The following is a 64,869-nucleotide window of genomic DNA, read 5'->3' as shown; positions in this document are numbered from 1 at the left end:
TATATAAAAATTTACATTTTGGGATTCATAAAAAATTGCTGTATCAGGGAAAAAATTATAAGAAATTTTGTTGTGAATTTTTTACGGCGAATAAGCAGGAAAAAAAATGAAAAAATGTCTTATTCAAATTATCATTTTATGAAGATAACTGGAATTAAACATTTGTTTAACTTTGTGTATTTGTCCATTCATTTACAAAAAAATTGTCCATTTATTTCTTAAGCGAGCATTAATAAAAGGATTAAAAATGTTGTTATGTTTGGAAAACGCTCTTTGAATAGGTAGTTTATTAAATTTTTTCTCGATATGGAGATTTCTTGGATTTGCAAGTTTGAATGTAAAAAAATGTCTATTAGAAATTTTTGATAAACTATTTGTTTTTCGTCTCTGGTTATTATGATTTTAGTATAAATAGTATTAACAAATTTCGAAAAGTAACGTACAGTAACAGCCAAAAATTGTAACGCGTTAACGTTACCGTTACTTTTGAAAATAACAAACGCGTTACCGTTACCGTTACCAAAAAATGTAACGTTCCGTGTAACGCGTTACGTCAAACACTGGAAAATTGATTACAGTTCGTGGATTAGATGGGACTCGACATCCCACCCACCGCAAATAAAGTTGAGTACTGTAATCGACAAGTGATATCGAGTAATCGAGATCGTCTTCACAGACCAAGTGCACTTTAGAGTGGGAAAGCGGGTCTTGTTCAGTCTTGCTAGAATCTTTTGATTGTGTTGAGCAAAAATGGCTGACGCACCATGGCGTTGGCGGCGACCCACATCGCGGTGTATCCCTCCCCTTCCGTCTCTTCTCCTCCCTCCACCACCCCAAGCCTCTGGCTCTGGTCACCCTTACTGTAGTTCCGAGTTCAGTCTTTTTATCCAGTCGACCGAAAAGATCTGTGAGATCCTTCCATGCCCTCCAGTGCACTGCGATCTAACATCCCCCCCCCCTTTCTTTCAAAAACTCAAACTCAAAATATTTGTGGAATTTCGGATCGACGGTGACTGAACGTATGTATACACCAATTTTCCCTATTTTTTTAACATCTCCATGTTTTTCGATCACTGACAGAGTCGATATCGATATTACGAGAGATATTAACTCGTTCGCAGTCACGGGTTGGATTGTGTGTGTTGGTGTGTTCGTATGGAGAAAGAAAGACTAGGAGAATCCGATTGGAGAGTGCGCGGGAGGATTCTTGATATTCCACGAGGCTGCTAACAGCCACGAGGCAACAGGTCGGTAACATCATTCTCTATAGGGGTTCGAATCTGCGCGACGACACTTTTTTTTAAACAATTATTTAAACCTGGCACAGAAAAACATTTGTGTGAATTTTGTTGCATTTGATTTTGAAGAATGCAAATTTTCATTGTGCATTCATTTATTTTCGGGTCTTCTTTATTTTGCAACTTAAAACAACACCCGAATTCATATAATTACAATATAATTCATATAATTTATTATAATTCTGTCCTGAGCTTTTTTTTTTAATTTTAGCATTCAAAAATATTTTTATTTTTTTAAACAATGTTCATTCTCAATAGGGGTTAGAATCTGCGGGACGAAATTTTTTTATTCAATAATTATTTATTTTCGTGTTTGATTTTGGTTATATGAACGTAAGTTTGGCGGACAAAAATTTGAAACAAATTTTAAGATTGAATCAGGGAAATCTGAGCGATGTGAAATTAAGTTTTTGAAATTTGACACCCTACAATTTAGTTTAAAATTTGTTAAATGCATTCAAATATTTTTAAATTTCAATAAATTTAAACTAAATTCATGAATTATACAAGAATATTCAATTTTTTAAAACATTGTTATTCTCCTTAGAGTTCGAATCTGCGGGACAACACTTTTTTTATTTAACCCTGCCACAGAAAATTATTTTTAGTGAATTTGATTACATTGCTTTTCATAAATCAAAATTTAAATTGTACTCTTATTTATTTTCACGTCTCTTTTTTGTTTCGTGAACGTAAGTTGGGCAGGAAAAAAATGTTCAAAAATGATGTACCTTTACATTGTCTTACGTCCATGTGTTGATAAGCGGAAGATAATTGAAATAATTTTATCCTCCTATACATACAAAATGAGATATAGAGTTGAAAATTTGGTTAATTATGTAGAAGGCACTAAGGAAGCTTTATCAACTGTTAAATGTTCATAAATACAAAGTAAAATTTATTAAAATTTTTTTGTTTGTAATTGAAGCAGGAAAAGCTAAACGTATTCAAATATTTTTAATTTTCAAAGAATTTGAGCTAAATGAATGAATTATACAAAAATATTCAATTTTTTTAAAACAATTATTCTCTGTAGGAGTTCAAATCTGCGGGACGATACTTTATATTTTAATAATTATTTATTAGTTATATTATTTTATGTTATATTATTTTGAGGCTATATTTAATTTTTTAACAATTGTATTCTTATAAATGGGTTTGAATCACGATTGTGGATTTTTCTGTACGAACCAGAGGCGAATCGAAGGGGAGTTGTAGGTGAGTCGTAGGCGAGCTCTAAACGAGCCGATGACGAGCCGACAACGACCTGGAGATTAGATAATGGCAAGTACTGTAAACTTCACAAGAGTTGCAACTATTAACTTACAGCACATCTTGCACACGATATTTTTTGCAAGAAATTTACCAAAAATTTCCAGAAATTCAAGGTACCTAAAGCTAAAAAGAGTAATTCTGCTCAAAGAGCGCAAGCGCAGCAGCTAGAAAAAGTTTTTTTGTAACTGCTTTTTAACACTTTTTTGAACTGGTCACTTTTGCACGCAATACATGCATCGAAAAGAAAAAAAAGAAAAGAAATGTTACGCTGCATGCAATTCGTGTTATTTTTTGGCCCTGAGCGTTGCAGACGTCTTGGATTGCCTCCACCCAACCAGAAATACCTTATTCGAGCGAATCGAGCCGAGTTACGCCGAGTGGCGTTTCTGAGATTGTTTCTAAAAAAACACATCGCTCCCTATTAGTTTTTCAAATTTTTAACTGGATGTCGAATTTTAGGTAAACTTAAGTTGGACGGAGAACAAATTTTGAGGTTACAGTTACATGCACTTACAAGAAAACAAGTGTAAAGTGCTTGGGGTGGGGGGGGGGGCTTGGAAAAAGTGTTACGTAATGCTTGAACGGCCCCTTAACAGTATTTAGGATTCAAGTCTTTTTCCTGTTAACGGAAATCCCTTCTTCTCAAACGTGAACTGTGATTGGTGTTAAGGTCATTTCGCTAACTGTGATTACACTGCGTCCTGTGCCCTGCTACTTGTTCCGACCTTGTTCAAACACGTTTCCATGTTCCAACCAATTTAAATCAGTGGTCCTAATTTTTGGATCTTTTCGTATTGCTCATGCCATGCATCAACAAATGGATTGGGTACCGTCGGCGCGCTCATTTCAAATGATTGTTAATATCTTTATGCACTTTATAATTAAAAAAATATGAACAAAAAGAAAATTGAACCTTTTCAAAGAAGTGCGCCGACGATAACGAACCCATTTGTTGACCTGACGCATGCGCAATACGAACAAAATCCCAAAATTGAGAGCACTAATTTGCATCACTTTTGGGAAAGACGACCCTCCAGCATCTAGCGGTCGGCGTTATAATTTTTCGATCTCTCTTCCCAGACGGTATCCTGAAAAATTATTTATACTTTCAGAAAAACAGTTCATGTTAAATGTTTTATTCAAGTTTGCATATATTCATTCCGAGATTCATTCTGCGAGAAGAAATGAACTGACCACCGGGATTATTCGTGTCAGAGAGTGAGGAAGCTCTAGGATAAACATCCCTTAATAAATCTCGTCTTATTCGAGAATCACATTCTGACATGCTCGCGACGACGTGGGTGACGGGGCGGCGTGAGGGGAAAGGGGAGTGGAAGGAGGGAGAGAGACGAGAAGGGTGTTCCTGATTCTCGGAGGGAGAAGTATAAGTCTAGAAAAGGACGAAAGGGGGAGTGAGATGACGAGGGAAGTAGAGTTGGAACGAGTTGCACAAGAGATTGTTACGAGCGTGAGAACAAAGAGGAGAAAATAAGTGGCGTTTTTCGAGGGTGATCGAGGGTAGGCACGGATGAAGAGAGAAGGCCTTATTTGGTTGGCAAGAGAGGGAAAAGGACCGATAATGCCCGCGCTCTCACGAAAGAGACGGGAGGAATAGTCGTGCAGTGGTGTAGAGATTCTTAACCCTACCCGTCAACTCTAGTTTCTTAATTAATTTATACTTGCATGGTACTTCAATTTAGTTTATGATCCATTTCATTTATCGGAAATTGTACGAATGAAAGTTCAGACTGTGTAATCTAATGTAGGGCGAGGAAGAAATTTAATCAGTTAATCACTAATATATGAATCTTACCGTTTGTTTATAATAATAGCTAATTAAAATTCCGTGGTAGTTTTTTTTTAAATTTTTAAATAAAAACTAGAAATTTCCTTTTTGTCCTACTCTAAAATATACATTAAGAAAATGTTAAAAAGGTCCTATAAGAATTATTTATACGATATTCGATAATTTAAGATTATTTTTTTTATAAATTTAATAGAAGTAAGGACCTACTCCACAAACTTTAGAAAATGAGATTATTAACTAAAAAAAAAATCTAATACTCATAGTGATGAAACTATTTTTGAATAATATAATAAATTTTAATTAAAAGTATCAAAAATGTAAAATATTAAATATTTAAATGGAAAGTTGGATTCTTTATCGCCGTTCAAATTTCAGAAACGTGCACTTCAAGCAAAAAATACTTCTCCCTACATTTTCTCAAAACCTAGTACTATTTATTAATTAAAATTTTTGGTAACGATTTAGCAACACAATAGCTAAAAATCTTTTCCCTCTTTTTCTTCGGAAAATAATAACATTAGTTGATCAAACTTTTCAGGGTACAAGGGTACAATTTGGGTTTTTGTTAGTATTTTTGATAGTGAAAAATAATCTAAAATTAAAAATTAAAAAATTAATATTTTTTAGATTGTGTTATTGTACACTTTGTGGAAAAAATGAAAAATCTTGGGTTTAAAATGTTTACAGGTGAAATAAAAAATATCAGTTATATTTATGTATTACGGAAAAAATAATAATTTTTTTTTATTTCATACTCGGGATTTTTGCCTTCTTTGAAAGATTCTCACACGTTGCAGATCATGAACCAATTGGTTTTACAATAATAAAATAATGGCACCTTTTATTTATTAAAGTCAATATGGTATTTATTTTATATTATTGTAACTTAAACACAGATTTTTTTATGTTCTGATTTTATAATATTATTTACAACAAAAAATATGTTCTATAATGATTTGAAAGAAAATTAATCCTTCCTTCGACCGAAAATATTTATGAATTTTAAATCCTAGATTTTTTTTATGTTTTACCGTCTACATAAATTAAAATAAAATTGAGCCAAAAAGCATTTTTCGAACTGAGAATTTATTTGATTCAAAATTCCTTTCTCAATCGGTACAATGTCTTTTGCTACAGGTTATATTATATTTTTACAATTGATATTTTTATATTATATTATAGTATTGATATTTATAATTAGTATTATCTATGATTTAAATTGTAAATATACGATTTCTAAAAAATTCGTCATAATTTGTTGACCCATAGATAATTGGTTTAAAATTTGATAAAAAAGCACGGACATTTATTATTTTATTAAATAATCATGAATTAAGTTCATATTAATGAACCATCACCCATATTAATTAAGTTCATATTAAATAATCACGGACTTGATTTAAAAAATCGTTTACCATAAGAAAATGACAGTTTCTTGTGATTTGAAAAATCTTTAGAACTTATTTAAACTAAAAATAATAAAGATCAAATTTCAAGACATTTACTAATGTATCAATCAGAATTACAATATTACTTTTGGGCAGAGTTTTTTCCGAAAAAGCTAGCCAAATTCTAAGGGTGAAAATTCTAGATACGAAAAATATTCTCTTATTTTTGTATTTCTTGATTTCTTTCATTAATTTGATAATGCGTTTCTATTTGACCTCTCAATTATATAAAGTTAAATATAAAATTAAATATAAATTTATTATACAAAAAAGTATAATAAAAGTGTGGCAAAATTACAAAAAAATTTAACCCGCTCGTTCCGTATTCATCCCACGGTTGACGGTATAATATATTTCGTATTGATGTACGGCAAGTGTAATCAATACCTTCTAAGGCTGCTTCGCAAAGAAAACAAAATTGGATACTGGAAAATTGATTCGCTACAGTCCAAGATTGGAGTACTAATTGAAAATATGACATTTTTATTTAATATTTCTTTCGTTTTTCTCTTACATTTTTTTCCATTTACTTTATGTTCTATCTATTGCTGTACACGAGGTCGATTGCTAGGACATGAATTTTCAATGAACATGTTTCTTATGGAACTTCTATTTTTCACTCGTGTGAGTTCCGCATCTTTAGGGAGTCGGGACTCTACACTGCTGGAAAAATCGATATTATATTTAATAAAAGAGAGAGAGAGAGAGAAATCGTTATCTTCCAAAAGCCACTGTTATTGATTTAAACATAAATGTGCTATAGAATTTTCCAAGGGAGCATCACGTATGTCGCGAAGCGAAATATTGTTCAACCCTCTTCAGTATCCATATACTTTTATGGTTTCGGAAATTCACAAGTCTCTTCCCCTAACTAAGGGTCTCTGAAGCTAAGGGTCCTGAGCTGAGGGTTCAAAGTCTAAAATCTATAGTTGAGTCGCTCCTAATCTAGGTAGAATACTAGGAAAATTTCGGTGATTCATTGGGCTTCTGAATGCCCAAACTGTCCAACCCTCGTGCCCAACAAATTCCTTTCTTAATTGGTGGAGCCTACCTCAACTTCATCCCCCGAAGCCCCTAAAGTGAAAAGGTTCGAGAAAAACAATGGTAGCTTTCTACCCCTGATGCTATGGGGTGCCAGCGGATCCAGTGAGTCAGTAATATCAGGAGGATCTCCCTACCCTCATACAGTGACTGGTTTTAAAACGTCCTTCCTGTTCAAAAAAATAGGGGTTTGAAAATTGTGAAAGATTCAGTGAAACAAAATTCTCTTGGAATATTTTGGGATATTTTAAACGATTACAAGATTTTTTTTAAAGATTTCAACAAATTGAATAGATGTTAAAGTATTTGAAGGATTTTGGGGTATTTTTAATAATCCCATGGAGTTTTCAAGAGCTTTACAAAGTTTTAAGGGATTTCAAAGGTTTCTAAGGACTTGGAATATTTTAGGACATTTTAAATGAATCCAAGGATTTTTATATATATTTCAAGAGTTTGAAGTGATTTTGATGGATTTAAAATATTGCAGGGTAGTTTAAAAGATTTCAAAGGACTTGGAATATTTTTTTGGGCATATAAAAAGATTCTAAGGTAGTTTTTAATAGATTTACAAAATTTTGAAGTGATTTCGAAGGATTTAAAATATTTTTGTGTATTTATAAAAATTTAATGGAATTTTCAAGAGCCTTAGAAAGTTTAAAGTGATTTCAAAAGATTTCAAAGGACTTGAAGTATTCCAGGACATTTTAGAAGATTCCAAGACATTTTCAAGAGATTTATAATTTTGTTATGAATTTTGAAGGATTTAAAAGATTTCAAGGGCTTACTACAAATTTAATTTGTTTTTAAAAGCATTTCCTAGAGTTTCTGAAAATATGGAAAGATTTTTTCAGGTATATAAGGTTTTAGGGTATTTTATAAGATTCCCGAGTGTTTCCTCGATTTTAAGAAATTTTAAAGGTTCTCAAGGTATTTTAATAAATTTCTCAGGATTTTAGGAAAAATTTCATATAACTTTACGGGATTTTATAATACTTCAATGCATTAAAAAAAAAAGTCATTCACAATAATTAAGAAATTGAAGAAGATTTCAAACATTTTTCAAATACTTTAAAGTATTTCCAATGATTTCAAATAATTTCCAAAAGTTTGGGATTTTTTAAAAGAGGCAAAGGAATTGTTGATCGACTCAATAAATTGAAGAAATGACAGAGGATTTGGAAAATTGTATGGTATTTTCATTAATGTCAAGGAATTTCCAAGAGCTTTAATAATTTTCAAGGGTTTTCTAAAATTTCAAAGGATTTAAAATATTTCAGTGCATTTGTTAAACTTCCAAGGAATTTTTACGTCTAAAAATTGCAAATGTTTTCAAAATTCTTTAACGGATTTTTAATTTTATGGTATTTGTATAGATTCCAAGGGATTTTCTAAAACTGTAAAAAGTTTTAAGGAATTTCAAAAAATTGCAAAGGATTTGAACTGTTTTAGGGAATTTTTGAAAATTCCAAGGATTTGTTTATTGACTGTAAAGGATTTTAAATGTTAGGGTATTTTGTTAAATTCCAATGAACTTTCAATAATTAAAAAAAAAATTGTAAGCATTTCCAAACATTTGAGAAGGTTTTAAATATTTTAGGATATTTTTTAAATTCCAAGGAATTTTCACGAGCTTTAAGAAATTGCAAGGCTTTTTGAGAGATTTCAAAGGGCTGGAATATTTAGGGGCATTTAAAAAGATTCCAAGGAATTTTAAATTGATTTCAATAATATGAAGGAGTTTCAAAGGATTCGAAATATTTTAATGTATTTTCAATTATTTCAAGACATTTTCAGTTGATTTCCATCATTTAATGGGATTTTTAAGAATTAGAAATATTTAAGGGTATATGAAAAGATTTCGAGGTATTTTCAAGCGATTAAAAAGATTTCAAGGCATTTCTAAAATTTTCAATTGTGTTACAGGATTTAAACAATTTTCCAAGCGATTGTAAATAATTTTGTAAAATTTGAGAAGATATGGAACGATTTTACATGGCCTAGAAGGTTTCATAATATTTTTAAAGAATCCAAGGGATTTTATAAGATTTTTTTTACAATTTTTATACAGTTTTAATGGATTTCAAAGAATTTGTTCAAAAGAAGTGAGTGATTCGAATTCATTTAGAATTTGCCCTGAATTCTTATTGATTTGTCCGGAATTATTTTTTATTATTTTGAATTCTTTGAGATTTTCTTTATTTTTTTTAATTCAGTTAAATTCTTCTGCATTAACTCACATCAATTGATTAAAAAAAATTGATTTAGTTTTTATTTAATTCTCCTTCCCGTTCAATTCACTTCTATTTTTTTAATTCATCTTGAATTTCTAGTAATTTCATCGAATGCCTTTCGTTTTCCTTAAAACCCCCGAAATTCACTCGAATTTGTGTTTGAGTCTTATTAAATGAATTCTTTTAAATTGAAAAGAACAGTACTCACGTTATTAATTCACATAAGTCACTTTGAGTAACTTTGTGGGATGTAAATTTGTCACCTTTTACATGTAAATTAGCATGTGTCAGCCCTAAGAATAACGCATTAAAAAGCACCCCACTAAAATGTATGAAAAAGGCCGTTCGGTAGATTTTTCTGACATTTATTTCTTTTCTACTTTACGAAACTAGAAGTAATTTCTCAAAATTTCTTGGACCAATCATATCTAATTTTTGTATGCGGGGTCCTTTATAAAGCTAAATTAAAATTTATTTTATCCTATTTATAAAAGATTCTATAATAAAACTGTTAGAAAATAACAATTTTGGTCTTTAAATATGACTGATCAGGGAAAATTGAAAATTAGTGAGGGAAAAAGTGATGGAATTTTGAAAATGAAGTTCTGCGGCCACCCTGTAGTTTTTTCCGTAGAGTGGTAGTTACGCCACTGGTCGACTTGGTGGCTCGGTGGGAGAGGGTTGGCTTGAGGGTGGGGGTGTCAGTGAGTGAGAGGGGGTGCACAGGCAGCGACTAGCGAGCGACGTTGGGGCTTAGTGGTGGTAGGGTTTGGTCCGTTTGGTCTCTGGCGCTGCGAAGTGGTGAACGGGTGGCGCAGCAGAACAGAAATCCCACCAGTCTCGCTCCTCGACTTGCTGACATGGCGTTGTTGTCGTGAGTGACAAGTTCGCCCCCATCGTCGAAGACGGAGCATCCTGAGGAGAGGATGCCAAGGTAAGTGAAGGTGCTCGAGGACGTCGAGTTTTCAACTAGTGGTGTGTTAATCAGTGCGGATGAGTGTATTTCGGGTGTCATCGGGGAAAACCGGGCGGTGTCGATACGCCACGAACGAAAATACGAATCTAGAGTCGTGTATCCATCCAGGCAGGGTCGTTGCCATCGGCCTGCTACCCTGCGTTACAAATCGATATTTCCCAGCGGGGAAATGAAAAGGAGTAGGAAAGAAGCGAGGAACACAGTCGTGTCAGTGCCTTCTTATTCTAGCCACTTTGGCTGATTTTTCTGTGTTCGGTGCTCCTGGTGTTCGCGAGTGTCTCACCAAGTGTGGGTGTGTTCATGTGGTGGAAGGGTTATTCTAGGGTGGGGAAGCCAGTACGTTATTTCTCCTTCGCTGAAAGGTTAGTCACCAGAGAAAAGTAATCCTGCCACGTCAAAAGCTTCAATATTAAATAATTTTTACTTGAAGTTATTGTCAGCCCTCAGAACTTAAGCCTGAAGCGTCACATTTTTTTGCTTATCGTTGCTACCATCAGCGCGTGTTTCTACGTGGATTTTTGCTCAGAGAGGGTTGCGTAAATCTTTCCATCTCTCTCCCACCCTCTTCTCATTCTATTTCTCTCTATCTTTCTATCCGTCTATCTCTTTCTGTTCCTCCCTCTCTCTCCCTCTCACTCTCTGGACGTAGGCGGCGATACGCTTTGGGGTGCCTTGAGCTATACACAGCTCAACTCTATGCTCGGATCTCGAACCTCTCGACTTGCTGCTTTGCTCAACTTGTTCGTCCGTCCTGCGACCATCCTCCCCCGAACCACGTCCATTCACCACGTTCCCCAGCCGTTTCTTTCCCTCGTCGCGAGCGTCATTGATGTCATTGTAAAATGGCTCTTTCATTTCCATCGGGTGACAAGTGTCGGACACCGTAACAGGTGAGTTGAGTTCCGTGCCGCTCCTCTTCCTACTTTATGACCGATGATTACCCGAGCACGTGTGTATCAGTTTTACTCGGTTTACCTATATCGTCAGCTTTCGTTCTCACGCTATCTCCGCCGTAAAGTGCACAGAAATGCACAAATTATGAGTATTCTCAAGTAAATATCAATGAAAATCCCTCAGCAAGTTTGTTTAAAGTGACAAGTTCGACTGCAAGTGTTTGTTTTGGTTGTTTTATAATGATAGGAAGCTTATTTTTCTACAGTTTCGAATTTTGATTCAACATATTTTTTTAAAATCTTTGTTTTATTTATAATTGTTTATTTGAGTTTGTAGCTTTTTTTAATTAACGATGGCATTTAATTATCGGGGTGTTGTGTAGGTTTTAATCGTCAGATTTTTATCATATTTTGTTAAACAAGTACACATCGTGCAAAAAACATCCTGTAATGTCGCAATTGCGTTACGCTTGTGACGTAACGTTGGACTCCGAGGATACGAAAGGAATGTTACTCATGCACCTACACGTTTCCAGCACAAAATACCCACGCAGTCAGCTCCTCTTTAAATTTCAGCAATTATTTTTGACAGTACTTGTGCCAGTTTTTTTTATCGCTTTTTACTCTGCGTTTTGCTGTTGTTCTTTTTGGATTTTTAGTTCACTAACATTCAACTTTCATAAACTTGGTGCCAGTTGAAAATTCTTTTGCTTCATGCCTTATTTGCGGTTTCCAAGAGCATTTTCAGAAATACATTTCGTTAAAACGGCTTTAATTGAAAATAATAATAAACTTCCGATTTTAACGTAAAAATAAAAAAATTATATCTTATTTAATACTTGATTATTCCACTGAGCTTTAATCCGCAAGGGAGTAATAGATGTTTCAGAAATTTAATTCTAACCTCTTTCGAAATTATTTTGTTCTGCGCAAACAGGACACAGTTTAAATTTCCCTCCCTTAAAAAATAGCAGTGTCAACATTTTTTCAATTTCGTATACTAGGATGTATTTCGAATTTATTTGATTCCTTCAGAAAATATGTATATTAAACTTTTGACTGTATTAAGTTCATTGGTAGGTATTCATTTTTATTGATCATGAATACGGATTTTTGTATTTTTCAATTTCAATTGAAGATGATTGATTTGAGCTCTTATCTGTTCCATCAACGATTTAGTATATTAAAGGAAAAATCAGGTATTCAGCGGAATTAATTTTTTAATCTCAATCAATGCAAGTCACGTTACCATTGAATGCAGGAAATGTTCAAGTACTTTTTAATGCCAGCTTTCTTACCGGGCAATCAGTAGTATAAATTAGGGAAATTTAACCGCTTTAAATTAAAAGGAGTGACTCGAGCCTGGAAAAAACGAGCCCAGGTACAATTCTTTTTTTCAAGCAAAACAGCCCGAGGGCAGAGTCGACCCTGGAAATGTCTAGAGATGAAGTAAGACCCCAAAACTTGAAAAACATTTCATTGATCAAGTTCCTCACGGGAGGCGTGGTATTTGACTGCGTAGAATTCCAGCCTGTAAACTTTCGAAAACGGGATATCGTGAACAGGGCGTTCAGGGGAGGGGGCTTAACCCCGTTAAGCCATGGCATGAGCAGTGAGCACATTGATCAGCTAAGGAAGCTCTCTCTTTCTCTCTCGTGGTAAATTCATCAGATTCTCGGGAGGTCGACCGGGCACAAATTTTCTGTACGTCAATATTCGCCACGTGTTTCGCACGAGTGTTTACACGTCTCTCTGTATAGGTATAATCACAGAGTCGAATAATCGGTCAATTTCGAAGATGGTCGGCCGAGCTTCGGCTTGGACTCTTCAGAAACAAGTAACAAGTGTTCAGAGGTGAATTTACATGCGACTTCCTGCGGGCTCTGTCGATTAAAATAGCGTGACGATTTTATCATGGTAACGCCAGGGGTTGAAGCGTCCATTATGGTGGCGCGACGAATGAAGGGACGGAGCGAGTGATGAGGGGAGGGGGGAGTGACCCCGCTGCTGCAGTCTACAGATACGAAAATACTCGTATTCGAGATAGCATAGCGAGGGAGCCCGTTTCACCACTGGAGGCTCCGAAATCCATTTTGACCGGGTACACTGAGACAAGTTTATTTTCTTATAATCGCGCAACGTCTTTCGAAATCATTCCGGGGGAAAAGTGTCTTGAGGGAAATTGTCGGTTGTTAGATGACGCGATGCTTGAAAAATGGGGTGTTTCCTGAAGCGAAAACGGTGTTTCCGTGTGAACTCGCGGTGGTGAATAGTGAATTAGTATTCCTACTCTTAAAGTGCTGGCTCTGCATTTTACACACGAATGGATACAGTTTTCAACTCGTGCACCTGTCCTCCAAAGCAGGGGATGTGATTTTTGAAGGTATTTTTGTCCAAGCTGATTCTAATATCTCTGTTACTTTGTTCAACACAGGTGAAATCAAAATACCACATTTATGTGATTGGGAAAATATGGGACATTTTGGTATAAATTAAATTATAAGGAATCTCGTCACTGCACAGTACAATTAATAAAAGTTTTTCTATCTATAATTAATTGTAGTAGTTATATTGCACTCTCAGTGTGAATCATTCTTAAACGTGCAATAATTGCCTCTGACCTGAGCAGCCTTGTAATCTCGATAATAATCAATCAAGCCCAAGCCTCGTTACATTTGTGGTTTTCCCCATTTAACTAATTCTTATCTTATGCAAATTTTTAATGATTATCAATTTGCTACTAATCGACTAATTAATTTTCTCAACCTAAGTAATTTAATGTCGACTCAATTTCTGTTTTGTCCTTTGGGGTATTAGATAACTAAACAGGAAACCGTACGTTCCCAAGACAGGAACACAGAATCGTTAAAAATGAAGGCAAGTTTGTGTGGCGGCGACAAAAAATCGTGAGCTTCAGTGTATACATATAGACGTTGTAACGGTGATGACTGTGCAACAAGCCGACCCTCTCCTCTTTCCCTCCCCTCGTTTCTTTTATTACGCTTACAGATTACGGCGGTTCTGTGTCGCAGGATGTATCCGTTACTGCAAGACTGTCACTATGTGTGATGATCGCAGGGATTTTTGTCTCAGGTGTAAAAAGAATTTCTTGATTTCATCAAAATGACGTAGCGTTACACCGCCTTGTTAATGAAGCAAAGCCAATGTTTCCGCCTCGGCACTGCCGAGATAGATCGTTCCAAGGGTGAAGAATTTTAACCCATTAGGTACACGTGCGTTGCGCTAAGGCAGTGTATCATATTTTAATATATTATTTCACCTTGAAATCGTTATCTGGGGACAGAGTAACTAGACATTCTGATTAATCAGAACGTGTCTATGAAAGTTCCAGATAATTCAAGAAGTTGTATTAAATATATTTCTGGTCTGATTGTGACTACTAAATTTTATTTAAAAAATTTGCCAGGTTTTGAATTTCACAAATATATAAAAAAATAAGGAAAAAATAAAATTTTCAAAACAAAATAAATTCTGAAAAGTATTTAAAATAGTGAACACTTTTCTGATATTATTTAAATATAAACGTTGATATTGAAATAGTTATTTGTACAATTTACACATGTATGATCATAATAACTGTTTTAAATAACACGCGTTAAATTGGATTAGGGATGAGAAGTTCGGTAAATTGTCCTAATTTTCCAGTGATGCTACAGCATTCCTAAAGTCATTCTTTTTTGTATGCGATCACATTTTATGATTGTAATCATACTAGACAATTTCTTTGACTTTGTTTTTTCTATTGTTCGTTTCCTGTCGCCTGGCCGCGGGAAAGACGACGTAACTCCTCGGTTAGTTTAATGGTGGTTGTCCGTTAGCTTTCATGGTTTAGGCCGTAAAGTAACGCGTCTCGTGATAATAAACGGGTGTGTAAGGTAGGCAGTAAAGTTCCTCTTTTCTTCGTATTATAGACAAGTCATTGAACAAAACCTGATGTCCTCCCTTTAAAAAAAAAGAAACACCTGTTAGTAACGTTTTTAAATTTGTAGATCAATTTTTCCTTTGTAATGCAGTCCTTATTGCCATGGTGTGGTCATCGTCTCACGTATAAAATAGAAATAGTCACGCTGCACAAGTGCGCGTTAAAAACTCCAGCATGCTTACAAGTGGTCGGTCACGCCTAATCGGTGAAATATAGTAACCCGATTGGGTATGACAAGTACGTCGTATATCGCATTGAACTCGAGCGAACCTCCATTTTATACCTCATTCCACGACTCATCGATAAAAGTCACAGGCTGAACATAAGTTTATGTGTCATTTAAAGTAAATTATTTTTTTCTCTAAATTGTGCATTGGTGAAACTTCCAAAATATTTTTCGTAATAGACTTTTATGTCTTTCCTTGACATTTCCTTGATCTAATCTAATTATTTCCCTCTAAATTTTGAAACATAACTTGTTTTATGTTTTGCTAATGTGCTACCTAAGTAATTCTCTATGGCTGATTTCAATCTCGCAGACTTTTGTCTACACTGTCATTTTACCCTCCAAAACGGCTAGTAATTACCAATCGACCTTCGACTGCCTCTATGAAAAGTGCAGTTGTAGAAAGTTGGGTTCGATCATTTAAAATTCAGATCAATAGATCTCGAAACTCTCTCGATTCCTCATCGTCTTTGCTTCTTTTTTGAACTTATTCTATAGGTTTCAAGCAGACTCAAGCGATAAAAATTGCTGTTCGTGCGGGTTGTTTTTTAACTCCGGACCTAGAAATTGTAGATTTCGAGGTTAGCTGAGTCGTGAGCTCCAGTTTACGAGGAAAAGGCACGTACACCTGAATGTACAAAACGTGCACGCACGCAGACCTTTGTATTACAAACATAATTATCATCTTCAATTTATTATTCAAGAATTGAATACTGTTGCTCCTAAACTTAGTTTCAATAATGAAATAGATTTTATCGCTATTTGCACTAAGTTGTGTAAATTTGCAACCCTATGCACACATTTTTGATCCCAGCATTAAGGTCGAGGTAAATATAGCTTTTACTTCAATTAGTTTGAATTGATTAGGGACAAATACTGATGGAATCGGAGAACAGAACGACATTGATCTTTGCCAGGAGGTTGGGAGTGTTTATGTTGCGAGTAACGACAGTGAAGAGTGTTTTAGGCGCACGCTGCTGTCACTGCCCTCTGGATAATTTATTATCGCTATAGCATGCTCCGTATTATCTCACTATAATCGTCTCGATACTCGTATGTATATTCGAGTAGTGTTGGTTGGTGACCGGATGATCGCGATACTCTCTATCGTGCGAGGTACATTCACTTCGCGGTCAGGGAGTTTTTGTTTTTTTTTCTTCCGCCAATAAAAGCGCGGTGGTAAGCACCTGTTAAAGCGTAATTAGTATTAATCACGCAATCCAAGTAAGGGGCCTTGAATTTCAACAACTAAACTGGTTTCATTAATAACTATACTTAATGGATTTCCAGTGTTTCCTAAATCTTGTTTACAAGAGGTTAAACAAGTTACATATTTGAGTAACTAAGCCAAGTCAAACATCAAAAGTATATTCAATGGCAAGCTGAATTTACCTGCACAACTGCTAGGTCGAACAGTGTTATAAAAATGAGGTGTCGGGCTTCGCGTTCCAGTTAACTCGTCGTCAGCTTCGTTCAGCTATGACGTACAAAACCCAGGACTCGGTACATAGTAGTAAGAAATCGTGGAAATATTTTCAGGTTTTGAAGGCAACTAAAACCTGGATAGGCAGGCAATTTAAATGTTCGGTCGAACTGCATTGTTAGGCACTGGGGTAGCTCTCGAGCATGAAATTGGTCCCTAATTATGAGGTGGCAAAGTAAGCATTGGAAAGATTTAGAAATTTAATTTTAAAGTCAAGCCAAAATTATAAAGCTTTTTTAATTTATTTGCAATCTCTCTCTCTCTCTCTCTCTCTCTCTCTCTGATTTTGACATTTAACTTTCGACAACTGATAAAGGGTAAGAGTGTCCATAAGAATTGCGTAAATTGCTGTATAAATGTCGTTTAGTCGTCTTGATGATATTTCGGTATTGCACAATCCCAGATTATTAGCATTCAAATCGCAGAAGATGCAATCGTGAAATTGCAACGGTAGCTATATTTTATTTAAATTTATAGTGGTTATGTTGCAGTCATCGACCAGAAAATTGATTAGAAACAGTAAGATTTTTTTTTGAAAAAATCTGGGTTCACAGTGGTTCAGCAGTTCCAATTGTAGGGAAAGGAGTGCTGACCCCCCCCCCCCCATACAATTAGGAAAATGAAAATTTAGGGCTGAATTGTTTGTAATTGATACATAATATGATTTGAAACAAAATTTAAACATTTATAATGTTCGCTTTTTGGCTCGGATATTCAAAATTAGGTGAAGATGGAGTCGGTTGGTGTAGTTATTCATTATCGTATATTACAAGTGTCTAGTGCACTTGGCCAGAGACGAAAAAATTAATGATGTAATTTATGAAGATTATAACAAATTTCCAGCATAGTACTTCTAAATGAAATCATTAAAATTGAGGATATGTTCAAGTTAAGAAGACTGCAAGTGTGATTTAATTACAAGATTTATTTTTACTTTAGAAATTCAAAGGTATTAAGAGTTGATTGTACCTACTATAAAAATTCAAAATATAAATAAATCTACATTTATTAAATTAACTCAGTCAACTTATATTATTTGATGAAATTTTATTTCGCAAGAACTTGCTGTTTTCTCACTTCGCTTATATCCCAGATTTTAATTCACATAATTTTACTTAGAAATACCATGTTGTAATTTTTTTTATAATATTCATAAATTGCATAATCAATTAATTATCGTGATACTATTAATTCGACCGTGTTAGATTTTTCTTTCGAGAATTGTCGACAATTTACTTCGTCTTTTTTCTTTAAAAAAAAAAAGAAATTTGTCTAAGCATTTTCTTTAAGCTGCTCATATTTTCATTATGGGCCGTGAGTGTCGCCGTTGTGATCAGCGTATTTTGTGATGCTTTTTAAATGGATTCAGCATTTTTTGTAGCTTCATCACATATACTTTTACAGCAGACTCTAAATCAATTTTCAACTTTTTGATATCTTCCCTTTCTTTTTCGATATCGACTAAAATTGTTGCTTCTTGAGCCATACGTCCCGCTTCGTTAATCTGCTTGGCAGTATCTTATCATTCTTGAAAAGTGAATCTTATCTCTAAAAAAAAAGAAGAAAAGAAAATCCCGTACAAAATGCTCAAGTTCAGATGTTTCATATTTCTCTAAATTTTCACTCCTCAACCCTGTTTAGACTGGCGTACAATCAGCGGGGTCAAATGCGGGGTCGAAGGTCGTCGAGACGATTGGATGTCTGGGGCGTAGGGTGAATCGAATTTCGTTGTGCGAAAACGAAAGTCGTGGAAGTAAAAAAAAAAAGCAAGAAAAAAACGGTCGTAGGGGGCGTAAGAGGGGTGTTGGACGCCGATTTGCGTGCTCGAGGTCGAGCGCAATCGTCGTTGCGAGGGGCGGTGATGGCTGCAGGGGCATTGGGGGGTATTGCAGGGGTGCTGGTATTCGAGAGAGCGCGGGAGGCGGAAAAAGGGGAGGATGGAAAAGAGAGGCTCAGAGAAGAGAGAGATAGAATGAGGACGAGAGGGAGCGAGTTGCCGGAGGAAAGGGTGCGGGGTGCAACCAGCCAAAGGAAAGATGGCCACCGTCTCTCGTTCGTGAGTGAGCGAGTGCGTGGACGTGCTTTTATGTGTTCTGCATAGGTGAGCTGAGCCGAGCGCGAAAGAGAGCGATGCAAAAGGCACAGATAACGCTTCGACTACCAAGTTCCTGCGCCAAATCCCGGCTCCCCTTCTGCCTCGGCGGGTGACGATGGCCGCTTTCGGGTTTCAAGAAACGCGAAAATCCAGGTCCAAAGACTTCTTCGCTCCTCGATAATTCCACTGGCGCAAAGCCGAGCGCAAAGCTCTCCTGAGTCTCGTGTTTCAAGAAGGGTTCGTTAATCAAGGCCTGTGGTTTTCTCCACCCTCCCCCCGACCCCTTATTTTCCAATTCACCGAGTACAAATTTACATTAGCGCCATTGTGAAAATCGAATCACCCGTGCAGAAATTATAAACAGTAAACACATCCTTAATCCGCTATCGATTTCTTGTGAAAAGAAATTTTCTTTAAAGCTGATCATGAATTTATAATCTTTCCTGTAATCAAGTACTTATAGTCGATTAAGATGGACCTTGATTGTTTTTTTTTTGGTACAATTCTTTAGCTTATCACGTACTTGGTAAAGAAGATTACTTTTTTAAGTTAGTGATACACATTTGATATAAGATACGTGACTAAAAAACAAATTACCCCAGACTATTGTACCCTTACTGATTGGGCAAGATGTTTTATTTCAAATTCAATTCAAACTGTTTTGAGTTGCTTTGAGAGGAATTTACTGTCAATGTTTGAATAAGTTTTGAGATGTTTGAAGAAGTGGTGTTGGGTTGCCTGGACAGTTGTGTCAGTTCTTTGGCTTATGCTCGATCTCTGGGGGGTTTGGAACGTCAGGAAGATCCTCGAGCTTGGTACACAAGCGCACTCTTTTACGAATAACAAACGAATCAGAAATGAACGCTTCACCACGAAGGTTCTAAAATGTGGGACACGCTCATCCACGCACATCCACGGCAGTCAATTCCCTCCACGTCCCTCCATCCCTGCTTTGACGCGAAATCCTCCGTTAACTCTGTACCTGGTGCTTCTACACAACTAACGGAAAGCCATACCTGTAGTCACGCATACACGCATTTCAACTCGCACACAGACATGGGGCGCAAAGGCACGTGACGTGGACTCTGAACGCGTTCATCGTTCCAAGCACATCCTGGCACTCCCCCAGTGGGGGGAGGTGCGACGAGGGACAGATATCCGAGCATACTCGCCACTCGACGAAACTCTTGCTACACGAGGTTATATCATACCACATAGCGACGCAAAGCATTCTCTCGACTCGGCTCAGAAGAGGGTGGCCATTTTCCTTCACCAATCTAAAGCAAACAAAAAGCAAGTTGAAAGGGGAGAATTGAAGGCTCTGCGCTCAAGATAATGTTGGAAGTGACCAACTGTGTCCTCGAGACTACATTTCAGAGCTGGTATTAATGCGCATATATATGTATACAGCTTAATCAGTATCTATTTTGATGTGGATATTCAATTTGAATCAAAAGGTTAATTTATTTCATGAGGATGAAATTTTTTTCAAGATATAATCGAGCTTACGCCACTGGGTGACGCACGGAAGCGCTCGTTCATATTTTGTTTGTATGAAAACATGTCGAATACAACACGATGTGCACATGATAGGGCGGTTTTTCGTGATCCGGCGATAAAACAATACTGTAATGAAAAACGCACACACAACTGAGCGTGATCTTTTTATTATCCTTTTCTTTCAACAAACGTATCGGGTGACCAAATCTTGGCGTCTACAATTCTTCTTGAGTCACATCTTGTTTTCACCTGTGGAAATTTAAAACTTGAAATACCTTAATCTCAAGCTGGCTGACTTATCGTATGCTTATTAAGATACACAATTCGATGCCTGTGACCTCGTTTAATACGAGGTCGAAATTCGGTCGATCGATGGAGTAATCCTCGTTCTAGGACGACGCCTATCTCCGAATGTTGCATTTCTTCACCGGTTGTATCGCTATGCTAAGTGGGCGTTTCTACGCCTTGAAATTCCTCTAGGGTTGTGTAGGAATATTGAGAGAAAAAAAAACCTTCCAAGTCAGTGCTGTTTGGTTTATGTCTAACCTGTAATGTCCATAACTACTGTGGCAGGGATTTGCCACACCTTGTGCCGCTCGTAGTACATTAATTTTTATATATTCACCCCAGTTTGATAATGCAAACCATGGTGTTAAACATCATGAGATCTAAAAATATAAGCTCTAATTAATACATACAAGCCATAAAACTAATTTCCCCTTTACGAAGTGGACTTGAAAGGGAATAAAAGTAGATAATCAAACCTCGTTTAATTACTCAATAGGGGGGAATGATACACAATATTGGCTAATCTTCTGTGTGGGCTGAAAATCCTCATAAAATTATCACAATCTTCTTCTCTATTAGGGTAGCTAAACAAATCCTCGAGTTCCCGCATCCAGTTCTATTAATATACCCGGACCCTTCTCCCCAACAGCTATACTTCTATACTATAGCATCAGCCTCCGTCCTGAAACAAAAAAACAGTCGCCCTCATAGGGGTAGCAGTAGATTGAACACAAATGGCAGCCCTTAGCATTCTGCAATGCACCCTCGTGCTTTAAATTTTCCTCAATCTAGACAACATTTTCAAGTACTCGACTTTTCTTTCCCCATTGCGGCTCCCCTCGTCTAGCCCCTTCAACAGACCGCCCCTGGTGGAGTGAAAGCCGCTACATTAGGCTTCATCCGCCTTTGCTGCCAATGCTCTATCGCCTCTTTTTTTTATTTTTTATTTGTTTTTTTCCTCGCGTCACGATAATCGTCCTTGTACGGTTTTCTAGTTTGAAATACCCGCGTAAGCGTGGCTAAAACCCGTATCCTCCGATCGCGGAAGCGGTTGTCGGTCGTGAAGATTTTGGGAGGAGGAGGGTGAGGGCGGGGATATAGTGATTGTTGGGAAAGGGGGTGAGGGACACGCTAGTTGTGGGTAAGGGGGTTGAGGGGCGGAATCAGCGCGACTCGAAACGCACACAGCGGTATTTGCCGCGTTTTGTCGTTCGTTTTGTACCCCGGCGTGACTTTGCTGTGCGGCGCAGTGCTGATTACGCAATGCGTGGCCGTGAGTGGAGACGATTCAAGCTTGTGTGTGTGTGTGTGTGTGTGTGTGTGTGCGAGTGAGTATTAGTGTCAGCGATTAGTGTGCGAGCCTACATTTACGTATGATATGTGTGCATCGGTGTGAATGTGTATGCGCTCGCGTGTGCAATACGAGAATCGCTCGTTACACAATGTGAAGGAGCAAGGGAAGGAGGAGTGGGAGGTGGAGACAACCTCGAGATGTAAAACCTGAGAACTTACGAGACAATCGGAGTCATGGGCGAGTTTAGTTCTCGTAGTACGTATACAAGGGGGAGGGGAGGGACTTTTACGCTGAAAAAATTAGCAGTAAATCACTCTTATAAGAATTTTCTAGACGAGTTCAATGAGTAAGAGAAGGAGCCTAATGTTAATAAGGGGGTGGGAGTGGAGGGGCTCTTGCCAAACATAAGGATGTTTTTTCCTGGAGTGAGTCAGCCCAAACTGTTTTCGTCGCTTGTTATTTGTTGTTAGAGAAATATTAGTTTACTTTTAGATGACGACAGTACATCTTGAATTTCTGCAAATTGAGAGTCAGGATGAGTCTGATTAATGTATGGATTTAGTAAGAAATAATAAAGAGAGAGATGACAACACGTGTGTCGATTGCGTATCTACTTGGAAATAATGTAGCTGGTGTTAGCTGTGATGGCCAAGTCCCTAAGCGGGTTGTAGTGGTGGGATGGAGTGGCGATGTAACGGGGAGAACCTCGTCCTCGTCCATGGCTAGATACCGACTCGGCTTGAAAAGCGTGACTATTACTGGTCTAGAGTCTACAACTATATATTCTATAGGAACTCTTGCAACTCTCAAAGATCTCTAGAATCAAGCCTGTAAGTTCTTTTAGCTGAGAGCAAAGAGACTGAGCGGTAACTTCAGCGATTCGGTTCCAGTTCATAAAAGTACCACTAGTGGCCGAAACCCGTTACCCAAATGGCGTGATTAAATTAGAATCCTGAATGAATCTCTCCCAGCCAAATGACGCTTAATTTTTGTTAAAAAAAAATTGTTTGCAACACCGAAAATTTGCGTCACATTCGTTTATTTATCTTTGAGTATTTGTGACTAAACTTTGCGTCTTAACATACGCTGATTGTACATTATATATACTCTCGCTTTTAATAGACAAATGTTCAAAAAGACACTTGTGTACAGCTGGAATGTCTTAACAATTGTACAAATTATGAGAGAGTACGTAGTACGAAGTCATTATATTAATCGAAAAGCCTACGGTAGTTCTCCTTCAAATTATTCTACTTTGTCAAAAGGAAAATGGACAATGAGTTTTATCAGAAAGCCGGAAATTATCATAAGTTATTCAGGCAACTATGTACATATGTTTTTTAGATGTTTGACACGTAAAGTCGTTACTTTATTGCGACAGAGACAAGCGGATGTTTAAAACCGTAAATATATATCGTCCTTTCAGAGCCACATACATACGTGCTTGTTCTCGAGGTTGTCAGGTTGCAGTGCAACGTTTTACGTGCCTTATCTCGATTTCTAAAACGCGAACAACGCTAGCAACGATTCGTCACAAACCTCGTGAACACTCTGGAGAACTGACGAGTCTCCCGCAGATTGAATACCACACCACAAGTAGAAACAGTCGCTTTCAAATCAAAGCGCTGCACTGGTTCAGTGCTCTCCATGGAGGGTAAAGGGGAAGAGGCGGTATAAGGCAAAAAGATTCATTTGAGGCTTTTACTTTAATCGCCAACTTGCAACAAATATCAACAACGAAACCATTTCTCTATATTGGAAAATTAATTTTTAAAACTAAATCTTGCGTTAGAGGGAAGGTATCAGGTTTGATGAGGGAGGTTTTTGTTTTGGGGCTTGGTAGGAAGTAGATGCTAGGATCGTTGAGTACAAGTTTGATAAATATAATTTGCATTATAAGGATAACGGGGCGTGTAAAGAGCACGATCTTGACATTGGCCGTGAAAGATGGGTTTATTGCCGGGTACCTACAAGGTCGCACAAGGTCAAGCTCCTTCCACTTCTGGGTCACATATCTGTTCAGCAGCGTTCGGTGCCTTGTGTCGAGCAGGACCACAGGTATACGTATATCGGGATTTGCGCGCGAAACCCACCGAACCCGCTATCGATCCGAATGCGTAGAAAATATTATTGATTCGGTCTGCTGGCAACCCGAGACCCGAAAACCTCATCTCTTCCTTCTCGTACAGCTGAACCATCGTTTTCCTACAGAAGGTCCTGGAGGCGGAACGGAGCCCTCCTTCTATCCAACTACCATTCACATACCTTCTCTTGCATCTTCTCCCACTAGAGAGAGTAGTAGTTATGGGAAAGATAGACTAACACTTTACTGCTCTGGGTTGATTTAATTCACTGGATAATATTTTCGATGCAAAATTTATGGAATTAATACTTTGGATGAGGAGAGTGATATAGACCATCAGGAATTTTGTTTGCGGGTGCGTGGTCTGTCTATTAATTAAATTATCGGGCGAGGGAATTCAAGCGTTTGCATCTCCGTTCATAATAGGGCGCGAGGTTAACTTTTCCTGAAAGGTTGAAGGCGTTACGAAATGGAAATAAACTGTTTGAGTAAATTAGTGGCAAGTGCTGTTCTCCCCTTTTAGTTATAGCTCGAATTGTTCAAGGACAGTGATTTTCAATGTTCAACTTGAGTCTGCAGGAAGGAGCTTGAATAGTATTTCTCAAATCGACAGCAAGGCAGGATATTGAGTCTTGATATCGTTGACGTCTGCCGCAAAATAAATAACAAACTACGTGTCTTGTGTGACGTGCAGAGTCCCGCCAATCGTCGAGGGAGACGTCGTGATTGGTGAACAAGGGGCTGAGGGGAAAATTACATAAAAGGCATCGCGCTGCTCTGCTCCTATGTCCTCCAGGGTCGTACACCCACGCTCGCACGATTATGTATTATGCATGCAGGCGCTGCGTACATTGGGCGTTAGAAGAGAGTTGCGCTTCACCGCTCGAGGGACGCGATTTTCAAAAGAATAATTCACGAGGTTAAAAATCGATAAGGCGATCTTATTTTGACGTGGATCAATTGTTTTTAAAAGTAGCCAGGATCATAGAGAGGAATCAGCCTAAGAATAACGCGAGCTTGTGCTCGAACGGGTTTCCAAGTCTAAACTTTATGTTTTCAAGTCTGATCGCTAGATATATACATTTAAGCCGGGATCAGCTTAGCTTTGAGATTCAATGTTCTAAAGAAATTCAGCATTTTTCTCGTGGAAATTCTCTTTTTTTTTAAGCATAAAACATTTCTAGGTAGACATATATGTATAGGAATGTGTGATGAAACATGGAGGTAATTAATAATCTAAAATGCCTCGTCGTGATTGCAAGATTCAAACGAAAGAAGAATACGTAATGAATGAATGAATATTTTTTGTAATGCACTTCTGAGGCCCTCGTGGAAGTGAAGAAGTAATCAGAATAAACTAGTTTCTAGTCAACTGAGGGTGACGAAAGATTTTAATTGAGTTTTTTTTTCTTTCATTTTTTTTTTTAGATCAAGCGGAAGAAAGACGTGATACTATAGCCGATGAAGAAGACGACACAAGTACGAGCGAGTAGAACGAGAAGGATAAGTGACAAAGTGGCAGCGGTGGTGGCAGCGACACTGGCAAAAAGGTCCACCACTAGGTCTGATGTTAGCGGATATTAACGGGAACCTGGCGGATCTGAGAAGCGAAGCGATGGCGTCGCAGAGGTTTTGTCTGCGCTGGAATAACCATCAAAGCAATTTGCTTTCTGTTTTCGATCAATTGCTTCATGATGAAGCTTTTGTCGACGTTACGCTGGCTGTCGAGGGTCAGCTCCTCAGGGCACACAAGATGGTTCTGTCGGCGTGTAGTCCCTATTTTCAGGTAAATACTAGATCCTTTAACTCTCCTGTTTTTAGATTTACAATTATCAAACTTGAACCGTCAAAGCTCTCATTTAGCTTTGATTTTGTGATATGTTCTCAAACACGTTATTGATGATTTCAGGCCTTGTTCGTTGGACATCCCGACAGGCATCCAATAGTCATTTTGAAGGATGTTCCATACGTGGACATGAGAAGTCTTCTGGACTTTATGTACCGGGGTGAGGTGAGTGTGGACCAGGACAGGCTAACCGCTTTTTTGAGGGTCGCCGAGTCTCTTAGAATAAAGGGCCTGACCGAGGTGAATGAGGACAAGTGCGACTTACCAAGTATCACCTCCTCGTTGCTCAGCAATCAAAACACAGTACCTCAGCCTCCACCGAATCTACACAGAATAAACCAAATCGGGTCTCACCACCACATCTCACAGAAGAGGTTCCATCATATGTCGAGTCATCCGCTTTTGGGCTCGGCATTGACAGCACCAAAGAGGAAGCGGGGCAGGCCAAGGAAACTCAGCGGCTCGTCAGACACTCCCCTCGACTCCATGGGTCAGGATCATCACTCGAGTGCCGACTTGGTCCAGGGATCGCCGGAGATGATGGAGGTTAAGATGGGTATCGACTTTCAGAGCGATGTCGCGGCCAGTGGAGGCGCCAGCAATGGAAGCAGTAACAACAGTGGAGGAGGAGGAGGTGGAGCGGCCTCCTCGACACCGGCAAGTGCTGCCAATCTCTCGGCGGCTCTGTCGAGACAAGACGAGCCCACCGAAAACGGTACGGACATCACGGATTCGGGTACGAAGCGAGTCAAGCGAGAACCTGAACCGACCCCCAGCACTTCTGCGCAGGGTTAGTTTTGATTTTTTCCGATTTCAAATTGAATTTTTTTTTTTTTCTTTCTTTTTTGTACGATTTGTCACTAATACTTGCCCCTCTTTTTCATTTCAGCAACGGAAGAGACTTTTGCGCGGCCGCACAGTAGACAAGGGAGTGACGGGTTCAAGCAAGGTAAGAAACCAAAAAAATTTTACTCGCCTAATGAAATGCGACCTAGCGACACTTCCTTTTTGTTAACCAATAACAACTTTTCAGTGCATTGCTAATCCCTGAATTGACCATTTTTGTCCTGAGGACATGTTTTTTTTTTGTTCTTGCTGTTACATGTGATTAAAACTAAAAAAGTTACATTGAGCGAAGGCTAACAATCGCAATTGTCGAGATTTATCTGCAATTCCGTTTTAGACAAACTCCTGGAAATATTATAGTTTTCATGGATAGCTGTTTGTATTAATTAATTAATTTGTCTTGAGAATTGTAGAAGTTTTATATTAATTATAGGCGAAGCAGATTCAACGATGTCAAATTTCGAGCGTCTCACGCGACCGGATTTGCACTTTGGCCTCGAAATTTCATTGTCGTCGTGAATGCAACGATCATCGTGCATTGTTGCTTCCTTAATTTTGATTTTTTTTCCACTGCATGCCCAAGGAATGTCGGATGCCCACGAAAAAAAAACCAAAAACCAAATGCGATTTTATTGACTATTTCGACAGAAATATTCCCTTTATGACGCGGTGTGCGACACTTTGTCGTCATTTTTCCATACAATGCTCTCGCAGTACATAAAGCAATCAACTATTAACTAAAAACTGACAAAAAGTGTTTTCTGCGAAAGTGCGACGGTTTCTTGTTAGAGAACTTTCGCCGCGTCGTGATTCGCGAAAAATTCAGTATATTGCCTATGCCTTTCTTGCAAAAACATATCTCGAAAGTGTTTCAGCTGTAGAGCCATCAAGTTAAGTGTATTTTTTTCGATTTTTTTTTTTTTAATTTAATAACATAAAAGTCTTTTGTTTTACGGCAGATATATATTTGACTCCTAAATATTGGTTTTGGAAATAATAGTTTTGATTTTTAAAGAGTGTGCTTCTCATGTTGATGTGACATTAAATTAAAATTTAATTTGGTGCTTCTACGCTGCCGACAGCAGAGAATGAAATATTTTTCGGGAATATTGCTGCAGAGCCAACCCCCCTGCATGGTGTGTGAAAAGTATGGCCCCTTTAGCTGAACTAAGATTGCTCAATGACCAAGTCGCGTGGTTCAATGCCTCGAGTCATCTGCCGTTGTCTCGTCTCTTCACTCAACACATCCCATCCTCTGCGCTCTCTTGCTCTCCATGTTCAGCCTGCATTTATTTCCATTTCAGTCGTCAGGTCGTAAATCGAAACCTGCAAATTACCAGTTACCACGCTCGTATGCGATGAACTTGATTGCGCAATACCGTTTTTCCTCCATTTTCCCATTTACGAATGTGATTCTCGAGTTTCGAAAATTTTCTAGATAAATGGATAGACTTCTTGAGAGTTTCTGTTTTAGTCTCTTTCATGCAGATGATTCTTTTTTTTCACCAAGAGATCTTATTTTATTATAAAAAAAACATCATTAGAATAATTGGCACAATTACGGCATATCAACGCAAGAAGCTCGTAACTCATTTTCTTCTGAAGATCAGTTTCTGTTTAGAGGATCAGATTCCTGAGATTCACAAGAAAATGTATTTAGAGCTTTAGCTTTTTTATTTGAAGAAACAATTAAAATCTGAAGACACTATTTATTTATTTTTTGTTGCTAAACATGGATTGAAAGAGAGCGGAGAAAGTGGAATTGTCGATGGAAGAAAGAGAGAAGGTCTGATGACTCGAGGTTGTCAACTACAAGTACATTTCCCTGAATGCTGTAGCCTCCAAAAAAATCTAACCCACCACCCGTATTTTACACCGGTTTCTCGTTACAACAACCATGTCTTACTTGCTCGGCCAATGCGCAGTACTCCCGTTTGTTTCGGACCTTTATTTTGATCCCCGCACATGATTTGCAAATGCGTCTCGCTGCCATTGGCCACTGGTAAAAGGAGGGGGTGGAGCCAGCTAGCGGTGATTAGCTTTTTAAACGCTGGTTAATTTTCTTCCGTTTCGTTCGTTCATTTGGAAAAGGGGGGAGTACATATATATTGAACGCGAGGGAATTTTCAAAAGAAAAAAAGTAATAGTAGCAAACAAGAAAGTTGAAAGACAGACTGAGATGATGATATAATTGAGGATAAGAAAAATATACAAAATAAGGATAAACATTACGGTGTGATTAAAGGAGGAAGGAAAGAAAGAGAGAAAACAGTCGGTGCAACGTGCCTTCGTCGATCGTCGCTTCTTGTTACCTAACTTTGCGTTCTTACTTAGTCAAACGAATACACGACAACCAATTAAAAGTGTTTCTTCTTTTTCTTGCATAGATTCTTACAGTACAGAAAGTTATTGCTATATTAAAAGAGATAAAGAGAGAGAGAGAGAGAAAAAAAAAACGTGAAAGTGCTCGAAGATCGAAGAATCGGTCGATAGTGACCCGTGTTGCTTTGTTCTGTTGCGCAGGTGAGTTGAGAATTGAATCACCTTTGTTCATTAAAGTTACCTTTGCGCGGGGAAGCGAAGGATTAGGGAGGCCAGCCGTTTAACAACTGTTTCGATATGATAAATATCAATTTTGTTGTATACCAGTAAATTATCGATCAAGGAAAAATGCTTTACCTCAGGCGTCCTCCATCTCGATACCTCGCCCTGCTCAGTCAAATTTTACCTAGAGAACTGAATTTTTATTCAACTTTTGTTCAGGGCAGAAAGTGTTGGAAAATTGTGTGTGCGTGTGTTTGCTGAATTTGAATAGGGGGAAAAATACCAAATTTATTCGAGAGAAATTAAATTTTTTGTACAAAACTCAAACGTAGTTAGAAAAGATGCTCAATTTTTCTGTTGTCTTTTTGTTTTAATTTTCTCGAGATAGAAATAATTGAAATTTATTGTTACTAGAAGCTTTGAGGGTAGACTTGATTTGGAATGAATTGCGGATGTTTGAGGGAATTCGAAACCTCGCCAACAGGCTGTTTCTTTCGATTTTGTAGTCTGTAAATGAAGTTTGGGGAAACGAATCTTGTTGGCAGAAGGGACGAAATCCGGGGGTGAAAGAAAAAAATATGAGAAAAGGACTAAAGAATAAACGAGGGTTCAGTCGAGGGTCGAAGGAGCAGAAAGAATGCCTGCGGGGGCGTGTGAACAAGAAGAGGTTAAAACAGATACGAATATTTGGAGAAACCTATTTGAATAAGCAGTTACGGACGTCGTGAAAAAGTAACCTGGTTCAGAGATAGAATCGCGCAAATGAACGATCCTGTATGATTGTTTGATTTTCATGTTAGAGTTTTTATATATTCGGATAAACGCAGGTCTTATCGGGAAAAAAAGTGAAAGCAAATTAGAATTTCATAAAAAAAGGAAAAAAAGAAAGTGAAGGCAAATGGATGAACAGAAATTTTGAAGAAGAAAATTAAATGAGAGGATGTGTGAGCGACTGAGAGAGAGAAAGAGAGAGATGGAGGAGAAGGGTTGTTGGAATCGAGGCGGGGACGAATTCGTGCACTTGTAGACAGACACACACACGCACACATACGGTCTGAATATAAATGTGTAATAACGATATATAATCGCGATGACTCTTTATGCTGGCTCTACCCTTCCTTTTGCTTCCCCCTACAAAGCGAATCAAGTACTATCTTTTCTTTTTTTAAATCTTTATTCATACTATTATTATTCTCGTATAATTTCCTCTTTTCGAGCAGGATGATCAGGCTAAAGAGAATCGAGTATTTTCCTTTTCAGACGGCGAGGAGACGTCGAGCAGTGACCACATAAACATTAATTTCGAGAGATGCTTCCGGAAAGAGTACAGCGCCACGAGTCTCCAGGGCAAGGCGGCGTCCGAGGATCCCCAGCACTCGGACTCGGAATCTGAGCAAAAAGACCTGAGTAGTGCCATATTCAATCTGGTCAGCACCGAGTCGGAGATCAGCCAGAGCGACTTTGAGGGCTCATTTAAGGCGGAGAATGAGAGAACTGAGGGATCGGTGCGCGACTTTTGCGTGAAAGAAGGCGACGTCTACCGATGCACCGTGTGCCATCGTACCTACACACACATTAGCAACTTTTGCCGGCATTACGTCACCTCCCACAAACCCAACGTCAAGTACTATCCCTGTCCCGTTTGCTTCAAGGAGTTTACCCGAAAGGACAATATGGTCGCCCACGTTAAGATCATTCACAGCCTAAAGCCGCACATGAGTCTCAGCAGCAGCAGTAGCTCCACCATGCGGTAGAACGCTGCCAAAAATGAAAACCCGGCTCGACCACACTCTTCGGCTCTCTCTTCTGTTCGCTCTAGAAACTCTGATGGCTCTTCTTCCGACATATCTTTTCTCCAACTTTTTACTGCCTGGGCTCTACAGTTTTAACTATTTTGTCATCCTGAAACACTTCCGTGTTTGCGCCCTGTTTTTTTTTTAGAAATTCCAAATTCTTAGATAAATGTTAAAAATTTTGACTGTTGACTTTTGAAAATGTTAAAGGCCCTTACGGGGGCCGCTTGTTGAAAATAATGTTTGGAGATTTGAAACGCGGAGGTGTTTTAATTTGGCAATAATCATTTTTGAGTAACCAAGGGGGAGGGAATAAATCAAGTTTTAGAGAACGAGTAGAAAGTGGTTGGAGATTGTAAAAGCTCAAAACGGAAACGGAATTTCGTGTAAATGTCTATTAAAAAGAGGCGATTGTTGTGCATTGTACGAGAGAAAATATGTAGGTACATAGATAGTTAGGTAGAGGTTGTAGATAGATAGGTGGATGGGGCGGGTAGGTTGTAAGGATGTTGTGAGGAGAATCAGAAATCAAGCAAACCTTGTAAGTAGCTAGGTAGATAAATCGATGAATCAGTTTTTTTTATATATATGGCGAGGCAGGTGCGTATCACGTTATATGTTTCACGTACGTACCTGGCGATCGACCTACAAAACGTGGACAAAACCACCCGTGAATATGAATATTATATTAAAAAATGAGCCAGTCCGACTCCCCCCCCCCCCCACCTGCGTGACCGCGGTGGAGTCCTTTTTCTAGCTGCTGCGATATTTCTAATTCAATTAGCGTGCTAGCAAAAAAATTTTATTCGGATGTAATCTTTGCAAAAGATTGTTCGTTGTTCATGTTTATATATTGTTAAAAATGAAGCATTCGAAATGTTTTGAAGTGTTTTCCCAAAGTACAAAATTCAAGTTATTTTCTTGCTGAGCATCAATTTGATGCGAAGGAGGAAAAGTCTGATCAAATCGCGTTTATTTTTAAATTTGATTTCTAGACAAAAAATTGCTCAGAAATCCACCTGTGAATTATATGAAATATATGGAAGAGACGATAATTGAATACCATTTGAACTTTAGAAATGATGAATTGACAATATCGCAGCAGGTTTTCCTGCCAGGCTCAAAATTGGCTCGTTCGTCTTTTTTTTTTGTTTAAAGACGACGAGAATTTCGAGTGAGGAAGCAAGAGTTTAGTCGAAAAGAGTCGACCTCCGTATGTTACACGCAATGGGCATTACGTTACAAAAGAACGAGCTTTACCGCGTACGCGGATCTATACAATACAGTGTATATTGCATACAGGCATACAAAGAATTTATATACATATTATATATATTACGATACCCAATCTGACCGTCGAACGTTAAAGTTGAACGGGTCCTAGTTGGTTGTAAAAAAAAAAAAAAAATAAAAACAAGGGATAAAGTTTTAGAGAGAAAGAAATCCAAAAGCAAATATATTTACTATCGAGACTATTCATATTGCCGAGAATCAAATGTTACGTAGTACTCGTACCAGGTACGTTCATACAAGTATAAACAAGAGTCGCTGATGAGTAAAGATTACATTTAAATAAGGGAACCACGTAGACTGAGTAAATGCAATATATAATATATGACAACCGTTCGCCATTTTGTTGAGCCGTTGAGCCGTTGTCAAAGGTGTCGAGCCTGAAATAATAAATCGCGTATAGCGTTAAGAGGCTGCGGTAGGTCCGCGTTCAAAGCAAACGAAACAAAATAGAATACACGGTACGGGATATGCAATTTTTGAAAGACTGCCGAGGGACGATTTAAACGACACCAAATACAAGATAGTACTGACATTGGATAGACTGAAGGCACCTTAGAAGTAACTTAACGCCTGAGCCGAGTTAGTTGAGCCCCATTATTTAAAAGAAAAGCTTTACTTCCAAGATTGTTGATCGCTTCGAAAACTGCCTCCCATTTTTTCAGAATTCATATGATTATTAATATTAGGAATGTCAATGGTACGATAATGAGTAAGAGGCTAGTGCGATACATCCGTCGATGAAACCAACAAACAAAACAAACAAAAACACATACACAGGGTAATACGTGTCAATAATAATTTAAATTAAAGACTTTTGAAACTTGATGTGAAAATCTATTCTGGCTTCTATTGATGCCAAATATCGTTAGTGGAGATAGAAATAGTCTTTCTACTTATATAGAGCTGTTTTCTAATCCTGTACATATGTAGACGAGAAAACGAATGATTACATAGGGGCTATATTTGTAAAAATAAAATTATTGTCTAGAATCTAGAACGAGGCGATCGACGATTGAGGTTGAATAAGTGATTAAAGCGGAAAAACAATAATGAGAAATGGCAATGACTAAAGCTTCGGCCACGGCGGTGTAGACTTAGTTACAAGACAGCATCATAGCTACTACACCTTACACTCTTTTATCTTCCCTTCTCTGAGACTCGCGGGTTCAGGACAAGGGATGCGAAGCGGATTTATATACAAATTTTTCACTAGTTGGGCATAGATAGTAGACGAGGAGGCTATATTATTAATTAATTAATGAATCAATTAATTACTATTATTATTAATATAATTATTGAGCTATTGTTACTTTGAAGCATCGCGTTCTTGTGCATATATTATATAAATATATATTATAAGGGAACTAAGGAGGAGGCTCGAGAGCCACTCTGAACCGACCAGTGTTGTTCGTTCGTTGTTTAAGAAAAATCTAGTGTCGCGACGCTGTTAAGCTAAGATTACCAGTTGGTAGTTCGTGGGATGGAAGTCGACTCGATTAGAAATGCGACCTTGATTTAATGGAAAAAAAAGGACATTTGTCAAAGGCGTGGTTTTTTTTTAGGTTTAAACAGTACAGAAAAGAGGCTAAACTTTATTCAAAATAGTCACTAAAAATTAAAATATCTCAGAATTTGTAGTTTGGGCTATAAATCTTAAACAGTATTTTCAACATTTTCTTTTAGTAACAGAAATTGAGCTCAACTTTGGTAACTTTAATTTGTGTATGTTTTGGAGAAAGTTGGAGAATTACCAAACATATTGAAAGCAGCTCACGCCTTTGAAAAAGGACTGACAAATCGGGAAAGTTTTTTTTTTATCATGAAGGACAAAGAACCGTTAAAAATCACGACATATTGATGAATCAAAAATTAAGTCGCGATGGTAATTCCACGGGTTTCTTGTAGTGTTAAAACAAAAAGGTTGAAAAAAAATGGCAACTACACTATACAAAAAGCAAAGTGGCAGCGTTTACTGATAATAATAATAAAAAAAATATATAAGTAAAGCAAACACATTTGATAATCACTGAGAGGCTAAGACTAACTCTTTTTTTTCTTAGAGGGAACTCTCGCGAATAATCGAGAGCATACGTGTAAAGTTGAGAGTTTTTATAGCGGTCACGATTCATTCGTTGTGTGGTGTCATCCACGAAAAGTCGCACGGAGGATATACAACAAAAAAAGTACGTGCCTTCTTTTACTGCGACTTGCGTTCAGAAGCTAATGTCTATTGTAAATAGGTGTTCAACGGTTTCATTATTGTTCGTTAGCGTTATACTCTCGTAAGCAGGCCAAAAATTGTTCTTACACGATCTTAGCGTTACACATCGTCTGAATTCATTCGTAGAGTACCTACGTACGCACGTGTGATAAAAAAAGGTCCTTTTTGTTGTTGTTACCTGATTGGTCAAGAAACAAAATTTTCCAACTCTCAGAGTTTTGAAAAATCTTTCTAAATATTGAGTATATAATTATTAGTCTATGTTACAACAGAGAGTATATAAATTTATAGAGTATATATTTATGATTGTTGCAGTGTCGTATCAATGGTTCTCTTTGTTTTATCTTTTTTTCCCTTCACTTTCATAATTATCTTGTCCCTTTTAAAAAGGGAACACAGTCAATAAGTAATGAGATCACACGAACACTGCGGCGACTCTAGAAAAAGCAGCGAGGCTTAATATATATAAATATTAATTATATATTAAAATAAAGAAGCATATAAGCGCGACTAAAAATCGCGCGTGCGTACAGAAGTACATATATACATAAATATTATATGAATATTATATATTATTGCGATTATTACGATTTATTATCATTATTATTATTATATATGATATATATATATATATACACAAAAGTTATATCGAATATATTTTAGCGCTAGTTGGTAACAATGTACCACTTAAAAAAGTCGTTGCAGTTTCGGGACGATGCGTCAGAAAACGAAAGAAGTTGAGTTTTAATTTTTATATATTATGACGAGCGCGTTAAAAAAATTAACGGATTGTTCAGTGGGATCCAATAATGAAGTAGTTATCCCCAGTTCGGTGCCTTTTTAATGAAAAAAAATTGTTATGAAAATGCGATCCAGCGCACGATCGCAACCCTAGTGCCAAATAAGCGATACCTTGAACGTGATCAAGTTTGAAAAAAAAGAAAGAGATTTTATAGGCAACTTTTTAGAGACCAAGTCGAGTCTTTTCTGACGCTAGGTAGACTTAGTATATTTTATATGCACTGATTGTTTGATTATTACTATCGATAATAAAAGAACGGTGTTCAATAGATTGTAATTGAAAGATTATTGCGAGTCGCTCTTTCATCATGTAGAATTCCCCTTTTTTTTTGTTTTTTTGTTTTTTGTTTTTTCTTTAATTTCATTTATCAAGTTTGTGCGAAATTTTGGTGACTAACGCGGGGCCAATACTTGTCCGCAGCATCGCAAGACTAACACGCTTTATACATGAGGGGACTGTGAAATAAGCGAGGGAAAGGTAATTACTAAAACTAACAATAGCCCTGCCTTGTTTTCGTTTTGTTCGTAGTTTTGATCCATCACAGAAAAGGACTTATATCCTCAGCCAAGAAGCACCGTTACTCTTAGCCAAAAATTATTTTTATTTAGTTGTCATTTTAGAAATGCGCGCGCGCACCTCTCGTGGATCCAAGCAATGTAAACATTGGAATAGTGAAAACTTGTAATTTTCGTAGAAACATGCGAGGATCGACGAGATTTAAGCATTAGATGTTAAGCTCTTCAAATTCGAGTTTATACAATCGAGGCAACTTTTGTTGTTGCTGTAAATTGAAAACAAAACATTTGGAATAGAAAGTTTATATTTGAAACTACCACTGAAACTCATTTGAGAACCTCGAGTTTGGAGACACTTAGATGTATTTTGTATTTTATATCGACTTCTTTTTGTTTTGCATGTTGCATATAATTGTTGATTTATATTATTTTAATTTAGAGACGAGAAAGAATTATGAGAAAAGAAAAATCTGAAAATATATATATTTAGTACGTCGTAAGATTTGATGTGGTTTGTCTGTTGCATTTAATTTAATGATTCTTTGTGTTATACATATAGCCAATTTGCACGAATATTGTTTTTAGTCGCAACTTGCGATTTTTATCATATTGTTGGAGCTTTTACACTTGGGAAGATAAAGGATTACTTTTGGATTTCCATTATAAACAAAAACTAGAATTTACCAATTTTTAAATAGTTTTTCCGTTTTATATTTTCATATCGATCTGGTATGTATTTTCTTGGGTGTAATAAGTTCCACTAAAAATTAGTACAAAAACTGATAATCGCATAGAATTGACGTTATGGCCAGTACAAACTTCTTTAAAAAGTCTGGATTTTTCTGTACATTTTCACTTGTTTTACAGCTTTACATTTGCTGCATACTCGGCGAAATGTGAATTCAAATTGCGATTAAGCTTCTGTCCAGCAAGTTTTGCCTCGCTTTCGTATTTATCCAAAGAAAAAAAATGTTGGTTAAAGTTTTAAAAAATTATCTTCTTAGTTAATGAGTTTGTCTTTAAAAATTATAAATATGCTCTTGAGCGATAACTAATTGGATAGCAAATTAAATTTGAAACTAACAAATCAGTATAAGCAAAGAGAAAGTTGAGTTTGATAAAAATCGCAATTGAATTCATGTAGATCGTAACGAGAGGAGTGAGTAACGCGACAAGTTTTATTTTTAGACTCTATTTCGGTTACATCTTTTTATGTTGATAGGCTATTGTGCTATGATTTTATTATTAGGCAATGAGAGAGATGCGTATATATGCTATATTATATATATCCATCTCGTATACATACACTCATACAATGACACACGCACACGTTGTCGCGCAATTATTAAAGAATGGTTTCATTTTATATAGCTTTGTTTACATATTATTATTTTCTCCACTTTCCCTTTTCCGTTTATCCCGTATTGTTAGAAAAGACCTCAGTAAAGTTCCGCATATTCATCACTACAAATTATTTTAGTATTAAATTCTTATTTTCTATTGAAAGTTGAAATTATTTGAGTAAAACCCTTTAGAACCCTGTGGAACCGAGACCTGAGGTGCGCCTTTTTTTCTAGACTAGTAATAATTTCAGTTCTTACAAGTTGTTATTTTTCATAGCATGTTCAATATCATCAATCGTTGTATATATTTGTCTCGCACATAAAGTGTTGTTTCCGCATCTAAAAAGAAATTCGAAGGACTGAATAATAAATCTTGCCCTCTTTCCGTAGAATTGACATCGTCGCAGAGCAGCAATCTGGGCACTTCACCTTCAAGCCAATCATCGCCAGAGTCGGTCAAGAGTCCAATCACACCCTCGACGCCGACCGCCAATAACAATGCACCGTCCACGTCTTCCTCGACAAGTACCACCAACACCTCGTCGACGAGAATGTCCTCATCGCCTGCCTCTGGCAGAGCGAACACCCCCAACAGTCCAGCGCAAAATGCCCAAAGCCCGGGCGCCATGTCGGCGCCACAGGGTCGTCAGGTACCCAAACGACGTATGAGACGTCGTGCCACCTCCCAGTCCCAGGATCCAGCCGAACAACTCACCGAGATGTCGGTTCGAGGTCTAAACCTCTTTCGATACGCGTCCATTTCCGAGGGCGTTTATCAGTGCACCGAATGTGCCAAACTTGATATTCAGAAGACCTTCAAGAACAAGTACAGCTTCCAGCGGCACGCGTTCTTGTATCACGAGGGTCATCAGAGGAAAGTCTTCCCCTGCCCGATTTGCGGCAAGGAATTCTCCAGACCTGACAAGATGAAGAATCATATGAAGACAGTGCACGATTGTTTTATGCCCAAGGATTGCGTCATGCCCTTTGGATTGTTTCTCCCTCCTTAGCAGGTGGCGCCACATGGGAATTCGCGATCGGTCATGCCCGTAGGCCCAAGCAAATTCCAAGATTTCGCGGTGGAATGACTGGACAGAGAATTGCGGTATCTATTTTTTTTAAATTCAATTGTTAGACTTGTATGTTCGCTCTTGACTTAAGTGATATTCGGAAAATGGTGGTCGACCATTTTGCATTCTGGTGGCAAAAATCAGAACTAAAAAAAAATACTGTCAGGTAAGATTCAATTCATTATAAGCTTAACTGATTTTTCGTGATTTATATAGCGGAAAATTTGATCCAGATTATAAAAAGAATATGAGTTATAGATTATTATTATTGAAATACGAATTCTAACCTTACTTTTAGGTTAGATATGTTGAGAAAAATGTACTTTCAATTTGAGCTTATGTGTTGAAATTTACAGTTTTACATAATTTACATAATTTACATAATTTTGTTGTTAGGAAAATATTTTTATCAAAAAATGTGTTCACAGAAAAAAAAACTTGAGTTTTTTTTGATCTGAAACAATCGTAAAAACACTTTTATGCATACATTAAAATGCATCTTTAGATTTCTAGCAATTCTGTCTACTTCTAATTTTTGGCACCAGTTGGCGCATCGTGCTTTAACAATTCCCAATAGTTTGGAGAATGGTATATATTTTATAAATTTATACATTGAAAAAATCCCTTTTCAGGCTCTTGAGATTTTGAACTCTATTTTTAAATCCAGTAAAATTATTAAATGTTGAATTCTAAATTATAATAGAATTCAACATTTATATCACCATGTTGTTATTTAAAAATTAAAATCGCTGAAGTCAAGATCGGTAATATGAAATTCTCATAGGTATTTTTTTCTAATCAATAACACGCAATTCACTGACTCGTTCATCTAGTCACCACTGCTTTCATATTATAAAAAAAAATACAAAAAAAAAGAATAGGAAAATTAATCTTAACATTCTCTTGATAACAAAAAATCGGGTTTCATACAACTGCAGTGGACGCGTTAATATTTGTGAACTATCGCAAGTTCTTAAAAAAAAATGTAACTGTGATCGGGTGATTGTTTATTCACTCTTTGCCTTAAAAAGCTCTCAACTATGTCCTGAAAAAAAAAGAATGACGGACATATTCTGTTTTCGATAATAAATTAGGTGCACAAAGTTTTACACTGATAACGACTAAAGAGTGACTTTTCAAATCGAAGAGCGAAATATGTGCTTCCAGTATTAATACAAACCGACCTTTCTTCCGTTGAATATTCTTCTCCCTTTTTTTTCATTTTTGACAATATAATTTAGAGAATCAGTTGTTGTTAATAATTTCGAGCCCGGGGAAGAGAAATCATATTTTGTCGAGGGCAGCATTAGTGTCGAGGAACTGGGTTTTTATTAACATTGCACACGTATTTGCAAAAAAAAAATCCAGAGAGATGTACAAAGATATTTAACACTTGTGAAAGATTTAGTGTGAGTAAGAGGGAATTATGGAAGGAATTTTTGCAATAAGAAGATAGTCGCGTTTCTCGAAAGCCACTTTTTTCATGACTCTTGATTAGTAATTTTGAGAGTTTATATATCGCAGAATTTATAACGATACTTGAAAGGAAAAACAGAGGCGCAGGTACTGGCGCAGTTAAGAAATAAAATAAAATATGTATGCACAGATATACAAGGTTTACTGCCTAGCAGCGTCAGTATAATATGTGTATAGGTCTCCAAAATGTGTATTATAGAAATATTCATTACTAATTATTATATTATTATTATATTATTTACTATTTACCGTCTTACGAGCATCATTACTGGAACATTATTATTATTTTTATTCCTGTTACTACAATTACTATTATATTATGATGATGATGATAATATTATTATTACTAATCGTTTTCTAAGCACGCTGCATATTTTTTGAACTCCTAGCTATGTACCAGCAACGATGCGCATTATTACTTAATATTAATGCACAAACGCACACACGCACGCACACGTTAGAGCGAAAAGAGTTTTTGCTAACGAGAGAGAGAGAGAGAAAAAAAGAAGAGATAGAGTTTATATTCTATTAGAGGCCAGTTGCTGGTTTTTTTTTCTTTTTTTCGTAAGATATACGGTTAATATTTTTTTCATTCGTTTAGACAAATTTTAAAGTCTGTTACATGACACGTTATATTGTTGAGACCTTTTTTCGGTGTTGGGAAGCACATTAGGAAAAGTTATACTTTAATAGCCGATGGATATCTAGAAATTAAGGGTATTATGTGTGATTGTGTTGACAGCAGATCGCGCGAGTCGATCATTGTCCGGATACGAAACTCGGATTTAAGTAGAGTTTTTATTTGATTCAGAGCAATGCTACAATGCGCTACATATTTACGTTTTTTCGTGATTTAAAAATGATCTGATAAAACTTTGAAAAATTATTGGACAATTTTCTCTTCCGATTATTACGATCTGAAGCTTTTTACTTTCTTCTCGATGATCTTTCTGCGTGCGAGACTATTTTCTTGACGAGTAGTATCTTCTTTTTTTGCATCCGTTGCGTGCTTTCGTACGCAAATTAAAAACCGAAAGCAGTATTGGTCTTCCGCATCGGCTTTACTTAAAGCGAGGGATTGTGTGAACCTGTGTGCCTTGAGTGAATTTATAATTGAGGTATTTAAGAGAACACAGATTTATATTTGTTTGGACGGAAACGTGTGTAAGTGGACAAAAGTGGGCATGTGTGTTCTCCAAAGTGGCTCGATTAAACGGCCGATCCACGACTCGACCGCACAACGCATGGAGCTAATTCACGACTTGGCCTCTCAACACATGGAGCCGATCCACGACTCTGCCTCATAGCGCATGAAGCCGTTGTGAGGACGAGTCGTAGATTGGACGGATTAAAGAAGGGTCTGTCGTTCTTTATTTCCTCGTTGGTGATGCACTCAACAATTTTTTAGACGATATCAGATTCCAATTCATTTAAATTTGTAATCTTAATTTTTGGCAAGTTTAGAAAAAATGACATGTCTGGAAGTTTTGGTGAAAATGAAATACAAAAAAAAAGGGGGAGATTGCTTCAGCTGCGAGAGACTTGTTAAATTTCCATTATGATACTACAAACCGGAAACAAATGTTTTTTTTTCTTCTGTTTTCTCAACGGCGTTTTACACTACGATTTTGATTATTATTATTATTATTATTATTATTATTATTATTATTATTAGAATTAAAATTTCTATTAAAGTAGATGTATAACTATTGTCGTCGTCGAATAACGTTTATTATATTTCTAATTTTAACTGTAACATCGGGTACTAGTTAGAAGCGCGAGCAGTAGTTTATTATCTTTATAAATATATATAAATATATATATTCATGATGCAAATATTTTATTTAAAAAGTTAACAGCGTAGAGTAGATTTAATAAGGTGGGCGTGTTCTTTTCCTTTGCCCGGCGAATAAATTTTATCTTGGTTTGGGAAATTTAGAACTTGGATTTTATATTGTTTGGAATACTCGTTGAAAAAGTAATTAGTATTATATATATATGTTGCACGCGATATGATGGGGGGGGAGGGGGGATGGGTGGGCAGTTTTCTGTGAGAAAATGGAAAATAAAAGAAATTATAATGATAGAGTAGTAACCTTGAAAGATGAGGGAGAGAGAGAGAGAGAGAGAGAGAGGGAGAAGGAAAAGAAGGCGCTAAAGTGATTATTGTACGACAAAGACAGATTATTATTGATTAGCGTTTGAAATTGCGAAAGAAGAAGAGATACAGAATTAATCAGTGAACGCATTTTGTCGTCTCGATAGTGGGAAAGAAAGGTTGCTCGTAGAAAGAGAAGGGAAATGATGATGATTATGAGGAGGAGGAGGAGGACAATTGGAAAAAGTAATGAGTAAAAAGTTATAAACGATTAAAGAGTTGCAAGAGAAAATATATTATATTATTATAAATATATTATAAATGTATATTATATATATATTATGTTATACTGTACGTCCGCCCTGCTGGTGTGGATGCGCCTTTAAAAAGAATGTTTAACAATATTATTGACACGGAAAAGTAAAATAAAGTAAAATAAAGTTGCACGTGGCGGCACAAAACAATACACACACACACACATATAATGTCGTCGTCGGTCGGCCAATTGTGTACCTATGTCCTATACCTTGGTGCCTGGTGGGCGATACGGTTTACAAGAAAATTATTATTATTATAACTATAATTATTTTTATTTGTTTTTATCTAATTGTAGTTTCTTTGTAACTCTTTGTGATATACATTGCAATAGTCTACCAGGGCGTTTTCTTGTATCGACGACCACATCCTTCATTAAAAAAATATATATTATATCTATAAATTGAATTGTATTTCAGGTAGAAACATCCAGATTCCTTTTCCTTCTATTTATTATAAGCGCAGCACTTATTTATTGTGAGAATATATATGCATTACACATAAATTTTAAGGAAAAAAAAATTATGTTGGTTTAGATGAATTAATAAATATCCAGCAGTGGATATTGTAATATAATTATAATTTAAAACATTTAAATGAGATTAAAGTCCAAATTAAAAATCCTATTTAACATTCATTAATCAAATTGATTCTAATGCCTGTTAAAAAAAAAAGAATCCTACCACCAAATTTGGACCAAACCGAACAAACAAAAAAACCTATTGTAATCTAAAACAAAATGTAAAAAAAAAAAATAATTTTCGATTAAAAATAAAAAAGAGGAAAGAAAAATGAGAGGATAGCCAACCACATCGAAACGTTGGTAATGCAATTTTATTTTTATTTTGAATGCTATTATATTGTAATTTGATGTTAATAAAAATAAAGAAAAAAAAGAAGGAAGGGAATGTGGTTGGCTGCCTTCTCATTTTTCTTTCCTCTTTTTTATGTTTGGCCGAAAATTATTTTTTTTTACATTTGTTTTCAGATTACAATAGGAGTTTGTTTCTCGATTTTGTTTGTTCGTCGTGGTCCAAATTTGATCGTTGGATTCTTGTTTTTTTTTAAGAGGAATTTAGATCAATATAATTATAATAATTATACAAAATTTAAGTAATTAAATTATATAATTATCTATTCATTGCTAATATTGCCTGTTTTAAAAATGAATAATGAGACCGTCTATAAACTACATTATCAATTTTTTAAGGGATTGGGGATAAAAACTAGATTTGTTATGGTAAAAATTAAACTACTTAGTAGAATGTTGTTCTTTTCTAGTTAAAAATTCGTATTTTACTACTTCTGATAAAGTTTTTATTTTTTGGTTAAATTGAACTGTTTTTGACATCAATTGAAATACTTTTTATTGAAAAATCAACCAATTGGTTTTGAGTTCAAAATTCAATTATTTGGAAGAAAAGTCGCTTATTTTGTAGAAAATTCATTCGTTTTGTTGAATATTCCTATTTTTCCGTAGAGAATTATTCTTTCTTGTTGACAATTAATCATTTTAGTCAAAAAAGAAACTTTGGTTTGAAATTCGGTCTTTTGGGTTAAAAATTAATGTTGGTTGGGGATTTTACTATTTTGTAGAAAATTCGTTGATTTTGTTGAATATTGCTATTTTTGCGTAAAAGAATAATCTTTTTTGTTGGCAGTTCATCATTTTGCCTCAATATGAAACTGTTTGGTTTAAAATTTGCCATTTCTGGTTGAATAAAACTAGGGTTGACATTTTTGTTTGTTTGTTTTGTTTGTCTCTTTTTATTAAATTGAACTGATTTTGATTTCAATTAAAATATTTTCTTTAATGGGAAAATCAACTAATTTCTTTATACTTGCAATACTTTTTAAAAAGTTGAAAATTGAATTATTTGGTAGAAAACGTATGCTTTTTTGTTTGAAAAATTTCATCTTAATGGGTAGAAAATTAATCTCATTTGTTGAAAATTACACTATCTGGTGGAAAATTAATTAATTTTGTTGAATATTCCTTATTTTGCTTAAAAGAATAATCGTTTTTGTTGGCAGTTCATCAGTTTTCTTAAAAATGAAACTGGTTTAACATTCGTCTTTTCTGGTTGAAAATTTCTTTTTCTTGTTGATAAAACATCATTTTTAAAGCTAGGGATTCGACTATTTTGTTAAAAATTCGTATTTTTTGGTTAAATTGAATGACTTATGATTTCAGTTAAAATATTTTCTTTTGTGGGAAAATTAACTAATTTGGTTATATTTGCACTACTTTTTACAAAGTTGAAAATTCAGTTATTTGGTAGAAAACCTGTGTTTTTTGTTTGCAAATTTCATCTTTTTGGATAGAAAATTAATCTCGTTTGTTGAAAATTGCACTATTTGATGAAAAATTCATCAATTTTGTTGAATATTCCTATTTTTATGTATGCCTATTTTTATGTATGCTTTTTTGGTTGAAAATTTCTTTTTTTTGCCGAAAAAAAATTAATTTTTGAAGTTGAATATATTCTGTAAAAAAATCGTAATTTTTGGTTAAATATAGCTTTTTTTGATTTTATTAAAATATTTTCTTTGCTTAAAAAATCAACTGACTGATTTATATTTGCACTTTGTAAAAAGTTGACAATTTAATTATTTGCTAAAAAATTTTTTTTCAAATTCATCTTCATGTGTAGAAAATTTATCTCATTTCTTGAAAATTGCACTATTTGGTAGAAAATCCGTGAATTTTGCATAAAAGAATATATTTTGGTTGACAATTATTTTTGTTAAAAAATAAACTGTGTTGTTCAAAATTCGCCTATTTTGGTTGAGCTTAACTGGTTGAAAATCGATATTTTTTTTTGTTAAAAATTACTTTTTTAAACTGAAAATTAACGATTTCATTTTTGGTTAAAAATTTCAATTATTTGTTTCAAAATTCATCTTCTTGATTGAAACTTAACTTGTTTGGCTAAGAATTTAACTTTGGGGGTTGAACGTTAAACTGTCTTCTAAAAAATTCGTCTTTTTTGCTTTAAAATTTAAACATTTTTTTAAAGTCATCTTTTTTGTTCGTAAATTCAATTGTTTTTCAGAAATTTGTCGTTTTGTATTGAAATTTCATCTTCAATGTTTAAAAAATCATCTTTCTTTGTAGAAAATTATTATTTCTCCGTTAGAAATTAACTGCTTTTGAAAAATTCACTATTTGGTTAAAATTATATTATTTGGTCGAAAATTTAACTTTCCGTCCTTTTCGATTAAGAAATAATCTTTGATGGTAGAAAAGTCATCTTCCTTAATTAAAAAAGAACATTTTTCTTCAGATTTAAACTGTTTCCACTTAAAAATTCAACTGTCTGATACAAAGTTCGTCGATTTGGCTTGAAAATTTAACTATTTAGACTAAAGCTCCTTTTTTTTGAAAATTTGTCTTTGGGTAGCAAATTAATCTTTTCTTAAATTCATCGGTTTTTGGTCAAAAATTCAACTTTTGTTTTTAATTTTTTTTATTGAAAATTCATAATTGATAGTATAAAAATCATCTTTTTTGATAGAAAATTTATCTTTATAATTTATTAACTTACCTTCATAATCTCTATTATCCAAAGAAAATCATCTTTCTTGAAAATTAATTTTTTTGTCGAGAATTAAACTGTTTGGGTTGGAAATTCGAATGTCTTTTTAAAAAATCTTTCTTTTCGACTTCAAAATTCGGCCATTTGATTGAAAATTCAACTACTTTGTTAAAAATTTAACTATTTTGTTAAACTCGTGTTAGAAAAGTCACCTTTCTCGGTTGAAAATGAACTTCTTTTGTTAAAAATTGAACTTTTTTTGAAAAAATTGGCCTCATTTGTTTGAAAACTAAACTTATTGGTTAAAAGTTCAATTTATTGTTGAAAATTCTTCTATTTCGCTTCGAAAGTTAAACTATTAATCGCTTGTTAATTTAACTGTTTGGTTAAAAATTAATTTTTTGTTGAGGAGCATTCGTCTTTTGGGACAGAAATTTTTGCTCTTTTAGGAGAGTCTTATATAATTAAAAGTGAAAATATTTAATTCAACAATAATTTTATTTTAAAAAATGTCCCTTATTTTCGAGAAAAATCGCCCTATTTCCCCTATTTTGAGTGCACACCAAACTCTCGGTTTCAGTCAAGTGTCGGGGGTTACCTTCAAATGGCTTTGCACTAATTTTGGGGGAATTTGAATATATAAATAAATATATATATATATATATATAATGTCGCAACCGCTCTCGCCCTACTCCCCTGAGAAACTGCGTGACCTAGAAGTTCTAGGAAGGCTGAGAACGGGGTGACTGAAAGCCAGAGTTTGGTGTATTTTTCACTGTGATGTCTGATATTTTTAATTTAGTCACGTAGTTTATGGACACTCTCTAAGAGGACATCGTCGGTGAAATTTTAAAAACATGCAGAATTCTTTTAAATAATGTCTATTTGTTTAAAACCGATTTTCAGGTGACTCACGTTTAAACAGAAATGAAATATTTGTATACAATAATAGAAAATAGCAGTCGAAATGATTAATTATGTTTATTGAGAGAAACTCGATAAGATCTCGATCGTCGCCCCCAATGAATGAACTATTCCATTGAAATTAATTTTTCGAACGAAATTTATCAAATTTAATCTCCCTCTAAATTTCCGTGCGCTTTGTATAATTTTTCTAGATGATCAGCTGCAATTGCCGAGTGACATAACATTCGAGATCTGCCCATCGCCAACGAGTAGGGACGAGCAATTCTCGGATTCAAGTGGGCCATTTATCAAGAGTGAAGGAATGCACTTCCTGACAGAGGACGAGGATCCATGCGATCAGGGTGATCAGGGTGATCAAGGTGATCTGCAGAAATCTGAAGACGGGGAAGTCAGGAAACAGGTTGGTTGGTCCACTGTTCTCGCAGTTTCTACAGGGAGTACGCCACCTCCGAACATCCGGAAGAAGAAATTCCGCTCGTTTGCTTCCAAGTTGGGACGCTCAAAACAACGAAAACTGCATCCTCGAATATGAGCTTATAGAAAACCCCAAGAGGAGAAAGAGAGAGTGGAAAAAAATGAAAAAAAATGAAAGAGAATAATAATCAAATTTTAAATAATAGAAAGAAAGAAATCCGTGATTCCTGTCGCATAATATACAAAACAAAAGACATTGTAAAAAAGGTCCTGGCGTATTCCCTGGTTTGGCCTCATCCCATTGTCGCCATCGGCTTGAACCAGAGAATTGACTTCCTTCCGAGATTTTCCTTTGATTAAGCAATACGGTAGACTCTCACAAAGCGCCTTCTCTCACCAAGTACCTCTTCCTTCCATTACCTTTCAATATCGTCTTGCGCGTGCGCGAGGTGATATTCAAATAATCCGCTAATGCGCATCCGAGATAATTCCCGCCAAGCCTTAGGAGCGTGGCATAACCGAGCGGGCACTTAGTAAGGATGGGGTCCCGAGCGCCGGGCGCTTTTTGAGATTCTACTGTATCCAGATTATGGTTATATTTTATAAAGATATTTACATACAGTACAGAGTAGGGTGGAGGGAAAATTCTGAAATTAATCTAATCGTTCCACAGGGGGGTTTTCATTTCTGATCCGATTTGAGCATTAAAAAAAAATAAAAATTAACTAAATTTCAAAGAGATTTTTGACAACTGATTTTCGTTCAAAGGCGATTCCATTTTTTTAAAATACCTATATTTATGTGAAACAATATGATATCAGTGAAGAATATTAACAAATTAATGAGTAAAAGTTATACTTTCAGATTGTAAATACTTGGAGACTTTATTTTTCAATTTTTTGTTCAGCAGATACGTGAGAAAATTTTTGGTTGACATTTTATTAAATAACAATTAATAATAATCGATTAAAGAAATTTGATAAAAAAAATGCTAATTTTTGTCATTTTTCAGCCGGCGGACTTAGTTTTTTTTTCCACCAGAATGAATATCTAGTTAATTCGGAAAATTCTTTACTGATTACCAAGCAACAATAATTGTTCGTTTAATAAAAAATGTTTTAAACTAATTCACAACTTGACTTTTCATCAACAAAAAATTTGCTCTTTATTTAAATAAATTTTATAAACAAATACAGATTTTCGTTATTGCATTTAGATATTAAAAAAATGTATTCAAATAAATAACAAATGTCGCCTGATAAAGTCTTCTGAAAATAAGGTCTTTTTTGAGTCATTGGTAGTCAATATCGTAAGAAAAACGATATCCTTTTGCTGATAAGTACTCAAGTTGTCAATTTATTCATTAAATAAACCATTTTTTTAAATGAAGTATGATAAGCGCTTGACATAAAGTCTTCTAATAATTAAGGTCATTTATTGAGTCGATTTCGTAACAAACAACAAAATCCATTCGTTGACAAGTAGTCAAGTTATGAAATTGTTTATTAAATAAATTTATAATATTGCTTCATAAAGTATCATACGTGAAGAATTTTTCAATATATACATTGCCTTGCAAAAGTTTGGGCTCACCTATAAAAATTGTTTTCTTTTGTATTTATCGCTTTAATTATACCGGAGCTAAAAAAATGTCTCTTTAAAATGTTGATTGTTTTCGAAATTTTGTTTGAAATTCACCGTATCACAACAGTTTACGAGTATGAATCGTAAAAAATTTCTTTTCGAATTGCAAGAACTTCAATTTGTAACAAAAAAGTTGGAAAAATTTAAATATTATTTTTAGTAACAAAAATATTTTTGTAAAATATATGAAACATATAATCATGAATTTTCTATGCAATTTCCCCAAAATATATACTTATTTAACTTTTATTCTGATTTGCCTAAAGATAAGATGTTTCAAATTTATCCAACTATTTTATTACAAATTCAAGTTCTTGCAATTCAAAAAGAAATTTTTTAGGATTCATGCTCGTAAGCTGTTGTGATACGGTGAGAAAAAGCTTCAAAATGAGCCCAAGAACATTGAAAAACGTTGACTATTTTAGAAGTTATTGAAAATTTAAGAAAACATTGAAATTTACACTATTTTTGCAATATCAACTTAAAAACTAGACAAATTGACTTCACCCTGGGATTATTTTAAACAGAATTTCGAAAACAATCAACCTTTTAAAGAGACATTCTTTAGCTCCGGTATAATGAAAGCGATAAATACAAAAAAAAAACGATTTTTCTAAGTGACTCCAAACTTTTGCAGGGCAGTGTAATAAATATGACAGTTGAAAACTAACAGAAATCTGTATTTGTTTATAAAATTTATATTTTAAAAATTAAAAATTTGTCTTGAATTTTTCAAAGGAAGTTTAGAGCATGCAATTGCTGAAAAATGCATTTGTTTATAAAGTAAACATTTATTTTGGACTTTTCTAAAATAAAAAACTAGGAATTTTTTTCATATATTCTGAACAAAAAATTGAAAAATAAAGTCTCCAAGTATTTTTAATATTGATTTAGTACTTTCCCTATTTAATTCATTAACATACAAATAAAGTAATTTTTAAAAAATTTTGATTTCCTGAATATGATTCCGAATGTCAACTTTGTAATAAATTATGAAGACATGTTGGATTTCAAGCTTTTTTACGTCCGGAAATGATGAATAATTTTTTTTTAAATTAGGACAAATACTGATATATTTTTTAATTCTAAAAAAAGTTCAGTTAAATTTCTTGTGAAATAAAAAAATCATACAAAAAATTCGAAAATCGACTCTCACAAATCTCTTTGAAATTTAACTAGCTTTCATTTAAAGAAGTGCTTAAATTGGATCGAAAACTTTTTTGCCCTATTATGATGTTCAAAAACAGAGTGAAGACAATTTTAAGTGGCTCTATCTAAAAAAGGGAGACAAAAACATTTCGAAATAGGTTTTCTCTTCTATTCGGTTTTTAGTTTTATAAATTTAAAAAAATTCCTATTGGTTAACAAATTATACCGCATTTTTTTATTTACAGTTTTTGCTAACGAGCAGTAATAAATCACTACAATATTCATCAAAATAGAACATTTTTGTTCAATTTCGAATTTTGTGAAATTGTGGTAAAAAAATATTTTTTTGGACTGAGTTAAATGCATACTTTTTTCTAAAAAGGTGACTATGGCTAAACTTAAATCTCTTCAGCTTGAATCAAAGAAACACTTTCCAAAATGGTAAAAAAGGGTCAAATGCACGATTTTGGAAGCAAAACTTTTTTTTCATAAAACAAAATAAAAGCAAGTCTCTTTAATTCAAACTGAGAAAATTTTAGCTTCAACATGTTCTTTGTACATTTTCAAAAAAAAAATATTTTTTAATTTCTAATTTTTTGTACTGTTCAAAAGCAAAAATTGTTTATTAGGGTGATCCAAAATGGACTTTTTTTCTCAATTGGCACCCCTACAAAGGGATCTTTCTGTTTTTAAAGTGATCCCTGATTTTTGGTAGAATTCTTTGAAAATATTTATGGGATTCCCTAGCCAGTTTTGGAAAATAAAATGCAGATTTTTTTTAATCAGCCAAAAATCTGAGTAATTTATTTGTGTAAAAATTATTAAAAATACTTTTTTTAAATTCTGTAAAAACTTTAGTGATATATTTTTCTCGTAAAGGGCTACGCACATTGAAGTAAAAATAAAAGAACAGCGATTATTTAAATAAAGTAATAACTTTTTTCAAAAACCGATTTCTATCATTTTATTCTTATTTTTTCAATTATGCAAAGTCAGGGCTCATTTTGGCACAAAAAGAAACTCTTTATATGGGTGCCATTTAAGAAAAAAATTAAGACTTTTTGGATTACCTGCTGCACATATGTATATCAAATTTTCCATAATTTAATAACTGATAGGAAAATTTGTTTGAAGTTTCAAAAATTTGATCTTTCTAATCAAAACCCCGAACAAAAGATATTAAATGATTTCAAATTATTTTTTCAGATGTGAACCCAAACCATTTTTTTTTTCTTTTTGCTCAAACGATTCAATTAATTTCAGCATTTTTCACTCCGCCCTATTTTACATATATCTATTTAGCTCCGTCTCAAAATTCTTTCATAAAAAATGCAAGTTTTCCAGGGCGGAATGGTTCACCGGGAGAAAGTAAATACAAAAAGAATTAATTGGTATGCACATATTTAACTCTTTAAAACACTAAGGTTAAAAAATTGAATAAAGTTATTGTTTTGAGTGATTTTATAAGAACCAATCCGCCCATATACCTGAAGAATTCTCTAAAGACATGCTTCATCTGCTAACTGTAAAATTGTTATTATAGTTAGTTTAATTCACTTTAGTTTCTTATTTAATTAATTTATTTATAGTCTAAAGTAAAAGTCTTACATTCATGAGGCATTTCATATAGCTAGGTAAATTAATTGTTAAACATTTCTTTTTAGAAAGAAATTATTCCAAATGACTCATGAATTAGAGAAAAAATGTATGCTAGAGGGTAGTTAATTGGCGGTATTTATTTATTAACTTATTATTTAATGGTTTTTTATCAATTAGGAATTAAAACGACTTATATCTTGTTTTATCTGCTTTTTATCATTTTCTTGAAATTTGATTTTGAGAAAATATCGAGACTGCGTGGAATTAACACGTCTAGAGTATTATCGAAGCAAAGCTCATCGATTTTAGAAACTTTTTTCTAAATTAGGCATATTTATCCTTATTAGTGAGCTATGTACTTGAAGTGTGCAATAAATGTTTTTATTACAAAAATTAAATTTGGAATTATACTTTTTCTCGGAAAAAAAGACTAATGAAAAAAATTTGGAAAAAGCTGCTTGAGTACCTGATTCAAAATGACGGAACTGTCGTCTGCAAGTGGTGTGGAGAAGTCCTTCCTTCGAGAACTCGTTGGTACAGGTAAATTTAAAAAATTTTAAAAGCTTTGTAATTTTGATACTATATATTTGAAATTTCCAATTTTGATTTCATCAATTTCAAGTACCCAGGAAAAAAAAAAACGATTGAAAGATTGCTGTAGTGAATCGGTTTCTTTTAAGAAAGCGGATTGGACTATAATCTTCTGAATTGAAATGACGCATTTGAATCGGAACATTTCTGATTCAAATAATTGAACAGATATTTTTAACAAAATTAAAAAATTGTAAATAAGCGAGGGAGAAACAGATGGTTAATTAATAAATAAAAATGTAAATCGTAGTAAATCGGTCGCTATTAGAATGGCTAATTAAGATTACGGATTGACAAAGGCTTACGATCGATTGAAATTCTCCAATCGGTTCTTTGTTTCTGGGACAGTTCAATTTTAAACACCTTAATTTGAAATTATCACACTTTATACTTCTTTTTTAAATTTCAATTAGGCACAAGTACAAACTGCACGTGTCAACACAAGTAAACCAGCCTGCACCTCTTTTCAAATGTAACAGTTGTAATGCCTTCTTCAAGTCCAGGAAAGGCTACATTGGTCATTTAAGCTCGAGGCATTCAGACAACGAAAACGACGAAAACAGAGAAGATCTCGGTTACAAAAAATCAAGGACGAGAAATTTAGACGTAAATATAATTATAATTCATTTGTAAAATATATCGATAGGGAAGACCAATATGCAGTAGATTATGAACCTGCAGTAGATTCTATACCCTCTCCGATTTAGGGTATAGAATTATATACCCTATTCTATCTGGAGTATAAAATCCCATATCATTTTCTATCTTTCTTCCTGATATAGGGTATGTAATTCCATACCTTTTCTGATATTGGTTACGAAATTCTCTATCCTTTCCAATATAGGGTGCGAAATTCCATACCATCTCCAATATAGGGTATTAAATTCCACATTATCGCCGATGTTTTGTATATGGAACTTGATATACTTTCTGATGTAAGGTATAGAATTGGATACCTTTTCCGACTTTGGGTACACAATTCCATACCCTCTCGGTTCTAGGGTATGATGTTTCATACCATCTCCGATAGATGGTATAGGTCTTGATACCCTTTTTCATATAGGTTATGGAATTGGATACCTATTTGTGACTTTGGCTATGCGATTCCATATCGAAAATGTGATAGAATTTCATACCATCTCTGATATATGGTATAAAATCATTTATGCTTTACGAAATAGGGTGTGGAAGTTATACCCATTTTTATCAAGAACATGGAATTCCATACCTTTCACAATCTTTGGCGTGCAATTCCATAACATCTCCCATATATGTTATGAAATTATATACCCTTTAATATATGAGTTATGAAATTTCATACCCTCTCCGATATATAATACGGAGTTACATACAGGCAGTATAGAATTGTATACCTTTTTCGATCTTGGGTATGAAAAGACATACCATTATCGATCTTTCATACCCTATTTTGACATAGGGTATATAATTACATATCCTTGTTCGACTTTCTGTATGGAATTCGAGACTTTCTTCCATCTTGGGTATGAAATTTCATACCATCCTCAATTTTCCAAACTGTAGATCAAAAAGGGTATGGAAATCCATTTCATCTTTGATCTTCCATACTCTTTATGATGTACCCTTTATGTAGTTCTATAGAATCTCAGAATTAGATTATGGAATGACATATACTTTCCGATATAAAGAATGGAGTTACATATCTTTCTATGAATTTGGGTAGGGAATTCCATACTTTTCCTGGTATCGGATATGAAATTTCAGAACATCTTCGATCTTCCATATTCTTTCTGACCCAGTGTACAGAATTTCATAATATTTGAACACACAAAAAGCGTATTTATAGTAAAAGAATCAGATTACTAAAAGTTACGTGAACATTTTTAGGGGGAGGGGACGTTTTCTTTCGTTACGGTAGTGTTACATAACATATTTCCGACCCCTAATCATGGTTATGGAATTCCATAATCTCGCTGATCTAAAAGTATGGAATTTGGTATCCTAAACTTACGAGGGTATAGAATTCCGTACATAAGCTGGTGAGAATATAGAATTCCATACTAGGGTATGAAATTCCATACCCTAGATCGCAGACGGTTTGGAATTCCATATTTTCTAGGGTATGGAATTTAATATTGTCTAGGATATGAAATTTCATACCCTAAATCTGAGATGGTGGAGAATTCCATACCCTAAGTCGATGAGGGTATAGAATTGCATACCCTATATCGTGAACGGTTTGGAATTTCATATTTTATAGATATGTAATTTCATAAGTCTACGATCGAGCGCCTAGAATTCCATACCCTAGAAAATATGGATTTCCAAAGCGTCTACTATCTGAGGTATGGAATTCTATACCTTAACTGACTGAGGGTACTGAATTATATATCATCTCTTATTTAGGGAATGGAATTCCATACCCTACAAATATGGATTTCCAAACTGTCTACGTATAGTGTCTTAACTATTAATTAAATTAATTGTTTCACATTCATTAGTATTTTAAATTAATAATTATCTATTGTACGGTGGACTCTCCTAAATTTTTTGTAGAAATTAGGAAACGATTAAACCATGGAATTATTTAATTTCAGATTGCGAGAGGTCCAGAGTGGGAAAATCAACGAGAAAAGGAAGAAAAGCTGGTAGCAGATATCATCAACAGGGTGAAACGTGAATGTGAAGCTCAAGGCGAAACGGTTTCACGAAGAGGGTATTCGCGACGAACGACTGTGATGAACAGTCAACCCTGAAACCAGGAATCCGCTTTATCATCGTCTTCACGACGAATGAACCTAATTCCAGGGACAACGCAAAAGAAAAAGAAGACAAACATATTCAAAAACTGCTGGCCACGCTCGCAAGAAAAAATCCTTTTAAATGGACTCAGTATTACCTATCAGTCTTTCTTTCAAAAATCTTGTTGATCATTTTCAAGATTTCTATTTTACTTTATCTTTCCCAGGAAAAAAGAAACGATTGAACGATAGCTTTAGTGAATCGGGTTCTTCAGAAAAAAGTGGATTGAATAATCTTCTTTCGAATCAAAATGGCGCAATTGAATTAGACCTTAATATTTAAGTGATTGTTATCACGTAACTTTGATTCAGATGTCGTAAATTAGAAAATTTCGATTGGATAGACATTTTTTCAAAATTTAATTCAGCGAGCAAGTGATAAAAATTACAGTAGGTTCTTACAAAGCGCCACGTGCTCTGTGCCGAGGATCTCACTGAGCGCCTGCTTAGTTATGACACGCCCCTAAGGCTTGGCGGGAAATATCTGAGAGACCTACTAGTGGATTCTTTTAATATCGTCTAACGCAAGTGCATCTATTAACTCGCTCAATGCTCTTATCGAATTTAGGGGTAATGGAAGGGAGAGGCACTTGACGAGAAAGGCGCTTTGTAAAAGTTTACTCAAAAAGTTAAATTTAAAATCATGTTAAATCGTTTGCAATCGAAAATGGCCAAATTAGATGGCAAATTTACTACGGCTTCAGACAGATTCAAATTTTTTAATCGCTTCTTTGTTTCTGGGGCCTTGATAATTTTATTCAAAATTGAAAGTTTGAATAAATGTGTTAAACTTTTAGTTTTTATTTACTGATAAACTCAGTTAAAAAAAGAAAAAGATGTAAAGAAATTTTTAAATTAGCTATTTTTCTTTGAACTCAGTGAGATTAGAAAATATATTTTCAATACGAAACAAGGCTGTTTGCGAAAAGTAGAGTATTTCCAAAACTGGAATGTAAACAAAAACTGATGACTTTCTTCCTTAGAATTGGTTAAAATGTAAATAAAAGGCAGAAGTCAGCTTTAATAGATGTCAGATCAGAAAAACTGATCATTGGGTGAAAATTCCAATTCTTCCTTAGTCTGTAAGAATATGAAAACAGTGCCAAATGTAAATCTTCCCAGGCGAAACGTTCGCTTATAACGCGCGCACTAACAAACCTTAAGTTCAAGTAGACCCAAAAAGCGTACTTTTCTTTTTAGTCAACTTGAACTTAATTTTTTCTTCGAAGCGAAAAGCGGTCGTTTGCTCAAAACAGACGTAATTTTTCCTATTTTTGCAAAGACTCACGCGCCAAGAGCCATTGACAAAAAAAGACTCTTTAGTTACGACAATTTATTTATCTAATTGGTAGAGCGCTTTATTTATTTTAAAAATCAGGCTTTATGAAATGATTCCTTCAGTGTCGGATTAAGAAAGTTTGGGCCCCGTGTTCATAATTACTTAGGGACACTTAAACCTACCACCTTTTTTCTACTCTAATACCTTTGACATTCAACTAAACAATTTTATTAAACCGTCATGCAGAAAAAAATTATTTCATAAAGAGTGTTCGAAATGGAGAAGAGAAATATTTTATTATAGTTTTATTACACTTCCCTTAAATTCCGGAAAAATTCCAATCGTGTATGCAGTTCTGTAAGCGTCTAGCCACGTACGCGTCGCATTTCGGAATGACGGAACGCACCAAACAAAGATTGTGAATTAAATTTTGCCAAAATTTTGTCCATTCATGTTCGGAAACATTTTTATGATTCAGAAAGTGTGTGGTCATGAGTCTATTAGTGATACTCAAATTAAGAAGAGTTTTAATCGATTTAAAAGTGGTCGCACTGCCAAAACTGATTTCTGGCTGTTTTCCAAATAAAAATATTGTCTATTAGGAAAAATATTTCAAGATGCAGAGGAAATAAAATAGAATGCGACGAAGAAGTTCTTGTCTATTCCGGAAGATTACTTCAAGAAATTCTTCCGAAAATTTAAGGATCGCTGGAAGAATGTTGTGGGTTCCAAAGGGGAATACTTTGAAGGGGATATCATTTTGAAGTTTAAAAAAAATTTAAGCGTATTTAAATTTTTAAGGGGTTTCTCGAGACTGATTATAACAAAAAAATCAGTAATTTGCTGCATTTCCGGTGTTTGAATGCATTATGTATACTGATTTTCTCGCTGAATTTCGTAAAAAGAACAATCAATTATGACCGAGAACTAACCGAGAAGAAATGTAATTGTTCTAATACCTTATAAATAAATTCACTTATATCGCATTTATAATATTTTCATAAACAATTTTTATAAACAAACTAATTTATTTCACATTTTTGAATATAGACTATATATTTTTCTTTTTAGTAGAGGCACTTCTTTTCTTCTGTGAGGAATAACATTAGAATAAAAAAAATTTTCATTTAACCACAATTATCACTGTATAAACAATTGATATAAGCAATTTTTCTTTGGGATCGTTTCTTTTTGGCTCAAGAATAATACCGTGACACAAGAAATTAACATTGAACAACAATTGTTATTGTTATAATCAAATTCGCTTATATCGCATTATTGAACATGGAAAATTTTTATTTTCTTAAGCTGAAAATTTGTCTTTAGGTTTAAAATTCATAATTTTAGTTGAAAATTCATTTGTTTGGTTGAAAATTAATTGTTTTGAATTGAAAATTGAACTATTCCATTTTTGTTTGAAATAACAACTATTGCATATTTTTCCTTAAGAATGAATATTCTTTTGCTTGGGAATTAATTTTTTTAAATTAAAATTTAACTATTTCATTTTTGGTTACAAATTTATATATTTAGTTGAAAATCGATGTATTTCGTTAAAAGTTGGTTTTTTATTCAATGTTCACAATTACAGTTGAAAATTAATTTTTTTTCAACTTAAAATTTAATAATTCCATTTTTTTTGAACATTTTTCGTTCAAAATTTATCTTTTTGATTAAAAAATTAATTTTTTAAAATGGAAACTTCACTATCGAATTTTTGATAGAAATATTAAATATTGCATTATGCGTCGAGGATTCATTTGTTTTAGTTGAAATTTATATTGTTTGTTGAAAATTCGTTCTTTTATAGGAAATAATTTTAGTTGAAAATTCAAGTATTTGGTTAAAAATCCATCGATTTTACATAATCTAGATTAATTAATCGAGAACAATAAAAATTGTTGTCAAATGATAATCTCTTGTGTCAAGTTATTATTCTTAAGCTGGAAATAAAAGATCTCGCAGAAAAGAAACCTTTTCTCGTTAAAAATTAGTGCAATTTTTTAAATCAGTTTGGATAGACTTCTTCAAAATTTAATTAGCTTCAATTTGATTAAATAAACTAAGATAGAGATATTAATTAATTAATATCCATCTTCAATTTTAGATAATCCTACTGTTAATCCGACACTGATTCCTTTTAGCTCTTAAACATTTCTATTTAATTTTCGACATTGTGATATTCTCTGGTCGAAGAATTTGAATATTTTTGAATAATCGAAAATAATCGAAATGAATATTGTTTTATATCAGTACTAGATTAGAGCATATTTTTCTGATTTTTGTTAAAGTATTTTTAAAAAGCTTGTGATCGAAGAAAGTATGTAAGATAAGAAGATTCGAGTGGTTGGAAAATGTGAAATTAGATTTGTTACTGGCTGACTGGCATTAAAATAATAATAATTTTCATTTGGCGCGCTCTCGCAGCAAGAAATTCAAATAGTGGAAATTTAGGTATATAGATATATATAGTTAGATAGGGATTTAAGAATACCAAAAAGTACGGATTCAATTCTCGTACAAAAATTAAGATCCTATACACAGACACTATAAATTTATTGTAAAGAGAATTCTGTCCATTTTTTCCTACTGTTTTCAACAATACTTATACACACTATCTCGTGATCGTAATATTACCCACTGAAATGTTATAAATCATTAATATTTTTAATTATAAAAATAATTAGAACCAATACAGATTTTAAGAAGCTCCTTATCATAAATAAGAGATAAAAATATTTCTTTTATTTCTTATCAAGATATTTCTTAAAGGACTTTCTTCTTGAAGATTTTTTCTGTATTTTCTTTTTGAGAGCGTCCATTAATTACCTAAGGCTTTTTTTTAATTGCAATGAAAAATCTTACGAATTCTTAATTTGAGAGGGGGTGGGTCCAAATAATTTTTTACGAAAGTTTCCTCTTCATAATAATTTTTTTAATACGATAAATATGCTAATAATACAGTTAAGGAGCAAAACAAATCCTTGCAATCTTTGAAATCCTTTTAAGATTCATCAAAATCTTTCAAATCGATAGGAATAATTTAGTCTTGTAAAATCCCTTTTTTTTACACCATTAAGCCATTTCCCTTTCGGGGTAGGCGTGACTCACTCGGTATGGGAAAGGAGTAGTGTGTGGAAGGTATAGAGATTTTTGTCAGATTGATCCAGAATTCTCGTGCTATTTAAGTAAATAACACGTTCGTTCCGCAATACTGCTCCGACCCAGGTTGCTGATCAATGTCTCTAGCAATCACCCCAAGCGAAGTTTCAGGCGTCATTCACTCTACTGACACTATTTTTATTAACTATATTAAAATCAAATTTATTCTTTGAAAACCATTTAAAATTCCATGAAATCTTCAAAATCTCACAAAAATTCTTAGTTGTGTTGGGGGGGGGGGGGGGGGGGGGGGGGGGGTGTCCGGCATAAATCCCTTAAAATATCTAAAAATCAGTTTTAAGGAATGTTTAAGAACTTAACTTGAAATCTTCGAAATCACTTTAAAGTTAATTGAAATCGTTTAAATTAGTGGGAATCATCTCAATTTGTTAAAAACCTGTAATATTCCATGGAGTCCCTTAAAACTCTTTAAAAACTTTAAAAATCTTGGAAATCGCTTGAAATTTTCAAACTGTGGGGAGGGGGTAAATTAGTTTTTGCGTAAAATCCCCCTTTCTAATTATTTTTAGAAAAATGTTAAATATGCTAATAATGCGGTCGAGGATCTAAACCATTCCATGAAATCGCTTGCATTCATCGCAGTCCCATAAAAATCTCTTAAAGCCCTTCAAAATCCATTGAAATCTTTAAAATCGGTGGGAATCATTCCGAATCTTTTGAAATCCCTTGCAATATATTAAAATCAAATTCAAACTTTCAAAAGGGTGGGGGGTCAAATTACTTTATGCGCAAGTTGCCTCTTTCTAATTATTTTGATTTTAAATGTTAAATATACTAATAATACAATCGAGGAGCTAAATCAATTCTTGAAATCATCACAAGCCCATAAAAATGGGTTAAAATATCTCAAAATCGACTCTAACCAATTTTCAGAGATTTTAAAGGATTTTTTATTTCATGGGATTCTGATGATTTCAAGTGACTACAAGGAATGATTAAGGAGATAACTTAAAATATTTGAAATCTCTTTCAAATTCATTGAAATATTTAAAATCGCTGAGAATCATTCCGAATCTTTTGAAATTCCTTGCAATATTATAAATCCAAATCTTTTAAAATCCATTAAAACCCCTCAAAATCCCTTAAAATTCTTCGAAATTCTCTTAAATCTTTTTAAATCTGTGAAATCATTGATTCCTTTTTATTTCTCTTAAACTTTCATAAAAACTTTTGAAATCCCCTAAAATTTTTCAAAATCTCTTTAAATCCCTTCAACCTTCGAAATTCCATAAAAATCCACTGATATTCTTCAAAATTCGTGAAAATACTTTAGTATTATATGAAATCCTTTTAAATCCCTTCATATCTTGTAGAATCTCTCAAAATCGGCTTGAAATTACTTTAAATCTCTGGTATACTTTAAAATTCGTAACAAAAATTTGTATCAGAAGAAATCCTTTAAAATCCTTTGAAATCTTTTTAAAACTGTGAAAATCCTTGAAATCTTCAAAATCCCATAAAAACCCCTTATAATCCTTTCAAATGCATGGAAATTTCCTAGAATCTTTCAAAATCCGTTAGAATTCTTGAAATTCTGTAAAATACTTTTAAATTTCACGAGATCTCTTGAAAGCTTTGAAATCCATGGGAAACGAACAAAAATTAACTCTTGTAAAGCCATTTAAATTCTTTGAAATCACTTAAAATCCTCTATAATACTTATATGTACTTTTCAAACTTTTTCAGATCTCTTAAGATCATTTGAAATCATAAAAGCTCCTAAAATCTCTTGAAATTGTTTAAAATCCGAAAAAATCCTTTGAAATCTTTTAAAATTTCTTAAAACCCCTTCAAATCTTCCGAAACTCCTTAAAATCTCATGACATCCCTACAAAGCTTTCGAAATCTCGTTGAATTCTCTAAAAAATGTTTAATTATTTGAAATCGTTTAAAATTCCTTAAAATCTGTTCAAATACTTTTAAAACAATGGCAATATTTTAAGTCTTTCAAATATTTTGCAATCCCTTGAAACCTCGTATACAGTGAAAATAATTTAAATTTGTTTGATATATTGAGCAAAAAATTTGTAATCTTATGTAAGGGGGGGGGGGCATCAACATTGTACGAATCTTTACAATATGGGAGGTTACAATATGGAAATTAATGGACGTTCCCTAACTGATCTTATAAGGAAGAAAACAATTGAATTTCAGTGGCATAGTACCATACTGAAATTTTTCCCAGATCAGGTCCCGATCAGGTTGTACGTTTTACTCCCAATCTGGGCCAGATCTGGAATTTTCTGCAAAGTGTATTGATTTGAATTTTTGATACTGAATATTTTTGTAGACTAGGATACTAAATGCAATTATCGTATATTAAATTGTGTTTAAAATTTGTGGATGTAATAATGCAGTTTGTAAGTTTATAATTTATTTTGATTGATTTTTCAATTTATTAGCAAGTTATTATACATATAACATGCTGACAGCTGAATACCAAAGAAATTAGAATTTTAAAATCGTGAAATGCATTTGCATTCAACACACGATTCTTCCATTATAGAATATTGTTAAATCCAGTGGTGGGAAGTAACTAGTTCCTTTTAACTAGTTACTCTTTTCAGGAACGAAATTACTTCAGTAAAAACTTCATCCCTTTGATTGAAAATTAAATTATTTCTTTTTGTACAGAAATGCGTTCGAAATAATTCAAAATTTGACCATTTTTTTAGTTAAGAAATCATATTTTATGGTTAAAAATGTAATTGTTTTGTTGAAAATTCACCTTTAATTATTCCATTTTTAGTTCATATATTATATATTTTGGTCAAAAGTTCAACTGTTTGGTTTAAAAATGTAACGTTTTCAGATGAAAATACAATTATTTGGTTCCGAATTAATGCATTTTGTTAAAAATGTCCTTTTTGTTAGAAAAATAACTTTTTTGGTTGAAGATTCTTTATTTTAATGGAAAATTCATCTCTTTGATTGAAAATTTAAGTATCTTGTTGAAGATTACCTTTCTGGTTCAACATTGAACTACTTGGTTTAAAATTATTTTGTTGTTGTTGAAAATTAATCTTTCTAACTAAAAATTTAATTATTTCTTTTTTGGTAAACACCATTTTTTTTGGTTCAAAGTTTAACGATTTGGTTTTAAAATTTATCTGTTTTATGTAGATAAAAAGACAAATATTTGGTAGAAAACTCTTTTTGGTAGATTAACCTTGTTTGCTCAAAATTAATTCGTTTGTTTGATGATACATATTTTTATTTAATAATTCAACTCTCTGGTTCAACATTGAACTATTTTGTTGAAAATTAGTTGTTTTTTTGATGAAAATTAATTTTTTAAGCTAGAAATTTCACTATTTTATTTAAAGATTCATAATTTTAGTTATTAATTTTTTTAATTAGAATTAAATTAATCCATTTTTTGTTTAAAATTGCTCGTTTTAATTGAAAATTCATGATCTTTTAGAAAATTCAACTTTTTCTTAACAATTTTCAGTTTTTTCTAGGAAAATAATTTCCAGAGACATAGACATTTATAGCCCATTAAAAATTGCAAAATTTATCAGGACAAAGTTACATTATGAATCACTAACTGTAACGATAACTATAGGTCCTTTTAAAAAGTAATTTACCCATCACTGGTTAAATCTATGCTTATTATATACTACTATGTAAGTACGTACTTTAATTAAGTTCATATAAGTATACGTACAAAAGATAATACCTTTTTATCTACCTCCTAGAATCGAACTAGCCATCTCTTCCTTACATTGTATATCTGTAATCAATCAAAAAATCATCTGATTAAAATCATTTTTTACTTCATATATATCTTAATTTACTATTAGTATTAATTATCTATTATAAAATGTTTCTCATGTGTACTAATTTTGGGGCGATCCACGACTCGCCCTCATACCTTTTTGAGGACGAGATCGTACGTACAGTCTGTCCCTTGTGGATTCCCCGTGGCGACCCATGGAGTAAGAACAAGACTGGAGGAGTAACAGTGCGCTGGTAGTGCAGAGACTACCTGTCAGTACCGCGTGGGATGCGCAAAGGCCAGTCCGTGTGTATGATCTCGCCCAGTTGGTGCGTGCGATCTTAACTGTGCGTACGATCTCGTCCAGATGTTGCGTGTGATCTTATGCAAAAGGTGCGTACGACCTCGTCCAAATGGTGCGTACGGTTTCAACTGTGCGTACAATCTCGTCCAGATAGTGCGTACTATCTTAATCGTGCGTACGATCTCGTCCAGACGGTGCGTACACTTTCGAATGTCCGTACGATCTGGTCTAGATTGTGCGTACGATCTCATCCAGACAGTGAGTACGATCTCGTCCAGATGGCACGTACGGTTTCAACTGTACGTACGATATCTTCCAGGCAGTGTGTACAATCTTCACAGTGCGTACGATCTCTTCCAGACGGTGCGCACTGTCTCAGCTGTGCGTACAATCTCATACAGATGGTGCTTACGATCTCATCCGGGCGGTGCGTACGATCTCATCCAGTTAGTTCGTACGGTTTCAACTGTGCGTACGATCTCGTCCAGATGGTGCGTACAATTTCAACTGTGCAGACGATTTCGTTCAGATGGTGCGTACGATCTCGTCCAGACGGTGCGTAGGTCCTAACTGTGCGCCCGATAGCGTCCAGATGGTGCGTACCATCTTGTCCCGATTGTGCATACGATCTCGTTCAACTGGTGCGTACGATCTCGTCCTGAAGCAGGTTGAGGACGAGTCGTGGACTGCCCTCAGTTTTGATTTGTACAGTTATATGTTTGTATGTACTATAAAATTATAACAAAGCTAAGTTTTATTTAGTTTAAAACCTGTGATGCAGAGAATTTATCCATATGAAGGTTCATTTTATATAAACTATGCGTTATAAAATTCCACTTTTGTACGTTTTTATAGTGAAAATATATTGTACAAAAGAAAAGAAGGGGTGAAGAGTGGCTGGGTCGATATTACTTCTTCTTTAAATTAATTGTTATTAACCGTATAATGAATTAAGGCTGAAATAAATTATTTACTTGTTTACAATATGTTTACAAATGATACGTGAAAACCTTGTAGAACTTGATAATTCTCAATATTGTAAAATTATCAATCATGAAAAGAACATTTTTATCTAATATTTATTAACTATTTGATGAATAATTGAGAGAAAGATAGCGCATTAATGTTAATTAGCGGAATTACTGACATAATAACTGATGTTATTCCTAAAAATGATTCGTAATTTCACAATAATGATTATTGATTAAATTATATTGTAAATATCGAATAAAAGGGCGATGTTTGAGTGATTGAGTTCCATGTAAATATATACATACAAAATAAGTTCAGGGTGTTTCGAAATCCATTACATTTAAAAAAAAGTCTAAAATTTAATGCCGAACATTGAATGATCAAAATTGAACATTTACAAGACATACATTTGTTTAGAAAGATTGAATGGTGAGTAAAATACAAAATTTATCAAATTTGGAAACACCTGCTTGAACTGCTTATAAAATCTAAATCAAGAAATTGTAGGGCAGGTATATTATATATGCAATCATTCAAAATGGATCGAGAAAGAATTGTAAAATATAAACTGTGAGATCGATTGGGCAAATTGCATGTCGGGAATAAATCAAAATCAAATGATCAATATTATAATTTTTATACCCTGCTTCCTTTGTCTATTTTTTAAATCCTTATCCACAATCCAAAATTTTTTTTATCAATTTCTATTACTATACTAGGAATA

General features: G+C 34.4%; 3 protein-coding genes across 8 annotated transcripts in view; 2 read left to right on the top strand and 1 right to left on the bottom strand.

The window, feature by feature from the left end:
* The first annotated feature begins 9,853 nt into the window (after window positions 1–9,853).
* LOC117179458 (protein tramtrack, alpha isoform-like) lies at window positions 9,854–42,446 on the top strand. Of its 6 annotated transcripts, none has more exons than XM_033371284.1 (5): window positions 9,854–10,034; window positions 25,310–25,667; window positions 25,791–26,517; window positions 26,617–26,676; window positions 37,475–42,446. In XM_033371284.1, exons 2-5 carry the CDS (start codon window positions 25,449–25,451, stop codon window positions 38,092–38,094), a joined length of 1,626 nt encoding a protein of 541 aa, XP_033227175.1. In that variant the 5' UTR covers window positions 9,854–10,034; window positions 25,310–25,448; the 3' UTR covers window positions 38,095–42,446. The 6 variants fall into 6 exon arrangements, with proteins under 6 accessions (XP_033227175.1, XP_033227179.1, XP_033227181.1 ...); XM_033371288.1 differs by having other exon boundaries at window positions 9,854–10,044; XM_033371290.1 differs by lacking the exon at window positions 37,475–42,446 and adding an exon at window positions 30,378–37,107.
* Window positions 42,447–51,748: 9,302 nt separating this feature from the next.
* On the top strand, window positions 51,749–54,713 carry LOC117180619. Its single transcript, XM_033373110.1, has 3 exons — window positions 51,749–51,855; window positions 52,320–52,512; window positions 54,483–54,713. The coding sequence occupies exons 1-3, from the start codon at window positions 51,749–51,751 to the stop codon at window positions 54,639–54,641; spliced, it is 459 nt and encodes a 152-aa protein (XP_033229001.1). The 3' UTR covers window positions 54,642–54,713.
* An 8,104-nt stretch (window positions 54,714–62,817) lies between these two features.
* Window positions 62,818–64,869, bottom strand: part of LOC117179422 — a 57,577-nt gene continuing 55,525 nt past the window's right edge. Inside the window, exon 5 of the mRNA XM_033371193.1 lies at window positions 62,818–62,884. Coding sequence (XP_033227084.1) covers window positions 62,846–62,884 — 39 coding nt within the window. The 3' untranslated portion in view covers window positions 62,818–62,845. The remainder of the gene's footprint in view (window positions 62,885–64,869) is intronic.

The sequence above is a fragment of the Belonocnema kinseyi genome, chromosome 9 (genome assembly GCF_010883055.1).
Source record: "Belonocnema kinseyi isolate 2016_QV_RU_SX_M_011 chromosome 9, B_treatae_v1, whole genome shotgun sequence".
Lineage (NCBI taxonomy): Eukaryota > Metazoa > Arthropoda > Insecta > Hymenoptera > Cynipidae > Belonocnema > Belonocnema kinseyi.
The sequence above is the reverse complement of the archived record's forward strand: the minus strand, read 5'-3'. Positions and strand labels throughout refer to the sequence as shown.

What these genes read in the sequence shown, in the direction of transcription:
- LOC117179458 (XM_033371284.1), top strand. Translation starts at nt 25,449, where the DNA reads ATGTTAGCGGATATTAACGGGAACCTGGCGGATCTGAGAAGCGAAGCG. An exon ending in CGTGTAGTCCCTATTTTCAG is followed by an intron (nt 25,668 to 25,790) that starts GTAAATACTAGA and finishes TGATGATTTCAG; the next exon opens with GCCTTGTTCGTTGGACATCC. An exon ending in CCCCAGCACTTCTGCGCAGG is followed by an intron (nt 26,518 to 26,616) that starts GTTAGTTTTGAT and finishes TTTTCATTTCAG; the next exon opens with CAACGGAAGAGACTTTTGCG.
- LOC117180619 (XM_033373110.1), top strand. Translation starts at nt 51,749, where the DNA reads ATGAAAAAAATTTGGAAAAAGCTGCTTGAGTACCTGATTCAAAATGAC. An exon ending in TCGAGAACTCGTTGGTACAG is followed by an intron (nt 51,856 to 52,319) that starts GTAAATTTAAAA and finishes AATTTCAATTAG; the next exon opens with GCACAAGTACAAACTGCACG. An exon ending in CAAGGACGAGAAATTTAGAC is followed by an intron (nt 52,513 to 54,482) that starts GTAAATATAATT and finishes ATTTAATTTCAG; the next exon opens with ATTGCGAGAGGTCCAGAGTG.